This window comes from Hordeum vulgare, chromosome 3H, assembly GCF_904849725.1.
Source record: "Hordeum vulgare subsp. vulgare chromosome 3H, MorexV3_pseudomolecules_assembly, whole genome shotgun sequence".
NCBI classification, from domain to species: domain Eukaryota; kingdom Viridiplantae; phylum Streptophyta; class Magnoliopsida; order Poales; family Poaceae; genus Hordeum; species Hordeum vulgare.
The window spans coordinates 102,044,620-102,116,708 of NC_058520.1; the positions used below are offsets into that span (position 1 = coordinate 102,044,620).

The 72,089-nt window shown below is 44.7% G+C and overlaps 2 protein-coding genes across 2 annotated transcripts; both read right to left on the reverse strand.

The window, feature by feature from the left end:
• Nucleotides 1-14,033: 14,033 nt before the first annotated feature.
• Nucleotides 14,034-23,714, reverse strand: LOC123443131 (transcription factor bHLH30-like). Its single transcript, XM_045119405.1, has 2 exons — nt 22,318-23,714; nt 14,034-14,965 (listed from the first exon to the last, which is right to left on the reverse strand). Exons 1-2 carry the CDS (start codon nt 22,606-22,608, stop codon nt 14,498-14,500), a joined length of 759 nt encoding a protein of 252 aa, XP_044975340.1. The 5' UTR covers nt 22,609-23,714; the 3' UTR covers nt 14,034-14,497.
• A 2,475-nt stretch (nt 23,715-26,189) lies between these two features.
• On the reverse strand, nt 26,190-30,724 carry LOC123443132 (protein DJ-1 homolog B-like). Its single transcript, XM_045119406.1, has 7 exons — nt 30,091-30,724; nt 29,743-29,892; nt 29,456-29,638; nt 28,936-29,016; nt 27,246-27,449; nt 27,021-27,161; nt 26,190-26,852 (listed from the first exon to the last, which is right to left on the reverse strand). The coding sequence occupies exons 1-7, from the start codon at nt 30,397-30,399 to the stop codon at nt 26,652-26,654; spliced, it is 1,269 nt and encodes a 422-aa protein (XP_044975341.1). The 5' UTR covers nt 30,400-30,724; the 3' UTR covers nt 26,190-26,651.
• Nucleotides 30,725-72,089: the final 41,365 nt, after the last annotated feature.

The window sequence follows — 72,089 nt, forward strand, 5'->3', positions numbered from 1 at the left end:
TTGGTGCAATGGACATGTGAAGATGTGCTGAAGAGTGGCTCATCCATAGTGAGTATGGGGGAGCAATCAACTAGTCTTCATCAAACCAACACAATCAAGAAAGTTGGTCCATCTTGAGGAAGCCAAGATTCATCGTCATCTAGCTCAAGAGGACTAAGTGCAAGGTATAGGTTTGCCCTTGATAGGTTGTTCTATTTTAGGATAGATTGTCGTACTGTCAAGGGGGGCTCTCAAGTGAGTTGCTTGACCGTATCATTCGTTGAGAGCTCAAACCATTTGCATCCTTTCATCATATTTCTTGGTTCTTGTTTGGTGTTTCTCTTTGTGAGTTTTAGAGCTTATGGTCATCTTCATGACAAGCTCGAGTTCATCGAAAACGGAGTCCATATGCATCTTATATGATGTTTTCGATGTTGGAAGTTTTTGCCGGTTCTTCATTCGTAGAGGTCTCTCATCTCTATATCATTGGCATTTTCATAACTGCATGTTCTTAAGATTTCCAAGAAGCTTTAGTTTGCTCAATTCGGAGCTCGTATGCGAAAGTTATGGCAGTTTCAGTGGCCAGCGGTAGTAGTTTTTTACTACCGCTCTATGGCGGTAGTACCGTCCAGTACTACCGTGCCGTCGGACTTTTGCTCAACCGCAGGCTCAGCGATGGTAGGCACGGAAGTATTTTTTTACTACTGTGGTTGGTGAACCTACCGTGTAGTAATACCGCTCCTAGCAGCGGTAGTACAGCTCTACTCGGGCTGAGAGTGGGGGTAACGGTTGGATTCTTCCCCCCACTATATAAAGGGGGTCTTCTTCCCCATTCGATCTGATCCATCCGTTGAGCTCGTGTTCTCCCCCCATTGTTGACCTTCTTAGAGCTTGCTAACTCTCAATCCCTCCAATGATTCTTGCTAGTTCTTGAGGGAAAAGAGAGAGAAGATCTAGATCCATATCTCCACCTTGATCTTGGAGTTCTTTGTGAGCTCCTTGTTCTTCCTCTCATATTTCTCCATAGCTTTTGTTGTTGTGGAGGGATTTGAGTGTGAGGGACTTGACCACTTCGTGTGTTCTTGCCATTGCATTAGTTGCATCGGTTTGAGTTCTCCACGGGGATACGTGGAAGTGAGAAGTTGAGAAGCTTATTACCATTGGGTACTTGGTGCCCCTAGTGATTATTCTGCGTGGATGCTTTGGCAAACTAGAATCTTGGTGGTGCCTCAGAGCTCAATCATTGTGGTGTAAAGCTTCGAGCAAGCGTGGGGGTCTCCAATTAAGTAATGGAGATTGCCCCAAGCATTTGTGATCACCTCGAAGCCCTATGCCATTGTGGTGAAGCTTCATGGTGTTGTTTGGAGCCTCCAATTAAGTTGTGGAGATTGCACCAACCTTGTTTGTACGGGTTCGGTGACCGCCCTCAAGGGCCCTTTAGTGGAATCACGACATCTTGCATCGTGCGAGGGCGTGAGGAGATTACGGTGGCCTTAGTGGCATCTTGGGGAGCATTGTGCCTCCGCACCGCTCCAAACGGAGATTAGCATTCGCAAGGGTGTGAACTTTGGGATACATCGTCGTCTCCACGTGCCTCGGTTATATCTTACCCGAACCCTTTACTTATGCACTTTAACTGTGATAGCCATATTATTTCTTGTTATATATCTTGCATTCACTTAGTTATTTATCTTGCTTAGCATAAGTTGTTGGTGCACATAGGTGAGCCTAGTAGTTTTAGGTTTTGTGTTTGACAAATTAAACGTTAGTTTTATACCGCATTTGTTCAAGCCAAAACCGTAATTATTTTGAAGTGCCTATTCCCCCCCTCTAGGCGACATCCACGTCCTTTCAGTGTTCATTGTCAGGTCTACATGTCACCCATGCGTGTAACTCAAGTACGTGCACGCAAGTACAACTGAATGCTCTTCTAGAGTCTCTGTTCACTGAGGTTGGCTCGAGCTTGTGAATACGTATGTCCCAAAAAAGATCAATATCCATGCATGACACCTCCTCAGGAAGTCAGGAATGGCTTGATGGTAAGCTCTAAGATGCAACATCGACAAATCAAGGCATGTGTTCTTTACACAACTTGCGAAAGGATGGAAGCAACATTGTGTTAATTTTAGTGTTGTCTGCATATAAAGTTGTGTTGGAAACTGCAATACCATGATCTATTGGCTCCAAACCTCAAGTTGGCACAAATGATTAGAGAACAAAGCGAATTACGGGGATGAGTTGTGTATTGAATGGTGAAATCTGTGGAACCAGACATGACGATTGTTGTTATATTGTTGTATCACATGTGTCTCGCCTGAAATGTTGCTTGCCTACTTGAGATGGCAAGCCTATTGAAGCTCTGAAGGGGAGCACCAATCAAGCATGGATATTGCTTGATGAATAGTTAGGCCTCCTTGACGATGTCACAAGTCCCGCACCCACGTTGAAGGAGGAGTGGCGTCCACCGCAGGAGGGTTGGGTTAAGGCGTATGCTAACGGAGAAACTCACAAAAGCGATAACTCTGAAGGTGGTTGGGTGATAATTCGAGATCACCATAGTGAGTTCCTTGGAGGGCATGCCATTTCCCCCTCGTCTTCTAGTGTCCCTAAGCTTGTCGAGTTGCTCGTGTGTATATGGGCCACATAACTAGCTATGAAGGTCAATGTTTAAAAGCTTCCATTGGAGATGGATTGTCAAGGAGCAATGAAGGCGCTTTCAAACACTAATCTAGACTGATCCATGCATGGGCCTCTCGTTGAGGAGATCAAGGTGCTACTAGAGAATTTTGATCAACATCAAATCAAGTGTATGAAGCGATCTACCAAGGCATCTCATAATTTGGCTAGGTATAGCTTCTTAAACATAACTTGTAAGATTTGGTTTAGCGTTCCATCGTGTTGTATCTAGTACATGTTAAACTCGTAGCATAGTGTAGTTGAATAAATAAAGCAGCAATTTCCTTTAAAATAAAACTTCTCTATCTTTTTACGTTAGCTTGGTGCAACCAAGTTTGTTTTTGGAAGGAAAACTTCCGATCTATTCATTTCCAGTCATGGTAGTACAACGAATACCAGAAATAATAAAAACTACATCTAGTTCGTAGACCACCTAGCGATGACCACAAGCACAAAAGAAAGCTGAAGACATGTCGTCATCAACGCCCCTCCCTCATCGGAACCGAGCAAAACTTATTGTAGTAGGCAGTCAAAAAGGCGTCGTGCTAAGGCCTCATAGGAGGAGCATACCAAAACAATAGTCGTCGCCCATGAAGAGCAACGTAGATCGGAATGATCCAACCTAAAGACGTGCGAACTTAGACGAATGAATACAAGATCCGAGGAGATCCACCAAAGACAATCATCGACCAAATCCCGCTAGATCTGCCGGAGACACACACCGTACCCACATGCCCTCTGATGATACTAGAGGCATCACCGAGACGGTGTATAGAAGGGGCAAACACGGTTCCATCTTAAATGAGCCATCGTCGTCTCGATTTTCTCATTATCTCACAAACCATAACAAAATTCAAAGAAACATCTAAGGGCATGTACAATGATGGCATATGGATACACATGCCCCATAATAAAAAGTAGCTTGAGGCATCTATATTGACTTTTTCTCTTCAATGCAAGCTACCATCAGGTTGCCTTGTCGAAGAATAAAAAAGTAAAGACTTTAATATACATTCATCTCTATTTTTCACTCTAACTTTTTTAGCTTTGTACACCGGACCACACCTTTTCTCCTGAAGCACCCGCCTCGTGCATAGGATCCAGCTTCCTTATTCGGACCTACTTTTTCTGACATCCGATCCTACATGACATATGGGGCATCACCTTGAGGCTATGCATTGTACATGCCCTAAGAACGAAGCCCTCCCACCAGTAAAGGGTTGGTTCCACCACGTCGCTATGGCCCACAGGACATGAGGCAAACTGTTGTTGGCGTCGTCGTTGGGAGGGAGAAACCCTAGTCGTGTGTTTGATTGAGAGGAGAGACGAAGGGGTAAGTCAGCTTGGTGCAACCAAGTTTGAGTTTCTTGTTGGTTGTGATGAGCTCTGATCCTAAAGTTGTACGTACCATATACAACATATTCTCCGCAGCTTTTCCACGGGGACAAAGCCAAACGTAATTCATCTATCAAGCAAAAAAAGAACATAATAATTCATCTCAAGTACGTACGTAGTCTACAACGGTATACACACAACCGTGGCTTCCAAGCAGGCCACAATTAATAAGACGCACGCACCAGCGAACTCTTTATTGAAGCATGTCGTGTTGCTCAACGTTGCAAAGGTCACTCACATAGGCATGACATGAGCACCTGGTGTTTGTATATGAGCCATGGCCAAGTAATCTTAGCTAGGTGGCACCAGGACCAAGCCAAGCAAAGAAAAGCTGTAGGAACTAGGAACAAGGCCGTTGCGTTTCATAGGATGAATGGATGGATGGATGGACGGAGAGAGGGACCGATCGAAAGTAATTCATGTAGTGTCGCAAACCAGCCCAACAAATTGCCTGTGGCAGGGGAAAATAAAGAGTATTTTGTATCTTTCTAGATCCAGCATAGGTAGTAGATGATACATATGACAAGAATGCGGTAAGCGTTGTGAGAGAGAATACAAATTTAGTAGGAGTAGCGCCGTTGTCCCTTGTGGTTAAAGAGTCGCTATGGGTGGTGAAGCATGCATGCATGCAATGTTATACACATACGGCTAACTTGCTCGATCTTCGTACACGTTTCCAAGATTATCTAACGAACGAATTCAAAAGCTAAGCTAAGCTGAGTTAAGCATATATTGCCAACGAAAATAACGTGACAATCAACACCCTAAATAAATGCCGTGCAATTCTCAGAAAAACAAACAAACAAACAAAACACACGCCGTGCCAACATTTTTTCAAGAGCTACTTTTAGTAGCGGTATATAGTGGCTGCAAATCAGGCCAGTAAAATATCTACGAGTAGTCGTTTTCCGAAAGAAAGAAAAAAATCTACCAGTAAGTAACTTGTGGTTTATCTTTTTTTTTTCTTGCAAGAAACTTGAGGTTTATCTACTACAGCCAGTGGTGCTAATCTCGATTCTATCTTTTCCGGAATAAAAGTACCTGCACGCCTCTACTATAATTTATTATCCAAAATCCTCGGGCCTTTTTCTGCAGATTCTTACTTCTGCGCCACTCTTCCTGTTCCTGCACAGTAGGACTTTAATATTCTACCAGCCACAAAACGGTAGCATGGTAAGATTCCGTTTCCGTTTCCACCGTAGATAATCTGCGTACAAAACAAAACGTGCATTTCAGGCACTGGACGTACGGTCGGATCTGTTATCTTTCTAGAACCAGGTAGTATTAATTCCCTCAACAAATAATTAACACTGCCCGAGGCAGCAGATTATTTCATGCAAATTCATCTTATCTTTTCGAAAGAAAAGAAAAACCCCACACATTCATGTTTAAAAAATGGGCCGCCAGATCGACATCCCACCAAGTATTGCTAGTGCAAAAAATACCACTGTACAATACAAATGTGAAAATTTGATTTGGCAGGAAAAAGAAAAGGAAAAATCAGAGAAGAAGTGGCAATGCTCGATCGATGGTGGTAGAAGCTGCTGGGTTGGGTGGGTTATTAAAATCTCAAATCGCAAGCTTGCAACTAACTGAGCATCTCATGATCATGCCTAGGATTCACATGTGGAGCGCCCTCCCTTTTCCTAGCACGCATATGGAGAGAACATATTTGTATTGTTGGCGAGGTGGCCATGCAAGCCATGATGCGAGAAGGCTACATACATATACACTGTCCAAGCAGCAAAACGGTGGCGATCCGGCCGATGGATCGACCTAACGAGGCCATTAGTAGCAACATTTGGATTATTTTCTTTCTAGGCACCTTAATAACACAGCTGGTGCGGGCGATTAAAAGAGGAGTAGGCATGTTAACCATGTGACGACCCTCTTAGTTTAATCGTTTCCCGTGGCTACAGGTAGGCAGGTCACTTGAGCAGGAATCCAGACTTTATCGGCTCATACATACTCCTACTACATGTCAGCATCCATCCATCTACACATAACACTACGTGGTCGACCGATCCGTCCTGAAAAGACTCGCCATTAGTATTATTCTCAAAGAAGGGTTCAGCTCTGGCGTCTCTGATCGTTGCCTGTTGAGATGCAACGAGCTGTCAGGAAAAACCACGGCAAATTGGGCTATCAAGTCAATACCGGCTCCTAGAAACCCCCAAAATCGCGTCTGACCCGCATTGATGTCCTCCTCTCCTCCGGTGATTAAGATTTAAAGAAGCCAATTCCTCGGAGCCTTGCGGCTGCAGCGCAGCTCGGATCTGGACCTAGTACCACCACAGTACTGATCTGCCAAGGAGGAAGGATGACAGTGCGTGAGTCAGCAGTAGAAAGGGGAGTGAGATATACTGTACGTACTACTTTGTGATTAACTAGTAGTCCCGGCATGGTTAGATTAAAGCTAAACGCTGCACTTTGGTGACGACCGCTCTTTGGGGAAACCATCCATGATGATGATGAGGATGATGCTGTCCTGCTCGGCCGGCCTCGGGCGGGGAATATTTTGGTGGCGTCACCCCGCGTCACGGCAAAAGGCCGGGCAAATAAGATTTCGGGCCGCTTTTGTCAGTCCCGTCCCCACCCACTGCCACTGCCACCGCCACCGCCACAGCCACCGTGCGTGAGGCAGCGTGCCAAATCATGACCGCGCTCATCCCTAGTTTAAGCCTAATAAAGCCTGCGTCTCATGCCGGTAACACATTCTCTTTTTCCCTCGTCTCATCTCATCTCATCTCATTGTGAGATGAGATGGGCGCTGTATATAGTAGCACTACGTGTCGCCATGCGAGAGTACTTTGGAGGCCGTCTGCATCGACGGCAACTGGCGGACGGCGCCGGTGCAGACCCTGCTGAGTTGGTATGGTATGGTGTGTGTGTGTCCAGGATGGATGGATGGATGGATCCGGTGGCTGGACGGTCGCCAGCAAGGAACAAAGGAGTCCAGGTCGAGGCGGCGCGGCGCCCTGCCACGCCGTGTGGGTGTGGGTGGGCACCGGGCATGGCCGCATGGGGGATGCAGCAGCAGCAGCAGAGAAATCCGCAGATGCAGGGATGGCGTATGGTTATTCGGTCCTAGCTGGAAATATCGTCTAGTGGTAGTGGTGGTATAGCTTTAATGCCACCTGTGCTCGATTAGCTGGAGCCCCGGTGGACCAGCCCGGGGACACGCTGGAAATATCGGCCATGCATGTGTGCTCGCTCGTACGGGTACGACCAACCAGCCGTGGTCTAGCTAGCAAGCAACCAAGGAAAGGATAGATAGATACACGCCCATCTGCAGCTTCTTTCGTGTGTATTTTTCTTCTCTCTTTTTTGATTTCAGCTTCTTCCGTTCGCTGCACGTCCATCTGAGGGAGGCCACTACGATCGATCCATCCATCTACTCTCCCACGACCAACGCATAGAAAAACCATGTAGTTGGCTTTTGCAAACTGCTCTGGCCCGATTCATCAAGGAACTGATGGCAATCAGATGCATGGACAAGTGGTACCGTGTTTCTCATTGGCCGAAACGGAAACGGAAACGTAGTTCAGGCCAAGATACGTAAACGTCAGGAGAGAGGCACATGGTACCGGGAAAACCCTACTCCTGCATTCTCATCACAAGCTGTACTACTGCCGTACACTGACATAACTGGTTACAGAGGCCGTGTGGAAGGAAAACGTCCAAGCAGTGTATACGTGTCCCCCTACTTGGAACCAACCGTATGGGTGTCGCCCCAAATGCAAGAACTAATCATTCGAGACGAGATTTTTTTTCTTCCTTTGTTGTTGTTGTTGTTGCGAAATAACGGGAGGTGCACCTCAACGGGACATGTAGTATTATGGTGGATACATGCATGTGATCGGGATCATGAGTATTGGTAGTTGGTATGGTATTCTACTAGTAGTATGAATGAGGAGCTACCTACGCTAGCCGCTAGGCCATGCTACCGTGCGAGAGATCTCTAAGGTTAGGGGCCGGCTCATGAGTATACTTGTTGGGCAAATGATTGATGTGTCATTAAAAGGTTGTGTACGTGTTGGCGTTGCGTGTACATAAGTTTTGTACGAGGCCAACATTTTGTTACAATAGCTTGGGTCGGTTTTGCATAGAGAAACTGGTCATGAAAATGTCTAGTGTAAAATTTCTTGTATAACAAGATCGTGAGAGGTGCGGATGGGCAAACGGCACACGGATCCGGCAACGACTGTTGGAGAGGGGCCGGATCCAGGACAGAAACGACAACGGTGTGCGGATCCTTTTCGCGGCCAAGGCAGAGAGCTCCTGGTTGGCCATGTCGACGACCTACACACGCATAAGCACAGGAGGTGAGTAAAACCGAAGAAAGAGGGAGAGGGAAAAGAGAAACAAGGGAGAGGAAGGAGATGAAGAGCGCATCGGGGCTGGTCACCGATGGTGAGGTCCTCCGTCGTGGTGGCATGGAGGCGAGGGGGAAGACATGCAAGCTCCTGGACGCCAGCGAGGTGAGGAGGCCGTCTCGTTCGGCACCATGGATGAGGAGGTGTGCTTGGGCAGGAGCACCATTGAAGAGTCTATGGAGAGAGGGAGGAGAGTGAGGGAGAGAGGAGGGATTCGGTCGAGGATATGAAGATTTCACCTACCTTGTACTTAGTAGTAGCGAGGGGTATAAACCCGCGCTACTACTATCAACTTAATAGTAGCGCGTGTTTATACCCCTCGCTACTACTATGGCAATGTCACGGAAAAGCAAGGTAGAGACCATTTATAGTAGTAGCGATGGGTATAAACCCGCGCTACTACTATGACAATGTACCGGGGGAGCACGGTAGAGACCATTTATAGTAGTAGCAATGGGTATAAACCCACGCTAGTACTATCAACTTAGTAATAGCGAGGGTTATAAACTCGCGTTACTAGTAAGCGTCTATCTATAAACTTTTTCCTAGCAGTATTACACAAAGAACCAAGAGTCAAGAAGTAAAATTACAATCAAGAACAAAGAATCCTCTAAGCTTGACACTAGCACTAATCACTACCTCCGGCACCATCATAGTAACCATCAAAGAAAAAAATGATAAATTACCTCCTCGTGCGAGTTCGGCGCGGCTCCATCGCTGATATGCAACATCACATACCTCCAAGGTGGCTCACCAAGGGCGAAATCATTTTCATTGAACGAATCAGACTGGACAACACTCTAGACATGCCATCGAACTCCACACCTGCCAACCCGCCACGACTAAGACGCAGAAGGAGGAAACAATACGTGCCAGCCATCAACCATAAATTCATCACACGTTCCATTTTTCACCTTTCGTCGATGCAGACCACGATATGTATCTGTTCCTAGACTACCTCCCAAGCTTCGCACCGACGCGGGAGCAAACGGCGGAGCTCGAGGACACAAGTCCATCATAAGGATGTCGTAGTCACCACGACATCCCCGCTTGAACATACTAGTTTCTAAATCCATCACCAACTACAAAGACGACCGCCTCATCGGGGATGAACGTGGAGCTTCCTTATTGAGCATAGTCATCGCCGCAATCGAAGCCAAAACGTCGAGCGAATCAAAAACCTAAACTGCTTGGACGCTGAAACCTAAAGCTAAAACGATCCACACGCACGGGACCCATCAACCCCCCTTCCATCGACGACCAAAAGATAGCAGACGGAGGAGAGCCGCCGGACGACGGTGTCAAAAGGAGGGGTTCTCGTGGCGACGGCTAGGTTTCTTAGTCGCTCGATCTATGTTGGATGTTTAATGCCTAGTTATTCCTGTGACTTGACCCAGTTCTACAGATGATACATACATACATCTACATGCACCCTCTTTTTAACTTGAGGAAGGAGTCGATCCGAGTCACACAACATAAAAATGGTGGTCAACTTAAGGCTAACCCAACCAAGCGATTTCCATCACTAAATTACGGTTACATACACCAGGGATCTCGATGAGGTGGCAGCAGTGCACATGTGGCCGGGTCGGGTCTCCCACCGGCGCGAGGATGAGTTAGGTTAGTGCTCCTTAATTAATCACTGCATGAGTAGTGGTGGTAGTACTAGTACTAGTACTCCTAGCTAGCAGTAGCCTGCATGAACAATGAACAAACTAACTTATTCAAACCGTTGTTTAATCGTCCTCTGAAATCAGCGACCCTCCCCTGCTCCTTCGGGATCTGAAAAGAACCTAAGCTAGCCTCCCGCTCATTCTCTCCCACGCTACTTGTATAATTTCTTAATCAGCTGGATACGTACAGTACTCGGATATGTCACTACTCTTCTGATGAATGAACCACTGTCAGATGCTATTAGTAATTTACCGTCACCAGTCTGAATCCACCATTGCTGGCTGCTGCTGCATCCGGAGAACCGCGAGAGCAAAGCTGAGCCCACCGGTGGTCCAACACAAGGCGATCCTGCAAGTCCCTATGAACACGTTAAGTGGCTTAATTACCACTGCCTGGGAACACGTCGATACAGATTCGATCTCACTGTCAGAGGCGAATAGTATGCGACAGTGTTGGCCTCCAGTCGATGACGGTCAAGGTTGCGCTTGTCCCACCCAGCCGAGGTGAAGCTGAAGCTGTCCTTCATGGCTTCATGTGACTGAGTGAATAGCATACAACCACCCCTTTTCGTGTTAGGGGTTTAAAAGAAAATTGTGTTAACTTCCAGTCCACTAGAGGTTAGCGATAGATCCGCACGACTCCTTTAATACCTGATCGCTATTATTTCAAAAATAAAAGTGATTGAAAGATGATTCAAACCTAGGTCTATGCAATAGCGTGTTAGGGTTTAAGAAAATTGTGTTAACTTCCAGTCCACTAGAGGTTAGCGACAGTTCCGCACGATTCCTTCAGTACCTATTATTTCAAGAATATAAATGCTTGAAAGATGATTCAAACCTAGGTCTATGTAATAGTTATTGACCCTAATAACCATCTAACCCATCTTTTGTTGTTGTCTATCGTAAATAAGCAATGTTATTTGAACCTTTTTTATTTCTGTCATATCAAAAATAATAATAATAATAATTGACTTGATAACTTTGGCATGATCAGCATGATAAATATAGTTTGAGCAACATGATAACTATATCATGATAAGGCTGGTAACTATAGTACGAGAAGGTTAACTAAAACATGGGGCAGTATGATAATTTAACACAGAAATTACCGGTGAAATGTTTCAAAACCTTTTTCCCCTTGGATAAAAGAAACCATGATGTTTAAACGTAAGATATTATGTGTGTGATGCACATAATTGTCATAAATTTACATGAAAGTTACCGGAGGAGTTGTGTTTCAATGTTTTTTCCTACAAGTCAAAGTTAGCATGGTGGTTGAACGTAATTTACACACAAGTTATCAGGGCATGTTTGAGTAATGTTTTTCCCATGGGTAGATGTTATCAATGTCTTGTATGTAAGTTATCGGTGCCTAGTGCGTAAATTACCACGCCATTTGCACTAAGTTATCAGGGGATATTTCTAGAACTTTTTGCCCAAGGTGAAAAGTTATGAGTGTGTTTATATGTAAGTTATCAGGTTAGTTGTACGTAAGTTATCATCTTATTTACATTGAAGTTACCGGGGTATATTTCAACAACTTTTTCACCTTGGATGGTCAAAAAATGGTATTTTATTTGAACTTGTAGGAGCCAAGTAGTGGGTGAGTTGGTTAGTGTGTTAAGATCTCAGTATTAAAGTCTTGAGTTCAATTCTCAGCTTTAGCATGATTTTTTAGGCTAAAAAACTATAAGTATGAAAACTCCTAGCATCAAGATTTGTTTGCAACATCTTTTTCTTCCGGGCAAAAAGTTATCATGGTGTTTGTGTGTTAGCTATCATATTTTTTATGTGTATATCACCATGCTATTAACATAGAAGCTATCACGGGTGTGTCTCCAACAACTTATTTTCCTGGATCAAAGTTATCACGATGTTTGTACCTAAGTTATCAGGTTCATGGTGTGTATATTATCATGCTATTTAGATAGAAGTTATCACGTATGTGGTGTGTACAAAAAATATCGCGCTGGATCCAATCTAGAGAAAAATCGCAACGGTTAACGTCAACGTTTTTGAAAATCTACCCTCTAAATGCGCCATCAAATTAGCAACTAGTTCAGATTTTTAGTCCTAAATGAAGAGCGATTATGCATTAAATACAAAGCTTGAGTAATTATCCCAACAACAATGTCTAGGTGGAGGGGTTAGTGTGATGGTGTTTCTTGTGGAGGTGTGGGGTTCGATTTCCATCCTTGCCCCGTTTTTTCCCTTTCTTTTTGAAGCTTAAAAAGTTAATGTTGACTTAATGTGGCCGTTCGATCCGGAATGGACGCGGATAAACTAAATTCCCTTGTTTCAAAAACCCAAATCGTCCTTTACTAAGACATTAAACCGGTTTATGATAGGTCGGGCCGACACCTAAAGAAGCGTCAGTTTGACCGTTAGCTCACATGTGAGTGTTTCATCAAAAAATTCTTAAATTCCATTGTTCTTTTACAAATTTATAAATATATGTTCTTTCTTTTAGAGATTGACCCCTATGAGTTTTTTTAAAAGCAATATGGTCCTTATAGATTTTAATGCAAATCAGTCGGTCCTGGCGGTCTGCCCGCCCTCGGCGCCGAAGGCGGCCAGGTTGCCGGCCCCATGGTGGCGGAGGTGTCCGGTGAATGGGCCAGCCACGCTGGAAGGGAGGTCCGCGGCGACGCACACTGGACGCCGACGGGCAAATGATTGGAGCACTGCAGTGCCCCTCCCGTGCTCTTCAGAGGAGCTGCGCCAGCAGGGCGACAAGGAGTGCACCGGCAAGCATCCATGGCGCCACTGCGAAGCTCTCTTCCCTCGCCTGGGTCGTCGTCCAGTTCGCGCAGCCGCCGAGCTCCCTTCCAACGCCATCTCAGTGCTCCGTCATGCGCCGTCGGCGACCAGTGCGCGCCGACAGTGAGCTGCCCCTGGAGCCGCCATGAGCCCCGAGTCGCACAACCTCTCTCTCTCTTTCCTCTTCCTGGGCACGGCGGCCCAAGATCCCGGCCATGCGTGGCGGTGGTGAAGCTCGGCCTTCGTGAGGAGGAGAAAAGAAAGAAAAAAGATAGGAGGAAGATGAGATACCTTACATGTGAGTTCTACATGTACGTTAACGGTCAAACACAACAGTCAAAGAGACGAACTGCTTAGGAGTGGGTCTGACATTTGAGAAAATAGCTTAAATCGCTAGCAACGGGCGGTTTGGGTTTGTTGAAACAACTGACCTGGATTCTGATAGTTATCCGTCATAAACAAAATTTTGATAGTTTTCAAAAATCATAACACGAAAAGTGATCCCCCTCATGTCGATTCCACTGTGGCAACACATGGGGATGGATGGATAGATCTCTCATTCTCTCCTCCTCCTCTCCCTGGGTCCTGTGTGCCAGTACTGCTGTGTGTCTCTCTATGGCGGCACTGCGCCACCTACTTGCAAGTCTGTAGCTATGCTTAGGTCTGCATCGTCAAGAATTCATGAGCTCAGCGGAGTCAGGGATGCGCCAGTGAATCAGTGATCTTTGGTTTGGTTTGTCATCGACTTGCCATGGGCGCGGCCGTACGGTCCATTGATGGTTCCCTGCCTGAACACCCACTTGAATAGTAGGAGGAGGGCTACTGTCTACTGTGGGTCTGTGGCAACAAGGTGTCGGTGTCGGTGCGAGATGTTGAGATGCATGCAAGGATCACTTGTGACAAGTAGGAGTAGAGATTCGAAATCCATGGACATGTAGCCAATCTAGATTACATTGCTGCTGCTTCTTTTCTTTTGGGGTAGTTGTACTGATTTTCATCAGTCTACCTTTTCGAAAAACGGAACATCTTCGGTCTGAGTCCTGCGCATGCGCATGCATGCAGGAAAAATCTCCGCCTCTGAAAGATCCTAAGAAAGCAGGTGCTCCTCCACTACACAGAATCGTATGCTTGGAGGCTGGTAGATTAGTTTTGCAGTTGGACAATGGACAAATTCTAGCTACTGTAAGTCGCACTCAAAAGTCTGAATAGCTTGAAAAATGCCAATCCTTATACAAATTAAAGACAATCACCCCAAGCACCGCACCGACTACTACTCCCTCCGTTTCTAAATATAAGACCTTTTATGTATTGCACTATGAACTACATACGGATGTACATAGACATATTTTAGAATGTAGATTCACTCATTTTGCTCCGTATGTAGTCTCCTAGTGTAATCTCTAAAATGTCTTATATTTTAAAACGGAGGGAGTAGTAAGCAATGTTCAGTTCACGTGGCATTTGGCTTTGGTACCTCCACGAGCCACGACCGATGAAAAGTCAAGTCGTAGTACGATCTTTGCATCGCAGGCTCAGAACAATCTGTGCGCGAGGAAGCCGGATGAATCCAGCATGCATGCATGCACCAAAGCGCGCTACTCCTCGTCCTCGGTCCGTTCCCAAGCTGGCCGGGCCGTCTCAAGAAGAAGAGCTCGAGGAGTCGAACGTCGAGACCCGGCGGCGTTTGCTGGCCAGGAGCGAGTCCCTCGGGGAGAACTCGAAGGCGGCGGCGGCGCTGGCGACCTTGTCGAGCACCGAGTCGAGCGCCTGGCGGACCGAGGCCGCGGTCACGGCGCCCTCGCGCGACATGGCCACGGTGATCCGGACGCGCCCGCCCAGCGTGGTGACCTCCGAGCCGACGACCCTCGGCGCGAGCGGCTGCAGCGCGCGCCTGACGTCGGCGAAGAGGTCCGCGCAGCCGTCGCCGCAGCTGAGCGTCGCCTTGACGACCAAGTGGTGGGGGGATGCTTGCGATTGCTGGACGACCTCGACGGTGACCTCGTCGGCGCCGGACGGGACGGGGCAGTGCTTGCCCACCCGCGCCGCGTCGCTCTTGAGCTTCTTCACGTGGTTTATCACCTCCGCGAGCAGCGCCGCCTTGTCCATCTGCAAAAGCCAATAATATGTCGACGGATCAGGTTTTTGGTGCCGTGTGGGCCGGTTTCTCAACCTAACCATGCACGTAGACGAAGCAGCGGGATTTGAAGGGCCGTCCATTCAAACAGGGAGGCGAAAGCCTTTTTCGACGAAATCACTACAGCTTTTAACCATCACTCCCACTTTCTCGCAAATGACGCATTACATGCGTGTCATCTGTCGCAACCTAATTTTTTTCTTTTTTCATAAATTCGTATTTTTAAAGCGTTTTATCTCCTAAACCGTGCATTCAAATCTTGAACTGTTTTCATCATTTGGTTCTCGCGTCGAGATCTTCCATGTTGATAGGTTTTGACAATTTTTTTTTCATGAAAAAACCCGATGTTTTTTCGTGTCTCTCGCGATAACAAAATCCTGCCTCTCGCGATAGTAAAACCGTGTCCCTCACGGAAAAAAGTGAGACAGAAAACACATTTTTTCCCTTCCCGAGAGGCACGGCCATGCCTCTCGCGATAGCAAAATCATGCCTCATAGAAAAAAAAGAAAGCAAAAAACGCGTTTTTTCCTTTCCGAGGGGCACGACCGTGCCTTCCGCGGAAGCAAAACCGTGTCTCTCACGGAAAAAAAAGAGCAAAAAACACTTTTTACCCTTTCCGAGACGTGCCTCTTGTGATTGAAAAACCGTGCCTCTCGCTGAAGCAAAACTGTGCCTCTCACGAAAAAAAAGAGTTTTCTCCTTTCCGAGAGGCATGACCGTACCTCTCGCGGAAGCAAAATCGTGCCTGCCGCGGGGAAAAAAGAACAGAAAACGTGTTTTTTCCCTTTTACGAGAGGCACGGTCATGCGAAAAAAGCCTGGAAAAAACCACTCTAAAAAACCGAAAACACGTGCGGAAAAAATAAAAAAATAAAAAAACGAAGGGAACACTCAAAACGCGATACGTGGCGGCGACTAAGAACGCATCAAATGACGACGCACGGAAGTAATCGCTAGGAGGCTCCTGAAGGAGTGCTCGCTAACTAGTTACTCCCTTTTTTCGGTACCCAAACGAAGCGGGCCAACGCCCATGGCCAACCACCTAGCTACCCAAACCAAACGGGCAACACCCGTTTAACTGGGATTTCTAATAAGGCCGTTAAAATAAACGCTCTCCACCAGGGCGGCAAATCGTAGGAGGGGCTTTACGGGCAGCCCAAACATCGTCATTTCTCTTATATTCGATATTTTTTATTTAATACTCTTCATTACAAATATGTTTTTTTTCTAAAAAGTTAATACATTATTAATATGTTGCACTATATTTTTTTTACAAAAAAATTATAGACTTAAAAAGTTCTTCATGTATTACCAATAAAAGTTAGACCACAAAAATAGTAATAATAAGTAACAGAAAACCAGCAGAAAGCCAAAAAAGGGGGTATGCGACTTGGGGTCTATCTTACGCTAAGACAGATTTGCCCAATTGGGTTGGGCCAATTTTACCCATAAAAATTAAAGCATAATAATAGTAGTAGTAGTAGTTTCTTCAAAGAAAAAGTAGTAGCAGTAGTAATAATAATAATAGTAATAGGGGAAATACATTTTGGTTCCTGGTTGTTTATGCACCTTATATGTGATTTTTTAATAATTAATTAAAAAGTCAAAATAGTTTCGAAGTATTTTTAGATTAAACTTGACTTTGTTTTGCACTAGTATATATATTTTCACAAAAAAATCAATATTGAATTCTGAAAAAAGGCAAAATTTATTTGCTATTATAAGTCACTGTTCACATTATTTTGACCAAAAAATTATCCTTTTCTGAAAAGAAGTCAATGTGTAATTTTATTTTTGTGGATTTTTTTACAAGTATAATGAAAGGTAAAGTTTATTTCAAAAATATTTGCAGAGTTTTTGGACTTTTTGTTGAATTGCATTTTTTTTTGCATATGGTCTATATACACCCAGGTTTCAAAAGTTCCCCTCCATAGTAATAGTAGCAACTAACAGAAAATTAGAAGGAATCCAAAAGAGGAAAATAGAAACAAAAGCCAACAAAAGCATGAGAGAAAAATAAACGGCTTAGACCCACTAAGGCTATGTGATTTGGGGTCCTATATGAGTTAAGACATAGAATAAGATTTGTTGGATCTGGGGTCCCTTAGACTAATCACGAATATGTAGTGCCAAACAAGTATACATTCCACACGAGGACGACGAATTGTGTTTGGACAGATAGCCACACAGTCGTCCGTTTTTTCCATGTCGCCTTGCATACTTGGAGCCTATAGTTCTTCCACGCAACTTCAACATGTGGACTAGTCTTGACTTTAGGTGAAAAACCGAAGATCCATCCATGACGGCGTTTATGAGCATCAGTCAGTCTCTCACATGTGTTTGTCTTCACGTTTCTCATGATGCTATGCTTTCACTTTGTTCCTTCTCCAGGTAAAAATCCGTGAGATGGTTTAGGTGACAGGCATAGGACTGTGTTTTTGGAGTTTCGAACCCTCATCTCTTTATCGATGACAAAGAACTTGTTGGCGATGGAATGTGCATCGCCATGAAGATAAGAGGCACCAGGTGGAACTTTCCTAGGACGACGGTCGTGAATGTTACTCTTCTAGGAAGACAATCCTCAAGGCCACGAGGGTCGGTTGCCCGCTTTGCCCCGCTCGTTGTGAGACCACCAATCACTTGGTTTTTGGTTGCTCGTTCGTGGCTAAGTTCTGGGATCGGCTGGTTGTCCCTTTCGTGGGCTCTTCGATGATGCATTCCTCCACCTTCACCTTTCTCCGATGTTGTCACCTTTGGAAGCATCTGAACGGGGCGGTTTTTCGTGGGCTCGTGTCCTCTCTACCCCTTCTTCACAAGTGCTTACGGAATGATGTTTCTCTATGACGAGCAAGCTACAGGTGGATTGTCGGCGTGATGCACATGCGTGAAAAATCGTCATGTCCCGTATTGACGAAGTTCCACCTAGCCCCCTCATTTTGTGTATCTCTCGCTTGACAACCCATGTCTTCTTGTTGTAAAACCATCTCGAGATTTAAGCCCGTTTTAGTAAAAATTCACGCAAGGGACACCCCCTCCTCCGAAATTTTAAAAAGAAAGTGTTGTGCTCGTATGTGTTGACTATGTTATTGCTGACTTGTCATATCTTATTAGTGACTGAGTTTATCATTTTGTACCATCTTGATGCTTTAATAACATCACTTTCTAAAAATGTAACGTGAATGTTTGTGTGCACTACATATAATAAGTGCCCTTTCAAATTCGTAGGATTGCAAAAATACAGGAATATAAAAAGCACATGATTGAACTGTCATGCCCATTATATGAGTTTAGTTTTTTTATTGCAACGAAGGTAAAACAAAACAGTTTTTTGAAGATTTTAGAGTGGATGTTAGATTTTTTATAAAATATACTGTAGTAGAAAAAGAAAATCCTTAGAAAGAGTTTCTGTTAAATTCAATCATAATCCTATGAATAAAACGACCAATGCAATAGAACTACCAAGAGTTTTCTTCTTCACGAGATCGTGAAAATATCAAAATCGACTCGCTACCTTCGCTCCCTTAGAGTCCTAAGAATCCTCTAGATATTAATTAGGAGATGGTGTTCGACTGTCCGTATAACCTCAAACAATATCGCAACAAAAAGTTCCTCAAGACGCGTCATGCATATTTTTTGCGAGCGACTAGCTAGCTCTTCGCTGTTATGTACTGCGACCTGGGCCTAGAGTCTTATTAGTAAATCCATGAATTATACAAATCGTGTGCGAAAATTGAAAAGGTAATAGTCGACTAGGAGGATTTTGCAGGGACTGAAGGACGACAATCACATCAGAACGGGGCGGATTTTCTAGTATTTGTCTTTACCTTCGAGTCAGTCTAGAAAGTGTTTGAACGAAATCCTCTTTCGATGTTATTTTGTTTTCTCAATCGATGCGCTTCGCATGCCACACATAGTGGATCTGCCCAGTGAATTTGATAAATATATCCTTGTTTGTTTTGGGTAGGTTGTTCAATGGCCGAGAGTATTTCTTCTTTAGGAGATCGTGAAAATATTAAAACCGACTCGCTACCTTCGCTCCCTTAGAGTCCTAAGAAGCCTCTAGATATTAATTAAGACATGGGGTTCGAATGTCCGTATAACCTCAAACACAATTGCAACAAAAAGTTTCGCAAGACGGGTCATGCATATTTTTTGCGAGCGACTAGCTAGCTCTCGGCTGTTATGCCCATGAATTATACAAATCGTGTGCAAAAATAAAAAAGGTAATAGTCGACTAGGAGGATTTTGCAGGGACTGAAGGACGACAACCACATCAGAACGGGGCGGTTTTTCTAGTATTTGTCTTTCCCTTCGAGTCAGTCTAGAAAGCGTTTGAATGAAATCCTTTCTCGATGTTATTTTGTTCCCTCAATCGATGCGCTTCGCATGCCATGCATAGTGGATATGTCCAATGAATTTGATAAATATAGCCTTGTTTATTTTGGATAGGTTGTTTAATGTGAAAATATTAAAACCGACTCGCTACCTTCGCTCCCTTAGAATCCTAAGAAGCCTCTAGATATTAATTAAGACATGGGGTTCGAATGTCCGTATAACCTCAAACACAATCGCAACAAAAAGTTCTGCAAGACGGGTCATGCATATTTTTTGCGAGCGACTAGCTAGCTCTCCGCTGTTATGTACTACGACCTAGGTTGGAGTCTTATTAGTAAATCCATGAATTATACAAATCGTGTGCAAAAATAAAAAAGGTAATAGTGGACTAGGAGGATTTTGCAAGGACTGAAGGACGACAGCCACATCAGAACGAGGCGGTTTTCCTAGTATTTGTCTTTCCCTTCGAGTCAGTCTAGAAAGCGTTTGAACGAAATCCTTTCTCGATGTTATTTTGTTCCCTCAATCGATGCGCTTCGCATGCCACATATAGTGGATCTGTCCAATGGATTTGATAAATATAGCCTTGTTTATTTTGGGTAGGTTGTTCAATGGCCGAGAGTATTTCTTCTTTAGGAGATCGTGAAAATATTAAAACCGACTTGCTACCATCGCTCCCTTAGAGTCCTAAAAATCCTCTAGATATTAATTAGGAGATGGGGTTCGAGTGTCCGTATAACCTCAAACACAATCGCAACAAAAAGTTCCGCAAGAGGCGTCATGCATATTTTTTACGAGCGACTAGCTAGCTCTCCGCTGTTATGTACTACGACCTGGGTTGGAGTCTTATTAGTAAATCCATGAATTATACAAATCGTGTGCAAAAATAAAAAAGATAATAGTCGACTAGGAGGATTTTGCAAGGACTGAATGACGACAACCACATCAGAACGGGGCAGTTTTCCTAGTATTTGTCTTTCCCTTCGAGCCTGTCTAGAAATTGTTTGAACGGAATCCTTTCTCGATGTTATTTTGTTCCCTCAATCGACGCATAGTGGATCTGTCCAATGGATTTGATAAATATAGCCTTGTTTATTTTGGGTAGGTTGTTCAATGGCCGAGAGTATTTCTTCTTCAGGAGATCGTGAAAATATTAAAACCGACTCGCTACCATCGCTCCCTTAGAGTCCTAAAAATCCTCTAGATATTAATTAGGAGATGGGGTTCGAGTGTCCGTATAACCTCAAACACAATCGCAACAAAAAGTTCGCAAGAGGCGTCATGCATATTTTTTGCGAGGGACTAGCTAGCTCTCCGCTGTTATGTACTACGACCTGGGCCTGGAGTCTTATTAGTAAATCCATGACTTATACAAATCATGTGTAAAAATAAAAAAGGTAATAGTCGACTAGGAGGATTTTGCAAGGACTAAAGGACGACAACCACATCAGAACGCGACGGTTTTCCTAGTATTTGTCTTTCCCTTTGAGTCAGTCTAGAAAGTGTTTGAACGAAATCCTTTTTCGATGTTATTTTGTTCCCTCAATCGATGCGCTTCGCATGTCATGCATAGTGGATCTGCCCAATAGATTTGATAAATATAGCCTTGTTTATTTTGGGTAGGTTGTTCAATGGCCGAGAGTATTTCTTCTTCAGGAGATCGTGAAAATATTAAAACCGACTCGCTACCTTCGCTCCCTTAGAGTCCTAAGAATCCTTTAGATATTAATTAGAAGATGGGGCTCGAGTGTCCGTATAACCTTAAAAACAATCGCAACAAAAAGTTTCGCAAGAGGCGTCATTCATATTTTTTGCGAGCGACTAGCTAGCTCTCCGCTATTATGTAGTACAACGTGGGCGTGGAGTCTTATTAGTAAATCCATGAATTATACAAACGTGTGCAAAAATAAAAAAGGGCTGGCGCTTTGGTGATGCATTCCTCCACCTTCAGCCTTCTCTGATGTTGGCATCTTTGGAAGCATCAGAACGGGGCGGTTTTCCGCGGGCTCGTGTCCTCTCTACCCCTTCTTTACAAGTGCTTATGGAATGATATTTCTCTTTGGCGAGCAAGCTGGAGGTGGATTGTCGGCGTGATGTAGATGCCTGAATCACCGTCTTGTCCCGTACAGACGAAGTTCCACCTAGCTCTTCCACTCCCTTTGTGTATCTCTCGCTTGACGGCTCATGTCTGGTTGTTGTAAAACCATCTCGAGATTTAAGCCCGTTTTAGTAAAAAAACAGGTGAGGAACACCCCCTCCGTCGAAAATTCAAAAAGAAAGTGTTGTGCTCGTATGTGTTGGCTATGTTATTGCTGACTTGTCATATCTTATTAGTGGCTGAGTTTATCATTATGTACCATCTTGATGCTTTAATAACATCACTTTCTAAAAATGTAACATGAATGTTTGTGTGCAAAACATATAATAAGTGCCTTTTCAAATTCGCAGGATTGCAAAAATACAGGAATATAAAAAGCACATGATTGAACTGTCATGCCCATTCGATTCCTATATGTGTTCAGTTTTCTTATTGCAACCCAGGTAAAACAAAATAGTTTTTCGAAGATATTAGAGTGGATGTTAGATTTTCTATAAAATCTATTTTCTCTGTTTTAAAATAACTGTCTCAATTTTATACTAGCTCTAGTATAAAATTGAACTAAGCTTAAGACACTTATTTCGAGATGGAGGGAGTAGCAGAAAAAGAAAATCCTCAGAAAAAGTTTCTGTTAAATTCAATCGTAATCCTATGAATAAAACGACCAATGCATGAGAACTTTCTAAGAATCCTAATTCTCTATAAAAATCTGATGAAATTCTTTTGAATCAAAGGAGCCCTAACTGTCGCTTTTCATCAGCGCAAAAAAAAAACTGTTGCTTTTCACCCCTGGACTCTTCTAAAATCCGCATATTGCAACGGTGGAATAATTCAACTGGAAGAAAAAAAAGGAAATTGGCGACAAGGAGAAGGAGAAGGAGAAGGGACTCACCTTGTGGGTGCAGGGGACCATGCTCCGGAGCGTGGCGAGGTGCGCGTTGATCCTCTCCCTCCGCCGCCGCTCCGCTTCGCTGTGGCTCCTGAGGGCCGTCGCCGCCTTCTCCTCCCGCCCTCCTCCCTTCCTCTTCTGCACGTCCGCCGCGCCCGGCTCCCCCGACGTCGACGCTCCCAGCCGCTGGCTGAAGCCATGTTCATGTTCATGTTCATGTTCATGCCCGCCGACGAAACCACCGTAAAACCCATCGTAGAGCCCCACCGCGCCGCTGAACGGACCGGAGTTCATCTCGATCGTCCCACGAGGCCAAAGGACGCAAGATCGAGAGCGTACCGGATGAAGCTGCAGCGACAGAGAGACCGTGGAGGTGAAAATGAAATGCCAGACAGAGCCAGGGGTCAGACCAGAATATGGTTTCCTCAACTGCGGTTGGCAAGGCAGCAGGGCCAAGAACCGAGCTCACGCCTGTGCGTGTCGTCCCGAATGTCGCAGATCTTCGCGACAGCGACGAGGGAGGAGCAGGCTCCAAAGCGCGGCAAGCACCTGTGTTTCCCAAGAAATATGTTGACCTGCAGCAGCCGCAAGCGCAGACAACGGAAGCCAACAGGAAGGAAACAACGGCGGGACCGACCGACGGCCTGGTTCCCAAGAACACGGTGGTCCAGGCAAGGCAAGCCGAAGACCTTCTCCCAAGGTCAATCGCCTCAGAAATGGCGAGAGCGAGACCCTTGGGGAGCAAAGCTTCCAACGAGATCACAGGAAAAGCAGAGCCGCGGGAGGGCAGGATCAGACACGACAAGGAGCAGAACACAAGGACCGTAGCTTGTTCCCTCAAGGACTGTTCACGAACCGTAGGAGTAGGGACACAAATCGAAAGAGGAGGAAGCACAAGACGAGAAGAACACCGGGCAAGCTCAGGTGCCCGGAGGCCGGTTGGGAGGGCAGGACCAGGAGGGCAGCTCGACGCGCCGTAGCTTCCTCTGCTCGGACTCCACCCTGCTCCCGCCGGCGTCGGACTCGGTCCTCGGCGTGCCGCCGCGCGCTTCCATCGTCGCCGTCGATGGGCTTGTGCTCGAGGGCTGGCGCAGCTAGATCAACTCGGAACTCCTCTGCTCTATAAACGGGATCATCTTCTATTCTCTTCTCACGCAGATGGAAGCAATACGTGTCTGCTTTTACTCTCGGTTTCTTGGCGATAGGTAGGCTCTTTAGATTGTGGATCTCTTCCTCGGAAAATTCCGCGTGGAGAGGAAGGAGAAGAAGAGTGGGATGCTGTGGAGCTCGGAGGAAGAAGAAGACCACCCAACCCGTTGGTTTTTCAAGGATTGGGAAGAGGGGTCGTCTGCAGCTTGTCATGTGTATGCCTCTGATTCGTTCTTGTTTTTCTAAATTTGGTTTGACACACAGGATAAGGACACGCTGTGCAAATTCTACGCTTGCTTATTAATTTGCTTGTCAAAAAGATTTGTTTTTTGGTTGCTTGCTTGATTGGCTACTACTGTACTTGGCTCTTTGTTTGGGTAGAATTTTTCTTGTCCTGGTTCCAGATGGTGCCACCAGGATTTCTGTACCACTTCACTGACATCATCATGGAAAAACAAGAGCGGTAACTTTTTTTTTTCCGTTGTAAGCATGACTTTTGCCACCAAATTTTATTAGGTTCAAGTGACTGTTCAGTGCCCCAATCGTCAAATTTAACTGCTGATAGCAACATTACAAAAGTTACATTGGAAAAAGATCTAGGTTTCTATATTAGTATTCCCTCGGTAAACTAATATAAAAGCGTTTAGATCACTATTTTAGTTATCTAAACACTTTTATATTAGTTTACAGAGGGAGTACCATAGATTGACTGGGCGGATCCTATCGACGCCGTATCAATCCTTCAACTTCTCATCCTAGATTACACGCCGATTCTATGATTCGCAACCCTACTGTAAAAATTCAGGTAATCAAAACTGTCACAACCTTGGTGACTAGGCATTTGGTGCCGTTGCAGTGTTGGTTTGCAGCGCAACACCTTACGTATATCTTATGCATATCTTGTAACCCTTTTTTTATTCTCCCGTTGCCATTTTGAATAACATATCTAGTGGATAGAATACATAAAATGAATGTGCAAGTATTACTTTGGTTGTTCAACTGATTGAATATATTTTCTATACGCCCTGCAATTTGTTTTTTGCGATTATCTTTCCGGCCAACCCACCAGCTCTGGACTTCTTGATGTTGCCACTTCAACCCTTTTACTTGGCTGTAGCCCAAGTGTTCCGCATGACATTCTGATTCTCAAGTCGTCCTCATAAGCCTATAATAATTCGTGACAAGATGTTTGGATTGAAAAATGAGTCCCCTCATCCATTAAACAAGCAAGATGTTCTTGAGAGATGACCGAACCCATTTCTTTTTTGTTTGACCTAGTGTACAAATCTTTAAGATGTGTGGATGTAGAATTACAGGGTATACATGCCTGACCACAGGTGCATGAACCTTGCTTGGCATGAACTATCAAAGGGAAGTGCTACCGATAGCGCGACGATCATCAGCGAAAGAGGATTTTGAGTCCTATGCCCGCTTAGGTCGAGCACGAAGACGAAGACAGGAGGAAGGAGACAGTCCACTTTGCAGTCGGTGCGGCGTAAAACGTGGCTAATTATTGGATGGCAGGATGCATCATACATGAGTTCTACCACCATCTGCGATAAGTTCTTTTTTACTGGAGGTTTCTTCTTTGGAACTGGCACTTGTAGGAGTGCCAACATTAGTGATTGAATCACTGGAACAAGTAGGGTGCTGCTTGTCATCTTCTGTAGACGAGTTTCTGTCACAAGGCAGCAAAAGTGATTGGTTGGGCAGCTCAAAGCTGACAGCAACAAGGGACAAGATAATAATTCCTTCAGGGATAATCTTGAACACCTGGCCCTTTTAGAACCATGTGTTGCAGAATTTAATTTTGAGCATTGCTGTCGTGGCGTCAACTTGTCTTCATTGGGTAAGCAGAAATAAACCTGTCTTCATTGGAATGTTTAAAAGGAGTGTTGTACTCACCTTCCTTTTCTAGTGGAATTTTTATATTAGTGAAAGTGTCTTGGCTTTTTTTAGCCTTAGAAAGTGATCACAGTGCTTGAGAATTTTGGGAAGCAGCAGCTAATAAATCAGTCGAACCATTTGTGCTGTCGTTGTCATCTATCATTTTTCCGCAGGATGGTACACACAACACAACCTTAGGATATGCAAAGAGTGCCACAGTAAAAGCACCAAAGCACTTCACCAAAAGTGCATTATGCAGTGCTAAAAAATGGATACCCTGGCAATGGGGCTATTTCATGAAAGATACCAGGCACGGATCTTTTTAGTAGTCAATCAGAACTCACAAGGTTAAACAAAAAAGACACGAATCCTTGGTAAAGAGGCAAACCACAGATGAAGGTGCATGAATTTGCAGTTGAACAATGCCTAGAAAGTGTGGATGAATGCTACAACCACTTCAGACACACAGAAACGAGTGCAATAAGCATCTCAGGCAGGGATCTGGTCATAGACTGAACTGTGTCACCTTTCATTTAGTCGCCTAAAGTAAATGTGAGCCATATCCACCTATCATTCTACTCCTAGTTCCATCCAACACAAGGAGAAATATGCCACTTCCTTTCATTCCTAATTTATTCACTGATGGCGTTTCATTCTTGCCTAGGTATTCATTCCACAGATGAACATTAAGTAGGCTTTTCTCAGGCGTTGTGGAAGTTGCAACCGATCCCAAGTGTAGAAATGGTGATTCAGGGAGAGAGAACAAAGCATATAACTCACAAATCACAAGCAATGGAGTCTGCACAGAGATAGCACAGTTCAATGGAAAGAAAAAGGTATTGTCGCAAAGGTAAAAACCATCCCTTGGTGTTTTTATCTGTGCCCTTGGTAGATCCTTACACAGATGTACTACGGCCACAAGTACATAGGTGTTAACAACAGACAACTGCAATGCACCGCAAAACAGCAACGTTTTAGTATACAGGCTATGATACATATACCACGACATCAACGATAAGGGCGAGGCGAACAGATTATCTTGACCAAACAGCTTATTAACAATTGATGAAAGTGTGACTTACTGCAGTTTCTCAGTTTTTCCTCGACGAAGCTAAGATGATAACTCCATTTGCGCATGGAAAGTATGTTGTACATTCACTGTAAACATGTTTACGGTATGCTTCTGTAGTTCCAGTAAATGCACACACAGTTCTTACGAGCGCAGGCATGATGTACACAGAGTTTTGGTTATCCACACAGTTTGCACTTTGCACTGCACACAGCACCAACTCAGTTTGTTATCACATGAAAACAAACTCCTTCGCTATACCGACCGCTTTCTCTCGACCAAATAGCTTCTCAACAATAGCCAGGGCGAACTCTGTCGCAGTCCCTGGGGCTCTGCTGGTGATAAGATTACCGTCAATCACAACCCTGTTCTCACATAGGCTCTGGTCTGTAAGCAGGTGCGCCATGGGTGGAAATGCCGTCGCCTTCTTCCCCTACAATGATGGAAAATCTTCCAAGTTAGATCAGCTCAAAAGTTATACTAAAATGTTTTCTCCAAAATTTGGAATAGTGTCTTTACTGCTATCTCTAGATGAAACAAGATTCCATAGGAGCATAATGAATTTTAACACACATGATGTGCAAATTTGTCATCACACTACCTTTAGTAAACCGTGGGGCTCGAGGACATGAGCTGGGGAAGCACATATTGCACCATAGGGTTTACCAGATCCTGCCTGCTTTTTCAGTAAATCAACAAGTTTGTCTGTACAAGCAAACTTTTGAGCACCTGACAGACCGCCCTGGATACAATATACACCAGTGTAAGTGAAGTGCTCTTAAGAATACCACTAGACAAATAAATGAATACCTCAACAGGTCTGTACCGGCATGACAATCAGATCAAATTCCATTTTAGCAGCTTCGTCCAACATCATGTCAGCTATCAGATTAAACTTGTGACGCCGGGTCACGATTTGCAGGGTATCCTCAACTGACGCAACTGTAACATTTGCGCCTGCTCTACGCAGGACATCTATTAAATTAAGAGCTTCAATTTCCTCTGAACCATTAGCAACTGGCACAAGAATCTGCAAGGGATATTACAGGAAAAAAAATCACATGTATATCAAACTCAACTCAGATTAAACTCTAGAACAGGGAAGTGTTAGCATTGTTAGAGTTATATTGTGATGGCCTTTGGCCTTTTGTATTCTTGCCTTTTGACATCCTCGTGTACATCATATATATGGTGGCTTTGCCCTCCTAGTAATACAAGTTGCTATTCCAACATGATATCAGAGCCTAGGTTTTAGGGTCTCCACCACACGTTGCAACTCGTGCTGCTCAGATCGATATTTTTTTCGGTCTTCCTCCAATCTCTACATCGATGCCGCTCGCGGCTGCTCTGCTGCATTTTTGGTCTTCCTTCGATCGGCTTGAAGGTGCTGCCTTACACGTGTGACGCCTGCTGCTCCAGATCAAGTCATCTGTACATTGGTTTCTCTTGCTGGATCGGCACCTCCCATATCCTCCAAGGTCAGGCATCAGGCCATCATATCAAATCCTACGGTTTTATTGTCTTGTTATTGACTCATGTTCTATTTTCTCACTAGCTAAATACCCGTGCGTTGCAACAGGGCAACTTTATTCTATTGGTTCAGTGTAGAATTTTTTTGATTGGGTTGAGATTGAGATATGCTGTGGGAAGGGAATCCATAGGCAAAGTTAAGGAAAGATATGATGTGATTGGGATTGTCTATTACAACTAGAGTTGATTTTGTTGTTTACTTGCAAGGGATTTCTTGCTATTGGCGTTTAATTGATTTCTGTTGATTGCTTTGCAAGGGATTTTCCCCCCAGAAACGAGAAGGTGGTTGGTCGGTTTGGAATAAAAAAAATGAGGGTTATCGCGTGGGTTGGAAAAAACAATTGGTGGGAGGGGGCATATATCGATTGGGAGGGGTGGAAGCGATAGAAGCGAAACTAACAAACTCCCCTTCAATAGTAGAGATATTTAATGTCAACACGTTTCTTGCTTAATAATTCAATATGAGCCAAATTAGTTGCCAACTGAAGACATGCGTTCCTGAACTATGAATGGTTTACATAAGAACATATAGGGCCTTGCATTGAGTGGTAACCCGACTATGCTACATGCTTCTGTGCCTCTCCTCCCCCACACTACCCAAATAAATGCACCATTGATCATATAAGTGGAAGTTTACAATAAGCTGCTTACACCAATGACCGTTTGTAACTAATTATTTATGACATTAACATACCACTTCCTTCTTACATAAACCAGGAATTTATATTTAATGAACAACCAGATCCACAAATACGATTTTAGTTATTACTAATAGGTTTAAGAAACATCTGAATATGTTGTCTTATTGCTAACATTAACAAAAGGTTTGTAATCACAAGCAGGCTGCAATATGCCACCTTTGCTAAAATGTTTGTAAACAGATGTAATATAAAGTACATGAGTTGTCTATGGAAGAAAGGCAGAAGGCAACCTAAGATGCATGGAAATCCTTTTCTTAACAAGTGGAATTCAATTTCATCTCATACCTGAGGTGTACCACTGCATTTCCATTCAATCGAATTAAGCTCTTCGATGGTATACTCGGCTCCATGTTGAGGGCGGACATACTAAATGAAAACAAAACACCAGATAATGCAAGTTTGAGTCACTGAGATTGATGAAATTTGAACCCAATAAATTCAATTCCAGAATACAAATAAATTGTAGGATCTTATTAACAGAGGTCAATAGATGGTTTTAGTCTTTTAAGGATAGTAGATGAAAGGGTGCCTCTGTTAGCACATTAGATCATACTACCAGCCCTGTAGACCTAAACATAATTCCAGTGTGCACTATTTGTAAGTTGTAAGGTGAGGCAATAACCCATTCAGATAACTGGTTCACGTGAAATCACCATAGGTATAAATTATTTGCAGGTATTACTAATGTGAACAAATATCGTTTATGGCACAGAATCATATATAGGAATTGCCATGTTATTAATAACAAAAAATCAGTAACACAGCAAAAAGAAGCAGATATAGGGTGCTGCAGTTTATAGCTCACCAAAGGTCCAGCAACCTCCTCCATCTTCTCCTTGTCATATAGCTGCTCCACCAAAGCAAGAGCAAACTCGATTGCTGTTCCTGGACCCTGGCTGGTCACCACATTTCTATCCACCACCACCCTGGAGTTCACAGGGATCACTTCAGAAGTGAACTTCTCCATGAATGACGGGTAGCAAGTCGCCTGAGGTAACAAAGCACGACAGCAATTTGTGAATACAATTCATCTTTCCACCAAGACCACCCTCACAACAGTCAACTGATCATAAACGCTGACGAATTATTCACCTTTAAACCTTTGAGCATGCCCCAATGGGCCAACGTCACCGCGGGCGCAGCGCAAATGGCGCCGTAGAGTTCCCCCTTCTCTGCATGCATCTTGACCATCTTCTCGAGCACTTTACAGTCTCTGAGATTAGTTGATCCCGGCATCCCGCCCTACACCGAATTAAGCAGCAATACCAAATGATCAGGCCATGTGTATCAACATCTTTGAGGTTGCAGCGAGCGAGCGCGAACGCCAATGGAACAGTTAGGCAGGCAGAGTAGGCGGTTGTTGATTGATTCAGGGAAAAGAAAAAGGCTGATTTGGGAGAAGATGTAGATTGTGGTCGGAGAGGGGAGTGGTGGACGCACCGGCAGGGCGATGAGGTCGAAGGCCTCGCCTTCGAGGTCGGCGACGCGGGCGTCGGCGACGAGCTTGACCCCGTAGGCGGCCTCCACGAGGAGGCCCTCGTCCCCGGCCGGCGCGGAGGCGACGGTCGCGACGGTGACCCTTGCGCCAGCTCGGTTGAGGACGTCGGCCGTGGCGGCCGCCTCGACCGGCTCCGTGCCGGCCGCGACCGGCACGAGCACCCGCTTGGCCGGGCGGGCGGCGGCTGCGAAGGCGCGGGAGAGGAGCAGGCGGCGGTAAGAGACGGCCCGCCTCGCCAGCGAGGAGGCCATCGGGAATCCGGCCGGGGATCGCGGGGCGATGATTCTTGCCTTGCTCCGCGGAAAGGTGGTGCGATGCCGAGGCGAGAGTGGGATCCTCGCCTTCTTGGCTCGCTTTGTTTTCTTCCGAGTAGTTGGGGCTGCTGCGACTGCGAGTAGCCTTGATTCCCGTTCTCTTCACCCTTTTTGAGAGGATTGATTCCCGTTCTTGAGCGTGCTGAGTGCTGACTTGCCGTCGCTTTTTCTAGATGGAAATGCGGTTGCCGTCGTGTGTGTCAGCGAGTCTTCTTCGGTCGCCGTCGGTTTTGCTGGATAGAGTAGCGGTAGTGGATCATGCGCTGTACTCGGTTGGTGGTATGCTTCTTCTACTTCTTGTCGTGCAATTTCTGTTTGTGGATAACAAAAAAACAATGAGTGACTCCTGTTGGGGCAAGGAACATGCGAGTCTGGACTGAGAAGGAAGGTTCAAGAAAACCCGGTATTTATGTATTTTTGAGATGTAAAAACGTTAGATGTATAATTTGCATCATTTTTAAAAATGTTTTTACATGACACTCATTTTCAATACTAGATAATATATAATTAATGAAAAACAATTAGAATCAATGGATGAAAACAACGAGATGTAAGTATCTTTCCACGATTGACACGTGTTCCTGGATGGTTCCATGCGCCGCTTCCCCATCTCCGTCTTATCCACCCACACAAGGCACATCCACACATTTTTCTTCCCCACTGTTGCGGCTGTGCGTTGTCTTCCTCGCGCTCGCATCCCTCCCTGTAGATCCCTGTCTCTCTCGTGTGCTCAATGCCATGGTTGCACTTTCTTATCTGTATCCCAGAGCTCTCTTCTCTTCTTATCCTCTTCCTCCCGGGCGACGAACCGATGTTGTTGCAGGGGCACCACCGTGCTGCCATGAATTGAGGAAAAGCGTGACCACAATATGCCATGGACGTCGGAACTAGTGCCGCTGCGACGGGAAGCATCTACGGATGGCCGTCCGAGCTGTGATTTGTGCATCACGCGTGGCTCCCTGAGCTGCAATGGAGTGCGCGTCGTTACGATGGTGACCACGGGGAGTGGCCAACGGGGGCACTGCAAGTCCGACGATATTGCTTTGAAGCTGTCGCCGGGCCACCGGAAGCATAGCCGACGCTGAAATGAAGTTTCGTCGGAGTTGCAATGGAGCAATGCCGGGCGTCCGAAAGCATAGTCGGAGCTGCAATGAAGCTTCGCCGGAGTTGCAATGGAGTTTTGCCGAGCGTCGTCGATGCTGCATTGGATCTTCACCGAGGTTGCAATGAAACTTCGTCGGACGCTGTCGGTGTTGCGTTGGAGCTACGGCCGCGTGCGCACTGTTGCAATGGAGCTTTACGGGGTGCCAGCCGCGCTGCATTGAAGCTGCCGCTCGCCCTGCTCCTGCAGTTGCATGGCTGCATCTAACGGCCACCAACACACTGATCTGACGGCTCGCTAGACGGATGATTTTCTAGAGAAATCATCCGGCTGATTTGTAGCAGCCGTCGTAATTAATCATGTAAAACTAGTGCTTGGATAGCTGATGTAAAACGAGTGCACGACAATAGGGCTACAACGGGAGTACAAAAGCATTTCAGCCACACTCTAGCCGCATAATTTTAAATAAAATACATTCCAAATTAGAACAATACTTCTCCATCACATTTCTCAAGTTCAGTGTGTCTATCGACATCTCAAATGTCATGGTACACTTTCATGAAACATTTGATTCAGTCCTCACTTCTAATCAAACTATCGCGTACGCCCATGAAATCGTAGAAGGTGTAATTTAATTCATGCCCGCGCTCATTATCAATGATATGTTGTGCATGATCACACAAACAGTCCTGATGTGTGAAAGGTTCTTCTGGTCATAAAACCTAGCCGGTCCTTGGATAATAACAAATTGAGATTATAAAATCCCAAATGTGCTCTTAACATATTTTCTAACTATCACCTTCTTTCTTAGCGTGGGGGCTTTGCATTGGCTTCATAAAAGTACTCCACTTTGGATAGACCCATCTGCAAGGTAGTACCTATAGTCGTAGGTGCGGCCATTTGCTTTGATGGTCATTGGTGGAGCTGCTCCATTGGCTAACTTGGCAAAAAGAGGTGATCGATCGAGCGCATTGAAGTCATTGCAAGATGGAGGAATACCAAAATATGAGTGCCAAATCCATGTCTCTTTATCCATAGTGGCCTCAAGAATGATGGTGACATCCTTCGAGCGTCATCTAAACTGTCCATGCCATGTCTTAGGACAATTCTTCCACTTTCAATGCATGCAATTGATAGACCCAAACATACCTGAAAACCCACGGGCTTTATTCATCTCCAAAAGCCTCTAGGTGTCTTGAGCATTGAGTGCTCTCAAGTACTCTGGACCAGACACTTCTATCATAGTCTTTACATATTATTTGACATAATAGATAGAAGTGATCTCTACCATTGCCAAATTGTCATCAGTGAAGTTTGCCGGAACATTGTAGACCATAATGCGCAAAGCGGCAATGACCTTCTGCTCACTATTATATCCAAGCAAACTTGGACAATTTTGTTGGGGAACGTCGCATGGAAAACAAAAAATTTCCTACGCGCACGAAGACCTATCATGGTGATGTCCATCTACGAGAGGAGATTTGGATCTACATACCCTTGTAGATCGCACATCAGGAAGCGTTAAGAAACGCGGTTGATGTAGTGGAACGTCCTCACATCCCTCGATCAGCCCCCGCGAACCGTCCCACGAATCGTCCCACGATCTGCTCCGATCTAGTGCCGAACGGACGACACCTCCGCGTTCAACACACGTACAACTCGACGATGATCTCGGCCTTCTTGATCCAGCAAGCAAGACGGAGAAGTAGATGAGTTCTCCGGCAGCGTGACGACGCTCCGGTGGTGGTGAAGAATCTACTCCTGCAGGGCTCCGCCCGTGTTAGAGCATATATCTCCATATGTGGTTTTGGTAATTGATGACAATTCCTATGGACTAATGGTTGCCTTAAGTTATATTTATAGGATTTGTCCATAGGCACTTCTTGAAGTCCATCTGTTGGGTTCAAGGAGTTTATATGATGACCAAGATGGTATTCAAGGTATTATCCAAAGAATGGTCATAGAGACACTAGGTTGATCAAGATCTTAGACAAAGAGTAAATCAAGATGATCAACACACAAAGCGTATAAGATGTACCGAGAGGGATCAAGTGATCCCATGGTATGGTAAGAATTCTCCATTACGTGTTTGTGTACTAACCCATGGTCTTTGTGAGAGTCCTATGTGGGGGTTAGGTGTGCTTCCATGGGCTTGCGTCAAAAGGAAGATCTCATACAACCCATGAAGGATGACGTCAAGTGGCGATCGTCATCAAGGTTGTGGTGTGCAAGTTCAAGTGGATCAGCACGAATATATCATTGAAACTATTGTTAATGATCATGTGTTGATAAGGACAAGCTCATGTGCTAACAAGGACAAGATCAAGATAAGCATTCCTGAGCACTACATGCTTGATTCTTGTGGATGTTCACATGGTGGACAAATGAAGATGAATACATAAGCTAGGCTTTCCACATTGTGTATGGGAGAGCTACTTGAAGACTTCATCATGTCTTGCTTTCAACTTGAGCCAAGAAGGAACAACAACATCAAGCTCAAGTGAAAGGGATAACTCAAAGGTATCAGTTCCTTTGATGTTAGTTGTGCGGAGTGATGATCAGCGAATAAAAGTATACACTCAAGTATGGATCATCAGTACCCCTTTTATGATTCTTGAGTCTTTAGGGATCCCGCACTATTAAGAGGGGATCACAGGTTTTGCGATGAACTTGCTCAAACTACATCTCCACTGTTCTGCTCAGACCACATCTCCACTGCTCTGCTGTTATCTGAAAACAGAACCAGTGCCTCGGACATCTGGCTTCCTCCGGATGTCCCAGGGCCGGACGACCGACTGCTTTGGAAATCCAGAATCCTATACCAGAGAAATCAGAGCCATATAACTCGGACTTCCGGCTCCCTCCGGACGTCCGAGGCCCGGATATCCGACCAGCTTCGGAATTCCGGAACTATGCACCAGAGAAACTTGAAGCCATATAACTCGGACTTCGGGCTCCATCCGGACGTCCGATGGCCGGTCAAGGGTCGGACGACCGACCAGCTTCGGAAATCCGGAGCCCTGGACCAGAAGAACATGAGCTCTATAACTCGGATTTCCGGCTCCCTCCGGACGTCCGAGGGCCGGACGTACGTCCCCTTTCGGAAATCCGGAACCTCCCACCAGAAGAAGTTGAGTCGAATAACTCGGATTTCTGGCCTTCTCCGGACGTCCGGTCGCTGTTCAATTCACAGTGTTTCCAGTCATAGCTATAGCCCTCGGACAACCGACCCTTGTCGGACGTCCGACCCCTTGCGAACGCCCGGACTTCCAAGAACTGCCGGACGTCCGGACCCTGTGTGACTTAAAGTGTCCCCAACGGCTGTTTTTCTCTCCCCACTATAAATACCCCTCTGCCACTTCGTGAGAGGGTGCCTCACACAACCTTATCCTCATAAGAACACACTTCTACCTCACACACATTTGCTCACACCAAATCTTAGATCCCAAGAGCATTTGTGAGCCCCTTTGAGAGTTGTTCCAATCAAAAGATAGATTGTCTCCCTCTCCTCCTCTCAACCCAAGCTATTTGAGATTTGAGCAAGTTTTGAGCATTCCCCGTGATCTTGTTACTCTTGGAGGTTGGAGACTCCTAGGCGGTAGGAGTTCTTCGGAGAGGAATCAATCCGTGTGATTACCCCCGGAAAAGTTTGTGAGGGTTTGGAAGCCACCTCAAAGGCTTACCACTAGTAGTTGAGAAACGCCTTCGTGGTGTTATCTCAAAGGGAGAATAGGGTGAGCCTTCGTGGCGTTGGTGTGCCTTCGTGGTAACATCCACCTCTCTAACGGTGACTAGCTTCCCTCCAAGGAAGTGAACATCGGGATACATCTTTGTCTCAGTGACCTTGGTTATCCTTAACCCTAACTCCTTACTTGTGGTTTACTTGTGTTACTTGAGCATACATACATTGCATATTGTTTGTGCTCATTATATTGTGTTGGTCATTTCTTGTACAAGATTAATCATTCAAGCATACCCTCTATATCCACACGTTCACACTTGCAGCTTTTGATATATCGTGTGCTATAGTGTGATCTAGTATCTTGTGTCGTTCACCTACTTGTCGTGTGATATAGCTAAAGTAAGTTTGTGTAACTTACTTGTGCTTATTAGTAACTGTATTGTGTCCATCTTGGTAGATCGTGTTGTTGATACACGTTGCAGTGCCCAGTGCATTTAGGATTTGTGCTTGACAAGTACCCTCTTAGTTTATTTCCGCATTAGGTTCAAGCCAAATCTGAAGAAGTTTTTAAATAGCCTATTCACCCCCCTCTAGGCGTCATCGAGGTCTTTTCAATTGGTATTAGAGCTAGGTCTCTCTTTAATTAGGTTTCACGACCTAGAGAGTATCGATGTCGACTATTGGATTAGTGCACAATGGCATCTTTGACTTTAATGGCACAAATTATACCCTATGGAGAATTCGTATGCTTCATCACTTTCGGTCCATGGGCCCAAATACTTTACGAATTGTTCTTGTAGGGATTGCCGACAAAAAGGATGATGCATCTTCATCTACTAATGAGATGTATCTTGATTGTGAGGCTTTTCTTGCCATTCATCGAACCATAAGTCCTGAAGTGTTTAAGTCTATCTCGACTTGCAAGTCAGCTCATGAAGTTTGGACTAAACTTGAAGATATATATGGTGGGTCCAATCTTGATGAAGACGGTATTATGATGAAGGAGTTGGTGCATGAGCTCTTCACTCTTTTTGATCTTAAAGAGTCCACCACTACTTCCATATCCGATTGCCTGCACACCTCAACATCTTCAATCTCAGAAGGTAATGACATGGTGAGTGAAGAAATATATGTTGATGAAAATGTCATAGCCTCTACGGACACGAGCATATCTAGCACCACACATAGTGTAAATTATTATGCTGATAGGTCATGCATTTCACCTAAAGATCCCTCGACAAATGTCTGTGGTGATATGCCTGCTTCCTCGTGTCCTCTTGATCAAAATATCTTGTTTCTCCCTAGTTTCTCTATGACTAATCATTTAGGGGAAATCAAGAAATATGAAGTACCTTTGACTAATGAAGAATCTGATTCACCAAAAGAATCATCAACTCCTCCAGTTCACATGTGCCTCATGGAAAGAGGTAATAATGAGGTATCATCTTCCCTGTGCAATAACGATGATATTTGCGATGAGGATGATGATGATGATTTGACCGAAAATATCTATGTGATCAGTAAAATTCTTCATAAAGCTAAAAATAATGCTCTTCAAAGATTCCAAGATGTTCTTGCTTACTTTGAAAATCGTAATGATTCAGTTAATCATGAACAAGCTAAAAGTGAACAACTTGAACATGAACTATCATAAAGAGCAAGCAGTCCTGATGTGTGAAAGGTTCTTCTGGTCATAAAACCTAGCCGGTCCTTGGATAATAATAAATTGAGATTATAAAATCCCAAATGTGCTCTTAACATATTTTCTAACTATCACCTTCTTTCTTAGTGTGGGGCTTTGCATTGGCTTCATAAAAGTACTCCACTTTGGATAGACCCATTTGCAAGGTAGTACCTATAGTCGTAGGTGCGGCCATTTGCTTTGAAGGTCATTGGTGAAGCTTGGAAGTTCATTGGTGGAGCTGCTCCATTGGCTAACTTGGCAAAAAGAGGTGATCGATCGAGCGCATTGAAGTCATTGCAAGATGGAGGAATACCAAAATATGAGTGCCAAATCCATGTCTCTTTATCCATAATGGCCTCAAGAATGATGGTGACATCCTTCGAGCGTCCTCTAAACTGTCCATGCCATGTCTTAGGACAATTCTTCCACTTTCAATGCATGCAATTGATAGACCCAAACATACATGAAAACCCACGGGCTTTATTCATCTCCAAAAGCCTCTAGGTGTCTTGAGCATTGAGTGCTCTCAAGTACTCTGGACCAGACACATCTATCATAGTCTTTACATATTATTTGACATAATAGATAGAAGTGATCTCTACCATTGCCAAATTGTCATCAATGAAGTTTGCCAGAACATTGTAGACCATCATGCGCAAAGCGGCAATGACCTTCTGCTCACTATTATATCCAAGCAAACTGGGACAATTTTGTTGGGGAACGTCGCATGGGAAACAAAAAATTTCCTACGCGCACGAAGACCTATCATGGTGATGTCCATCTACGAGAGGAGATTTGGATCTACATACCCTTGTAGATCGCACAACAGGAAGCATTAAGAAACGCGGTTGATGTAGTGGAACGTCCTAACATCCCTCGATCCGCCCCCGCGAACCGTCCCACGAACCGTCCCGCGATCCGTCCCACGATCTGCTCCGATCTAGTGCTGAACGGACGACACCTCCGCGTTCAGCACACGTACAACTCGACGATGATCTCGGCCTTCTTGATCCAGCAAGCAAGACGGAGAAGTAGATGAGTTCTCCGGCAGCATAACAGCGCTCCGGTGGTGGTGAAGAATCTACTCCTGCAGGGCTCCGCCTGGGCTCCACAGAAATACGATCTAGAGGAAAAGCCGTGGTGTTTGTGGTCGGGCTGCCGTGGCAAAAGTTGTCTCAAATCAGCCCTAAAACTCCACTATATATAGGAGGAGGGGAGGGGAGGCTTGCCTTGGGTGCGCCGGCCAAGGAGGTGGAGGAGTCCACCTCCAATCCTAGTCCAACTAGGATTGGAAGGTGGAGTCCTTCCCTTCCTTCCCACCTCTTTTTTTTTCTTTTCTCTTTCATTTTTCTTATCCCTTGTGCATAGGCCTTATTGGGCTGTCCCACCAGCCCACCAAGGGCTGGTGCGCCACCCCTAGGGCCTATGGGCTTCCCCGGGTGGGTTGGCCCCCTCACGGTGAACATCCGGAACCATTCGTCACTCCCGGTACATTCCCGGTAATGCCCGAAAACCTTCCGGCAATCAAATGAGGTCATCCTATATATCAATCTTAGTCTCCGGACCATTCCGGAAACCCTCATGACGTCCGTGATCTCATACGGGACTCCGAACAACATTTGGTAACCACACATATAACTCAACTATACTAAAACATCGCCGAACCTTAAGTGTGCAAACCCTGCGGGTTCGAGAACTATGCAGGCATGCCCCGAGGTACTCCCGGTCAATATCCAATAGCGGGACCTGGATGCCCATATTGGATCCTACATATTCTCCTAATAACTTTTCAGTTGAACCTCAGTGTCAAGGATTCAGGCAATCCCGTATGTCATTCCCTTTGTCCTTCGGTATGTTACTTGCCCGAGATTCGATCGTCGGTATCCGCATACCTATTTCAATCTCGTTACTGATAAGTCTCTTTTCTTGTTCCGTAATACAAGATCCCGTGACTTACACTAAGTCACATTGCTTGCAAGGCTTGTGTGTGATGTTGTATTACCGAGTGGGCCCCGAGATACCTCTCCGTCATACGGAGTGACAAATCCCAGTCTTGATCCATACTAACCCAACTGACACCTTCGGAAATACCTGTAGAGCACCTTTATAGTCACCCAGTTACGTTGTGACGTTTGATACACACAAGGTATCCCTTCGGTGCTAGTGGGTTATATGATCTCATGGTCATAGGAACAAATACTTGACACGCAGAAAACAGTAGCAATAAAATGACACGATCAATATGCTACGTTCAAAGTTCGGGTCTAGTCCATCACATGATTCTCCTAATAATGTGATCCAGTTATCAAGCAACAACACTTTGCACATAGTCAGAAAACCTTGACTATCCTTGATCAACTGGCCAGCCAACTAGAGGCTTGCTAGGGACATTGTTATGTCTATTTATCCACACATGTATCTATGTTTTCATTCAATGCAATTATATCATGGATACTAAACGATTATCTTTAAACAAGAAATATAATAATAACTTTTTATCATTGCCTCTAGGGCATATTTCCAACAGTCTCCCACTTGCACTAGAGTCAATAATCTAGTCCTCACATCGCCATGCGATTTAAATTGTAATAAATCGAACACCCATACAGTTCTGGTGTTGATCATGTTTTGCCCGTGGAAGAGGTTTAGTCAGCGGGTCTGCTACATTCAGATCCGTATGCACTTTGCAAATATTCACGTCCTCTAACTCGACGTAGTCGCGGATGAGGTTGAAGCGTCGTTTGATGTGTCTGGTCTTCTTGTGAAACCTTGGTTCCTTCGCTAAGGCAATGGCACCAGTGTTGTCACATAACCGAGTTAATGGATCTAGTGCGCTCGGCACAACTCCAAGATATGTCATGAACTGCTTCATCAAGACACCCTCCTTTACCACCTCAGAGGCAGCCATGTACTCCGCTTCACATGTAGAATCTGCTACGACGCTTTGCTTGGAACTGCACCAGCTTACCACACCCCCATTAAGAATAAATATGTATCTGGTTTGAGACTTAGAGTTATCCGGATCGGTGTCAAAACTTGCATCGACGTAACCTTTTACGACGAGCTCCTTGTCACCTCCATACACGAGAAACATTTCCTTAGTCCTTTTTAGGTACTTTAGAATATTCTTGACCACCTTCGAGTGATCCACTCCTGGATTACTCTGAAACCTGCCTGTCATACTTATGGCCAAGCTGACGTCTGGTCTAGTGCACAACATTGCATACATAGGGGACGGAACTCATTGTCTTTCTATCTTCCTCAGTTGCTGGGCACTGAGTCTTACTCAATTTTATACCTTGTAACACTGGCAAGAACCCGTTCTTGGACTGATCCATTTTGAACTTCTTCAAAACTTTATCAAGGTATGTGCTTTGTGAAAGTCCTATCACGCATTTCGATCTATCCCTATAGATCTTAATGCCTAGAATGTAAGCATCTTCTCCTAGGTCATTCATAGAGAAACTTTTATTCAAGTAACCTTTTATGCTCTCCAAAAGCTCCACGTTGTTTCCAATCAGCAATATGTCGTCCACATATAATATTAGAAACGCCACAGAGCTCCCACTCACTTTCTTGTAAATACAAGATTCTCCAACCACTTGTATAAACCCAAATGCTTTGATCACCTGATCAAAACGCTTATTCCAACTCCGAGATGCTTGCACCAGTCCATAAATGGATCGCTGGATCTTGCACACTTTGTGAGCATTCTTAGGATCGACAAAACCTTCGGGTTGCATCATATACAACTCTTCCTTAAGAAAACCGTTAAGGAACATCGTTTTGACATCCATCTGCCAGATCTCATAATCGTAAAAGGAAGCTATTGCTAACATGATTCAGACAGAATTAAGCATCTCTACCGGTGAGAAAGTCTCATCGTAGTCAATTCCTTGAACTTGTGAAAAACCCTTTGCCACAAGTCGAGCTTTATAAACGGTCACATTACCGTCTACGTCTGTCTTCTTCTTATAGATCCATTTGTTCTGAATAGCCTTGCGGCCTTCAGGTAGTACTTCTAAAGTCCACACTTTGTTCTTGTACATGGATCCTATCTCGGACTTCATGGCCTCTAGCCATTTGTTGGAATCCGGGCCCACCATTGCTTCTTCATAATTCGCAGGTTCATTGTTGTCCAACAACATAATTGTCAAGATAGGATCACCGTACCACTCGGGAGCAGTACATGATCTTGTCGACCTGCGACGTCCTCCAGTAACTTGATCCGATGTTTCATGATCATCATCATCAACTTTTTCCTCAACCGGTGCCCCAGCAACAGGGGTTTCCCCTTGCCCTGCGCCACCATCAAGAGGAATTAGAGGTTCGACAACCTCATCAAGTTCTCTCTTCCTCCCACTCAATTCTTTTGAGAGAAACTCCTTCTCAAGAAAAGCTCCGTTTTTAGCAACAAACACTTTGCCCTCGGATTTGAGATAGAAGGTATACCAACTGTCTCTTTTGGGTAACCTATGAAGACGCACTTTTTCGCTTTGGGTTCCAGCTTTTTAGGCTGAAGCTTTTTGACGTAAGCATCACATCCGCAAACTTTAAGAAACGACAACTTTGGTCTTTTGCCATACCACAGCTCGTATGGCGTCGTCTCAACGGATTTTGATGGTGCCCTATTTAAAGTGAATGCAGCTGTTTCTAATGCATAACCCCAAAATGATAACGGCAAATCAGTAAGAGACATCATAGATCGCACCATCTCTAATAAAGTACGATTACGACATTCAGACACACCATTACGTTGTGGTGTTCGAGGCCTTGTCAACTGTGAAACAATTCCACATTGTCTTAAGTGAGCACCAAACTCGAAACTCAGATATGCACCCCCACGATTAGACCGTAGGAACTTGATCTTCTTGTTACGATGATTTTCGACTTCACTCTGAAATTGTTTGAACTTTTCAAACGTATCAGACTTGTGCTTCATCAAGTAGACATAACCATATCTACTCAAATCGTTAGTGAAGGTGAGAAAATAATGATATCCGCTGCGCGCCTCCACACTCATCGGACCACACACATCGGTATGTATGATTTCCAATAAGTCACTTGCACGCTCCATTGTTCTGGAGAATGGAGTCTTAGTCATCTTGCCCATGAGGCATGGTTCGCACGTGTCAAGTGAATCAAAGTCAAGTGACTCCAAAAGTCCATCAGTATGGAGTTTCTTCATGCGTTTTACACCAATATGACCTAAGCAGCAGTGCCATAAAAACATGGTGCTATCATTGTTAACTCTAACTCTTTTGGTCTCAATGTTATGTATATGTGTATTATCACTATCAAGATTCAATACGAACAATCCTCTCACATTGGGTACATGACCATAAAAGATATTACTCACAGAAATAGAGCAACCATTATTCTTTGACTTCAACGAGTAACCGTCTCGCAATAAACAAGATCCAGATATAATGTTCATGCTTAACGCATGCACTAAATAACAATTATTTAAGTTCATAACTAATCCTAATGGTAACTGAAGTGAGACTGTGCCGACGGCGATTGCATCAACCTTGGAACCATTTCCCACGCGCATCGTCACTTCATCCTTCGCCAGCCTTCACTTATTCCGCAGTTCCTGTTTCGAGTTGCAAATATGAGCAACAAAACTGGTATCGAATACCCAGGCACTACTACGAGAGATGGTTAAGTACACATCAATAACATGTATATCAAATGTACCTTATTTTTCCTTGGCCGCCTTCTTATCAGCCAGATACTTGAAGCAGTTGCACTTCCAGTGACCCATACCCTTGCAATAATAGCACCCCGTTTCAGGCTTAGGTCCAGGTTTGGGCTTCTTCGTCGGATTGGCAACAGGCTTGCCGCTCTTCTTTGAATTACCCTTCTTTCCTTTGCCGTTTCTCTTGAAACTAGTGGTCTTATTCACCATCAACACTTGATGCTCTTTACGGAGTTCTGACTCTGCGAGTTTCAGCATCGCGGATAACTCGCCGGGTGACTTGTTCATCCCTTGCATGTTATAGTTCAACACAAAGCTCTTATAGCTTGGTGGCAGTGATTGAAGAATTCTGTCAGTGATAGCCTCTTGCGGGAGTTCAATCCCCAGCTCAGGTAGACGGTTTGAGTACCCAGACATCTTGAGCACATGTTCATTGAGAGATGAATTCTCCTCCATCTTGCAAGCATAGAATTTATCGGAGGTCACATACCTCTCGATCCGGGCGTTCTTTTGAAAGATAAACTTCAACTCCTGGAACATCTCATATGCTCCATGACACTCAAAGTGATGTTGAAGTCCCGACTCTCAGCCATACAAGACTGCACATTGAACTACTGAGTAGTCCTCCTTGCGTGCTAACCAAGTGTTCTTAGCATCTTGGTCAGCCGTGGCGGGTGGTTCATCTCCTAGCGCAACATTAAGGACATAATCCTTCTTCCCAGCTTGCAGGAGCAACTTAAGATTACGAGCCCGGTCTACAAAGTTGCTTCCATCATCTTTCAACTTAGCTTTCTCTAGGAACGTATTAAAATTCAGGGTGACTATCGCGTGAGCCATTGATCTACAATGCAAATATTTTCAAAGTGGACTTAGACTACGTTCAAGATAATTTAGAGTTTAACTAATCAAATTACTTGCTAAACTCCCACTCAAAAAGTACATCTCTCTAGTCATTTGAGTGGTACATGATCCAATTTCACTAGCTCAAGTCCGATCATCACGTGAGTTGAGGATAGTTTCATTGGTAAGCATCCCTATGCTAATCATATCAACTATATGATTCATGGTCGACCTTTCGGTCTCACGTGTTCCGAGGCCATGTCTGCACATGCTAGGCTCGTCAAGCTTAACCCGAGTGTTTCGCGTGTGCAACTGTTTTGCACCTGTTGTATGTGAACGTTGAGTCTATCACACCCGATCATCACGTGGTGTCTCGAAACGATGAACTGTAGCAACGGTGCACAGTCGGGGAGAACACAATTTCGTCTTGAAATATTAGTGAGAGATCACCTCATAATGCTACCATCGTTCTAAGCAAAATAAGGTGCATACAAGGATTAACATCACATGCAATTCATAAGTGACATGATATGGCCATCATCATGTGCTTCTTGATCTCCATCACCAAAGCACCAACACGATCTTCTTGTCACAGGCGCCACACCATGATCTCCATTACCATGATCTCTATCAACGTGTCGCCATCGGGGTTGTCGTGCTACTCATGCTATTACTACTAAAGCTACGTCCTAGCAATATAGTAAACGCATCTCCAAGCACAAACGTTAGTTTAAAGACAACCCTATGGCTCCTGCCGGTTGCCGTACCATCGACGTGCAAGTCGATATTAACTATTACAACATGATCATCTCGTACATCCAATATATCACATCACGTCATTGGCCATATCATATCACAAGCATACCCTGCAAAAACAAGTTAGACGTCCTCTAATTGTTGTTGCATGTTTTACGTGGTTGCAGTGGGTATCTAGTAGATCGCATCTTACTTACGCAAATACCACAACGGAAATGTGCAAATTGCTATTTAAACTCTCCAAGGACCGCCTCGGTCAATACCAATTCAACTAAAATTGAAGAAACCGACACCCGCCAGTCATCTCTTCGCAACGAGGTTGCATGTCAAGCGATGAAACCAGTCTTTCGTAAGCATACGAATAATGTCGGTCCGGGCCGCTTCAATCCAACAATACCGCCAAATTGAGAAAATACTAAGGAGGGCAGCAAATCGAACATCACCGTCCACAAAACCCTTTGTGTTCTACTCGAGATTACATGTACGCATGAACCTAGCTCATGATGCCACTGTTGGGGAACTTCGCATGGGAAACAAAAAATTTCCTACGCGCACGAAGACCTATCATGGTGATGTCCATCTACTAGAGGAGATTTGGATCTACATACCCTTGTAGATCGCACAACAGGAAGCGTTAAGAAACGCGGTTGATGTAGTGGAACGTCCTCACGTCCCTCGATCCGCCCCGGGAACCGTCCCACGAACCGTCCCGCGGTCCGTCCCACGACCCGCTCCGATCTAGTGCCGAACGGACGACACCTCCGCGTTCAGCACACGTACAGCTCGACGATGATCTCGGCCTTCTTGATCCAGAAATCAAGACGGAGAAGTAGATGAGTTCTCCAGTAGTGTGACGTCGCTCCGGTGGTGTTGAAGAATCTACTCCTGTAGGGCTCCGCCCGAGCTCCGCAAAAATACTATCTGGAGGAAAAACCGTGGTGTTTGTGGTCGGGCTGCTGTGGCAAAAGTTATCTCAAATCATCCCTAACACTACTGAAATTCAGAAATTTGTCGTCCGCCAAGGCGGACGGCAAAGGGGGCTACCACGGACGGCAAAGGATTTGCCGTCGGTCAGCAGACGGCAAAGTAGACGGTAAAAAAAAATCCGGTGAAGAAGCTCTTTGCCGTCTGCTTTCCCAAAGCGGACGGCAAAGAATCTTTGCCATGAGGGGGCGGACGGCAAAATAAGTGGGACGGCATATATTGCAACGTCCCCGTTAAGTGTTAACGGAGGCCTCCCCCCTTTGCCGTCTGCCTTCCCCCCTTTGCCATGTGGTGGCAGACGGCAAAGAGGGGAGAGAGGGGGGGCAGATTCCCCCCTTTGCCGTCTGCCTCCCCCCCTTTGCCATGTGGTGGCAGACGGCAAAGAGGGGAGAGAGGGGGGCAGATTCCCCCCTTTGCCGTCTGCCTCCCCCCCTTTGCCATGTGGTGGCAGACGGCAAAGAGGGGAGAGAGGGGGGCAGATTCCCCCCTTTGCCGTCTGCCTCCCCCCCCTTTGCCATGTGGTGGCAGACGGCAAAGAGGGGTGAGAGGGGGGGCAGATTCCCCCCTTTGCCGTCTGCCTCCCCCCCTTTGCCATGTGGTGGAAGACGGCAAAGAGGGGAGAGAGGGGGGGCAGATTCCCCCCTTTGCCGTCTGCCTCCCCTCCTTTGCCATGGGGGGCAGACGGCAAAGAGGGGAACCAGCCCCTTTTTTATTTGTTTTTTGTTATATCCAGCATTTTTAACAATAATCAGGATATATATATATTTGACATAAATAAATATCTTTCCGTACTCATAACCATATTAAAATAACTCTCATCCATAGTGCATACATATTATGGAAGTTACATCCGTACCAAACCATATATTACACTAGTTTCATCCACGTGCATACAAAGTTTCATATATTCATATACTACAATAGTTTCAATACAACACATGGTACAAGAAATCATCTTCAAGCATTCCATCAACCAAGCTTCCCGTGAAGTGAAGGTAATCTGCAAAATGACAAATAAGAAAGTTAGAAAAATAATACTAGATGAAGTAGTGTATATATAGGTTATTTCGGAGAGAAATTAGCTAAGTATAGACCATTTAGGAGCTAAGCTAATTATGTCATTTAGGTGGAACCCTAGCTAACTATAGGAGAAGAGAAAGAGAAGAAGAAGTAAAAGAAGGAGGAGGAGGAGGAAGAGGAGAAGAAGAAGAAAAAGGAGGAGGAGGAGAAGGAGGAGAAGGAGGAGGAGGAGAAGGAGAAGGAAGAGGAGAAGGAGAAGAAGGAGAAGAAGGAGAAGAAGAAGGAGAAGAAGAAGGAGAAGGAGCGGGAGCACCTAAGTTAATAAAGAGAAAATTGAGTGCGTAAGAACCAAATCAAGGAAACTAACTACAAAGCCTTAATAATATGTAATTACCTTCATGTAATGCTCCTTCTCCATCTTAGCATCACGGCACTTCGCCTTATCAATCCTAATACGCCGCGTGGCATAGTAGTCTCGAACAGCCTGCACCCGAGCCTCGTGCCGAAAGTTTTGAAGTAGGCGGCGACATTCGGTTTCGATAACCTTTGCCGCGTCGTCCTCGTATCCCTCCTCACACCTGTAGAAGGTCTGCAAACGAGACAACACCGATTAGTACAATAAATAGCTATGGTTAATTTATAATTGTGTGAAAGAGAAATTACCCAAAACTTTCGGATCACCATGTCCGCCCTCGTGTCACACAAAACACCGTCGATCTCCACCTCCGGCGGGGCCGGGGCACCCAAGTAGTGCTCCCAGGTCATCCCTACCTCTCGCTCCCGACCGGGCAACGTAACAAACCCTGGGAAGTTTTGACGGCAAAGAACACCGAGGACGCTGTTGGGCTTGCGGACACCCTTGGCAACAATCCAACCCCTACAGTATGACAAATTGAAGCCAAAACATTAGATATTTGAGAAAACGCGAAGGCAAAAGGTTAAATAAGAGTAAATTAACTTACTTGTCCCCATTTGGCCTAATCGACCACCTCTGGTCGGGGGTCGCTGGCACGAGCGGGAGCCCCGAACTACCACGCTGGTAGACGGTATCCCACTGGGTATCCCCCTCACCCAGCTCCTCGTCGCTACCAGCATGGCCAGTTGGCTCAGGCCAGGTATCCCACTGGGTCTCTTGGGACGTACCCTCATCCCTGCTGTGCTCCGCAGTCGTGTGGAAGGAAGCCTCTGGGACACGAGTCTCGTGGGTCAAAGGCTCGTCGACCTGAGGCTCGTCGACCCGAGGCTCGTGAACCGGAGACCGTGTAGCCTCCACCTCAGACGAATCCACCCTAGAAGTCCTCCTGTGCTCAGGTGAATCAGCTTGGGGTGGTGGCGGAGACCGTGTAGCCCTACCTCTCCCGCGGCCACGTGTACCTTTAGTACAACATAAATACCAACATGAGTAATAAAATACCAATATGCATACAACATGAGTACAACATAAATACCAACATGAATACAACGTGTACCTTTAGTGCCTCTCGGCTTCGCGGGTGGTCGACCTCCTCTCACGGGGGCCGCTCCTTGCATAGTAGAGAGCAACACTCTCCGAAGAGGCGAGGCAGGAATGGAAGTACCCATCCCATCACCCGCCGACGAAGAAGCAGTCGCGGCATGCTTTCGACCCTTTCCCACCATCTTTCAACACCTGTCATGACAAAGAGTAAATGAAATTAGTACAACAGAAATACCAACATGACTAATAAAAATTGAATACCTAACATGAACTCAAAATTTATATATAGTATAATAGTTGAATACCTGACATGAACTAATAACAATCGTCCTCGTCTATATATGCTTCGGGGTCAATAAATGCATCATGATCATCACTATCATCAATAAATGCATCATCATCATCACTATCTAGAAGAACATGTGGAAGGCCACCATTATGTAATCGGTCAAGAAGTGACAGGTCATCCGCAGCAGTAACCTCTTCTTCTTCCAGCTCTTCCTGTTCGGGCTCAGGGGTTAAGACGGATTCACTGTCGCTGTCTACTTCAATGTTCTGGGGTGAAGTAGAGCGGTTCTTGAAACGTTTCTTGGACATACGTGTTTCTTGGAAGAATTCTCCTTCATATGTGTCTGGGTTAATGTGAGGTTCGTAATCCTCTTCATTGAGGGTAGGTGGTCTAAAATGTGGTGGCACTTCATAAACGACATCCCAACCTTTGAGATTTGGATCAGTTTGGCAGGCCCACGGTAGATAGAAAACTTGTGTCGCCTGTTGAGCCGTAATATAGACATCGGGAACATCTAAGTGGGTGTTTTGGTTGATTTCGACTAGTCCTATATGTTCATGAGTCCTTCTAGTCTCCCTCGGCTCAAACCAATAACATTTGAATACTACGACGGTCGGTGGGTTTTCACAATAGAATAGAAGTTCATAAATTGCTTCAACCCTTCCATAATACTCGGTGTCTCCTTCGCCGATAGCAGAGACAGAACAATTTGTAGTCTTTAGGTCGGGCATAGATAGCTCTTTGCCAAAGGTACGAAAGTGATACCCGTTGATGTTGTATTTGTCAAATGAACGGACCTTATAGTCAAAACCATTAGCGACTTGTCTCAACTCGGCGTCCATAGACTCTGCATCAGCCTACAAGTTTAATACGAAAGAATGGATGCATTAGCCGCAAATTAGACCAATAAGTCAAATGGGCCCTTAAAGGTAATTAATTACCCTTTGTTTGAACCAAGAGATGAAACCAGGATAGTCGCCTCCATGTTTTGCGAGAAGCTCATACTCTTCGACGGAATCCTTTTCGATGACCGCTCCATCCGAGAATTCGGCGACATATCGACTATATCAAATATCCGGGAATAAGAGTGGTTCAAAGCAATTAGAAGTTGCGGAACAATAAATTACCGAGAACTTACTCGATGTACGGCCGCACTTCTGTTAGGTTGGTGAAGATATACAATGAAATGGTCCGCCATTCTTCGACATCCAACGATTTCCCTTTCGAAGCACCGGATGGTGCGAGCTTACCTTTGAATAGGCTGAGGTTGGATCGAACTTTTTCTCGATCGCCATCATTGTACCGAGGCTTCGGGTTATGCAAATGATAATTTTTGGCTTCGTAGTGTGCTGTCACGAAGTTTGCCGCCTCCTCAGTAATGAATGCCTCGGCCATCGATGCTTCAATTCTACATTTATTTTTACACTTAGCTCGAAGCGTCTTCTGCATCCTCTCAGTTGAGTAGCACCATCGATTTTGAACGGGCCCCCCCATTCTTGCCTTGGTCGGGAGATGCAAAATCAAATGTTGCATTGGATTAAAGAAGCCCGGTGGAAAGATCTTTTCTAATTTGCAGACCAACTCCGGCGCCAACTCTTCCATTTCATCTAGCACGCCAGGCGATAGTTCTTTCACACAAAGAGAACGGAAGAAATAGCTCAGCTCTGCCAGTACTAGCCATTCATCCTCAGGGATAAAGCCACGCAACATCACCGGCATTACCCGCTCAATCCATATGTGCCAATCATGACTCTTGAGCCCAAATATTTTCAATTTCTCAAGACTCGCTCCCCTCTTTAGATTCGCAGCATACCCATCGGGGAACATCAACCGCATTTTCACCCACAATAGCATTTCCCTCATAGCTGGCCTTTCAAGATTGAACCATGCCTTTGGCTTCGCTATGCTTTGCTTTCCTTTCCGTTGTCGCAAGTTTTGCAACGGTCTATCACATAGAGCCTCCAGGTCGATTCTAGCCTTAGGATTATCTTTTGACTTCCCCTCTATGCCGAACAATGTACCAAAAATGGCCTCCGCAATATTCTTTTCAGTGTGCATCACGTCAATGTTGTGTGGGCAAAGGAGGTCTTTGAAGTAAGGGAGATCCCATAAGCATGACTTGTGAGTCCAGGCGTGTTCCGTATTATACCCTTTGAAGTATCCTGGACGCAAAGGATCGGGCTCGAGAGCGTTTAACTGATCAAGGGTCTGTTGGCCTGTCAACGCAGCTGGTGCAGTGTTTTTGACAACTCTACCTTTGATGAAATTCTTCTTGTCTTTTCTGAACTTATGGTCAGGATCCAGGAATTGTCTATGCATGTCGAAGCAAGAATACTTGCGACCAGCCTGCAGCCAACGGAACTGAAGAGCTGCCTTGCATGTGGTGCACGGGAACCTTCCATGCACACACCAGCCAGCGAATAGCGCAAACGCCGGATAATCATGCGTCGAGTACATGTACCACACATGCATTTTGAAATTTGTTTTGGTAGCCGCGTCGTAGGTCTTGATCCCATTATCCCAGGCTTCTTGCAACTCATCCTTAAGCGGCTGCATGTACACATTCATATTCTTCCCCGGATAGTTGGGCCCTGGAATTATCAACGTCAGGAAAATGTTCTTTCTTTTCATAATCTCTCCGGGTGGCAAATTTAGTGGAATGACAAATGCAGGCCAACAACTGTATTGTGCTTCCGTCATACCATACACATTGAACCCATCCGTGCTGATGGCAACTCTAGGTTGCCTTGGATCTTCCGATTTATCCTTATGTAATGCATCGAAGTGCCTCCACGCAAAACCATCTGAAGTGTGTACCAGCATCTTGTTCCCATCCGCATCTAGTTCGGTTCTTTTGCCCAATTTGTGCCATGTCATCTGTCTGGCCGTCTCTTCGACCATGAAAAGACGTTGAAGTCTTGGTACGATTGGCAGATATCGAAGAACACTAATGGGGATTTTGGTCTGATTCTTCTCACCCATGCCGTTATCTACCACAATATACCTGGAAGAATTGCAAATGGGGCAATAGTTCAAGGCCGCATACTCAAGCCTAAATAAGGCACATCCATTCTCACAGGCATGTATCTTCTCATAGGGCATCTTTAGTACACGGAGGATTTTCTCTGACTGGTACAGGTTTGAAGGCAGTACATGGCCTTTGGGTAGAAAGCGTCCAAATATCGTCATCATCGCGTCGTAGCATTCTCTGCCTAGGTTGAATTGAGCCTTCAGAGCCATTACTTGCGCGATGGCATCCAGCTGACAAAGCTCAGTCTGCTCGTGGAGAGGACGTTTTGAAGACTCCAGCATTTCATAGAAGGCCTTTGCAGATTCCTCCATCTCATCGTCCGAATCCCGAGCATCATCAAAGTCTTGCACCATGTCTTCAATCCCGGTACCATGCTCGTCGGTTCGACGACGAATCACCTCAGCTCTGGCACGTTGGTCAGACTCACCATGAAAAGTCCACACCGTATAATTAGGCGTAAAACCCCACTTCTGCAAGTGTTTACCCATTTCAAACTCTGTCTGCTTTTTCCAGTTGTCGCAGTTGGGACAGGGGCACCATGTTTTTTGCTGGCCATTTGCAAATGCGGCTCTCACAAACCCCCTGGTTTTTGTTAACCATTCATGGGTCATGTCTTTCTGACTAGGGTGACCAGTGTACATCCAAGCACGATCACTCATGTTGCCTAGCTACCTATGGGGGCACAAGAAATAAATACATAATTCATCATCTATATTCATACGCTAATCAAGTTTGTCAGTTTTATTACGTCCATGCAACCTACACGCTAATAGGTAAAGATAGGTCCTAATCCCACCCGAGTATGTGTAGACTGGGTTCGTTTTCCCATGCTCTGCTCCAGATGCGACGCACAATTTCGGCAGCACCTCCCCGCCGTTCTCCTGATACACGTCTCGGCAATAAGCAGAGAGGATGTGTACCCGGAGAACAACAGGGGAGGCACTGACGAAATTCCGCATCGGATCCGGAGCACAGCATACGGGAAAACAAACCCAATCTACACATACTCGGGCTGTCCATGGATAATGTTGGACAATTCGAAAGGATGGCGGTTATAAATATGCAAAGAAATGCATATTTATAGATGTCGCCCTTTCGAACGGGAGACGCATACTGGTCACGCATACTCATGATTGAAGAAACCTATAGCTAGCAAGTTTCATCGGCACGAAGACCGGGACAGAGCAAATTAAGGGGGTAGGAGGAGAAGTCATTTGTGCTCACCAACAAACGTCCAACGCACGTGGAGGTCGTCGAACAACTGCACATTGAAATTCACCCGATCAACACAAATACGATGTTTTTATAATTAACATGATCGGAAAATATGTGACCTAACTCATAATTTTCAAAACTATGACCCCGTGGGCCTCTGGAAGGCCGAAAAGCACCTTCTCGTTCAAAAGAAGGCAGAAGAGGTGTCGGGGGTCGGGGCTTAGTGGCGTCGGGAGTCAGTGCCGTCGAGGGTCGGTGGCATCGGTGGTCGGGGGGTTAGTGGCGTCGGTTGTGGGGGGTCAGTGGCGTCGGGGGTCCAGGGTTAGTGGCGTCGGGGGTCCAGGGTCAGTGACGTCGGGTGTCAGTGGCGTCGGGGGTCGGGGGTTGGTGGCGTCGAGCGTCGGGGGTCGGGAGTCGTGGGCCGAGGGGCTGGGTCGGGGGCAGTGGCGTCGGGGGTCGAGGGTTAGTGGCGTCGGGGGTCAGTGGCGTCGGGGGTCGGGGGTCGGGGGTCAGTGGCGTCGGAGGTCGATGGTCGGGGGTCAGTGGCGTCGGGCGTCAGGGGTCGGGGGTCGAGGGTCAGTTTTGGGGTGTCGGGGTTCCCTTTTCCTCTTCTTTCTTCTTCTCCTCTCTCCTCTTTTTCTTCTTCTTCTTCTTCTTCTTCTTCTTCTTCTTCTTCTTCTTCTTCTTCTTCTTCTTCTTTTTTCTCCTCCTACTCCCCCTCCTCTTTTTCTCCTTCTATTCTTTTTCTTCTTCTTCTTCTTCTTCTTTTTCTTCTTCTTCTTCTTTCTCCTCCTCTTTCTCCTCCTCCTCCTCTCCTCTTCTTCTTCTTCTTCTTCTTCTTCTTCTTTTTCTCCTCCTCCTCCTCCTCTTCTTCTTCTTCTTCTTCTTCTTCTTCTCCTGCTTTTTTTCCTTCTGCTTTTTTTCTTCTAACCTAACTAACTAACCTAATTAGCCTAATAATCTAACCAAATAAACTAACTAAATTACCCTATATATAATAAAAAAAACTAACCTAATAAACTAACTAAAGTAATTAACTTTTTTAAAAAGAAAAACAAAAAAAACTCACCGGCAGGGGGCGGCGGCAGGGGGCGCCGGCGGCACGGGGGCGCGCGGCTGGGGGCTCGCCGCAGGGGGCGTCGGCGGCAGGGGGCGGCGGCAGGGGGCGGCAGCGGCAGGGGGCGGCGGCGGCAGGGGGCGGCGCGCGGCAGGGGGCGGCGGCGGCAGGGGGCGGCGGCAGGGGGCGGCGCGCGGCAGGGGGCGGCGGCAGGGGGCGGCGGCGGCAGGGGGCGGGGGTGGGTCGCCGCGGGAAGGGGGTCGCCGGGGGGGGGGGGGTGGGCTCGCCGGGGGGTAGGCTCGCCGCGGGGAGGGGATCTCGCCGGCAGGGGTGAGAGTGGTCGGGGTGAGAGAGAGAGAGAGACAGTGAGCGAGGTGGGGGGTAACGGCCGTTATAGGGAGGCCCCTTTGCCGTCCGCCCCCCGACGGCAAAGGGACGTAAGGCAGACGGCAAAGGGCCGTACGGCTGACGGCAAAGGACGGCGGACGGCAAAGGCCCCGGATTTCGGACACGGCAGGCATGGGGCCCACGCGTCCCCTTTGCCGTCTGCCCTGGGGCTCTTTGCCGTCCGCTGGCAGACGGCAAAGGACCCACACATGGCAAATAGTATTTTTGCCATGTGTCAGTTCTTTGCCGTCTGTATTGTGTCAACTGATGGCAAAGAGGTTCTTTGCCGTCAGCCAGCAGACGGTAAAGAACTAGCTGACGGCAAATTTCTGGATTCCAGTAGTGTAAAACTCCACTATATATAGGAGGAGGGGAGGGGAGGCTTGCCTTGGGGTCCAAGACCCCAAGGGTGCGCCGGCCAAGGAGGTGGAGGAGTCCACCTCCAATCCTAGTCCAACTATGATTGGAAGGTGGAGTCCTTCCCTTCCTTCCCACCTCTTTTTTCGTTTCTCTTTGATTTTCTTATCCCTTGCGCATAGGCCTTATTGGGCTGTCCCACCAACCCACCAAGGGCTGGTGCGTCACCCCTAGGGCCTATGGGCTTCCTGCTACTTCTCAAACAACAGCGCCAGAAATTGACACGTTGACGGAGACTGGGCTTGCGTTGGTTTTTCCCTTGAAGAGGAAAGGGTGATGCAGCACATGAGTAGTAAGTATTTCCCTCAGTTTGAGAACCAAGGTATCAATCCAGAAGGAGGGTCTCGTCAAGTCCGGAGTACCTGCGCAAACACAAACAAGCTTGCACCCAACGCTTCAAAGGGGTTGTCAATCCCTTCAAGATTGTTTGCAAAGTGAGATATGAAGGCAGAAAGTGCAACGAAGTAAAAAGTGTAAGGCTGAAAATATGGTGTGGAGTAGACCCGGGGGCCATAGTGTTCACTAGAGGCTTCTCTCAAAATAGCAAATATCACGGTGGGTGAACAAATTACTGTCGAGCAATTGATAGAACCGCGCAAAGTCATGACGATATCTAAGGCAATGATCATACATATATGCATCACGTCCGAGACAAGTAGACCGATACTTTCTTCATCTACTACTATTACTCCACACATCGACCGCTATCCAGCATGCATCTAGTGTACTGAGTTCATGATGAACAAAGTAACGCCTTAAGCAAGATGACATGATGTAGAGGGATAATCTCAAACCAATGATGAAAACCCCATCTTTTTACCCTTGATGGTAACAACATGATGGTAACAAGATCATGGAGAACTTTGTATTGAAGATCCAAGAGAGAGAAGAAGCCATCTAGATACTAACTATGGACCCATAGGTCTATGGTGAAGTACTAACGCATCATCGGAGAGGTCATGGTGTTAAGCCCTCCGTATTCGAATCCCCCCTCCGGCAGGGCACCAAAACGTGCCCCAGATGGGATCTTGCGGAGACAGAAGCTTGTGGCGGCGGAAAAGTACTTTCGATGACCTCCTAATTTTTTTGGGATTTTTACGGAATATATAGGAGCAACCCCTAGGGCAGAGGGCGCCCAGGGGGCCCACAAGCCGCGGCCTCCCCCCTGGCCGCGGGGTGAGGGCTTGTGGGGCCCCTAGGGCTCCCCTGCCTTGGCTCTCAAGCTTCCCGATCTTCTTCCATTATGGAAAAAATCTTTTCGGGGATTTTCTTCCGTTTGGACTCCGTTTCAAAATCTCCTCTGAAAGGGGTCAAAAACATGGAAAAAAGGAACTGGCACTTGGCACTGAGTTAATAAGTTAGTCCCAAAAAAATATAAAAGGCATGCATAACATCCATAGTTTGACAAGATAATAGCATGAAACCATAAAAAATTATAGATACGTTGGAGACGTATCAAGCATCCCCAAGCTTAGCTCCTGCTCGTCCTCGAGTAGGGAAGTGATAAAGAATGAATTTTTGATGTGGAATGCTACCTAGCATAGTTGTACTTTGCAACTTCTTTCACGTGACATGAATGTTCAGATCCGTAAGATTCAAAACAATAGTTTGCTATTGACGTGAAAACAATAATACTTCAAGCAAACTAGCAAGGTAATCATGAACTTTCAAAATAACAAGGCCAAGGAAAGTTATCCCTACAAAATCATATAGTCTGGCTATGCTCCATCATCCTCACACAACTATTGTAAATCATGCACAACCCCGGTATTGGCCAAGTAATTGTTTTCGCACTCTTACTTTCTCAAACTTTTTATAACTATCACGCAATACATGAGCGCAAGCCATGGATATAGCACTATAAGTGGAATAGAGTGTGGTGGTGGTTGTGAGACAAAAAGGAGGAGATGGTCATATTGACTCGGCGTATCAAAAGGCTATGGAGATGCGCATTAGTAGATATCAATGTGAATGAGTAGGGATTGCCATACAAGAGATGCACTAGAGCTATAAGTATGTGAAAGCTCAAAAGGAAAACTAGTGGGTGTGCATCCAACTTGCTTGCTCACGAAGACCTAGGGCAATTTTGAGGAAGCCCGTCATTGGAATATACAAGCCAAGTTATATAATGAATATTCCCACTAGCATATGGTAGTGATAAAGAAAGAAGCTCTCAATCATGAAAAACATGGTGCTATTATGAAGCACAAGTGTGGAAAAAGATAGTAGCTTTGTCCCTTCTCTCTTTTTCTCTTTTTTTTCATTTGGGCTCTTAGGCCTCTTTTTTTCTTTCCTTTTCTTTTCTCTTTTCTTTTTTGTTTTTTGGGCTCTTTGGCCTTTCTTTTATTTCCTCACATGGGACAATGCTCTAATAATGATGATCATCACACTTTTATTTACTCACAGCTCAAAGCTCACAATGATGACGACTCCATAGGAAATACCTCCGGCAGTGTACCGGGATGTGCAACGATCTAGCATGGCGTATGACGTTGAAACATCTCGCTAGCTATCTTACGATCATGCAATGGAAATATGAGAGTGACGACACAAGTCATGAGACGAAACGGTGGGAGTTGCATGGCAATATATCTCGGAATGGCTATGAAAATGCCATAGTAGGTAGGTATGGTGGCTGTTTTGAGGAAGGTATATGGTGGGTTTGTGCACCGGCGAGAATTGCGCGGCACTAGAGAGGCTAGCAATGGTGTAAGGTGAAAGTGCATCTATACCATGGACTCACATTAGTCATGAAGAACTCACATACTTGTTGCGAAAGTTTTTTTAGTAATCGAAACAAAGTGCTAAACGCATACTCCTAGGGGAAGGGTTGGTAGGTGTTAACCATCGCGCGATCCCGACCTCAACACAAAGGATGACAATCAATAGATCAGTTATGCTCCGACTTCCTAACATAGCGGTTCACCATACGTGCATGCTACGGGAATCACTAACTTCAACACAAGTATTTCTAGATTCACAACACCCTACTAACATAGCTCTTAATATTACCAAATCCACGTCTCAAAACTATTTGAGAGGAATCAAAACTTCTCTTTTTATTCAATGCACATGACGATGGAGGTTTTTGCATCCTCTTTGGGTATCTATCACCTTTGGGACTACTTTCATAGCATAAGCCAACTACCAAGTCACGCACCGCCGTGCTCTAAAAGATATAAGTGAAGCACATAGAGCAAAAGTATCTAGCTCAAAAGATATAAGTGAAGCACTATGAGCATTCTAGCAAAATCACGATGAGTGCATGTCTCTCTCTCTCAAAAAGGTGTGCAGCAAGGATGATTGTGACACAACAAAAATAAAAGACTCCTATGATACAAGACGCTCCAAGCAAAACACATATCATGTGGTGAATAAAAATATAGCTCCAAGTAATGTTATCGATGGATTGAAGACGAAAGAGGGGATGCCTTCCCGGGGCATCCCCAAGCTTAGGCTTTTTGGTGTCCTTGAATTTGGCTTGGGATGCCTTGGGCATCCCCAAGCTTGAGCTCTTTCCACTCCTTATCTCTTTTTCCATGAGAACATCACCCAAAACTTGAAAACTTCACAACACAAAACTTAAACAGAAACTCGTAATAACATTAGCACAAGAAAACAAACTACCACTTCTTTTGGTACTGTAGAAAACTTGAATTCTATCTATATTGGTGTTGGGATACTGTATTCTCACTTTTCCATGGCTAGTACCCCCCGATACTAACCATAGTTTCATCAAAACAAGCAACCAACTCAACAAAAACAGAATCTGTCAAAAACAGACCAGTCTGTAGCAATCTGTATACTTCGTATACTTGTGGTAGCTCACAAAATCTGAAAAATTACGACGGCCTGGGGAAAAAGCATATCAACCAGCAGAAAAAGAATCAACTCAAAAGCTCTTTCTGAATAAAAATAAAAAATCATCTCGTGGGCGAAAAGTTTCTGTCTTTTTCGAGCAGGATCAAACAACCATTACCAAGACTAGTCATAAAGGTTTTGCTTGGATCAAACACAAAAGGAAACAGAAAAAAAACAATCACAATAGAATTGTGATGGTGTGTACGCAACAAAACAGAAAGAAAAAAAGATAAATTCATTGGGTTGCCTTCCAACAAGCGCTATTGTTTAACGCCCTTAGCTAGGCACAAAAGTGATAGAATCACGTATCGTCGTCTTTGGTGCTCAAACCATAAGTGCCCCTCATCATGGATTCATAAGGCAATCTTATTTTCTTTCTAGGAAAGTGTTCCATGCCCTTCCTTAAAGGAATTTGAAATCTAATATTCCCTTCCTTCATATCGATGATAGCACCGATAGTCCTTAGGAAAGGTCTACCAAGAATAATAGGGCATGTAGGATTGCAATCAATGTCAAGCACAATGAAATCCATGGGTACATAGTTCCTATTTTCAATAATAAGAACATCATTGATCCTTCCCATGGGTTTCTTGACAGTAGAATCAACAAGATGCAAATTAAGAGAACACTCTTCAATCTCATTAAAACCCAGAACATCACATAAAGACTTTGGAATCGCAGAAACACTAGCACCCAAATCTCACAAAGCATTGCACTCATAGTTTTTGATTTTGATTTTGATGGTAGGTTCCCACTCATCATGAAGCTTTCTAGGGATAGAGACTTCCAATTCAAGTTTCTCTTCAAGAGATTTTATCATAGCTTTGACGATATGATCGGTAAAGGCCTTGTTTTGGCTATAAGCGTGTGGAGAGTTTAACATGGATTGCATCAAAGAAATGCATTCAATCAAGGAGCAACTATCATAATTGAATTCATTGAAATCCACGGTAGTAATTTCATTACTACTCAAAGTTTTAACATCCTCTACTCCACTTTCAATGCTTTTAGCATCAAGATAGATGGACTCCGAATCATTGGGGCACTTTTCAACCAAAGTGGATTCGTATCCAGCCCCATACTCATTAGGTTTGACACAAGAAAACAAAGATTCAATGGGAGTCACACCAAGCACTTTAAGATCTTCGTGATTCTCATCACGAGAACACGCCTTTTTAAGCCATTCATGTCTAACACGAATTTGGGCGGTTCTTTCTTGGCTCTCAATCATGGAAACACGCATAGCTTTCAAAGTTTCATCCATGTTGATCTTGGGAGGAGCAAATCTAACTTTCAAAGCATCAACATCACTAGACATTCTATCAACGCTCTTAGCTAAATCGTCAATTTTGAGTAGCTTTTCCTCTATGGACGCATTGAAAATCTTTTGAGAGTTGATGAACTCTTTGATATTACTCTCTAGATCAGAGGGTAATCTATTGTAATTTCCATGATTACTGTTGTAGGAGTTGCCAAAATTATTAGAGGAGTTACTAGGAAAAGGCCTAGGAACATAGTTTCCTCTAAAAGCATTGTTGTTGCCAAAGTTATTCCTACCAACGAAATTAACGTCCAAGCTAGTGTTGCTACTCTCAATCAAAGAAGACAAAGACATATCATTAGGATCCAAAGGAGCACTTCTACTAGCAACCAAATTCATTAACTCGTCCATCTTAGCACTCAAGAGTTAATTTCCTCTATAGCGTGTACCTTCTTACTAGTAGGTGACCTTTTAGTGTGCCACTGAGAGTAGTTTGTCATGATGTTGTGTAGGAGCTTTGTGGCTTCCCCTAACGTGATTTCCATGAATGTTCCACCTGAGGCGGAGTCGAAGATATTTCTAGAAGCGAAATTCAAGCCAGCGTAAAAGATTTGAATAATCATCCAAAGACTCAAGCCATGAGCGGGACAATTTCTAATCATTAATTTCATTCTCTCCCAAGATTGTGCAACATGTTCTTGATCAAGTTGCTTGAAATTCATGATATCATTACGGAGAGAGACGATCTTAGCCGACAGAAAATACTTGGATATATAAGCATCTTTGCACTTATCCCAAGAATCAATACTATTTTTGGGCAAAGAAGAAAACCAAGTTTTTTTTGCGCGATATCGCAACGAGAAAGGAAAAAGCTTCAATTTAATCACGTCATTATCCACATCTCTCTTCTTTTGCATATCGTAGAGCTCAATGAAGGTATTGAGATGGGATGCGGCATCTTCGCTATGAAGGCCAGAGGATTGCTCTTTCATAACAAGATTCAGCAAAGCGGCACTGATTTCATATGACTCCGCACTAGTGGCGGGAGCAATCGGAGTACTAATAAAATCATTATTATTAGTATTCGAGAAGTTACAAAGTTTGGTGTTTTTGTTCATGGTGACTTCAGCAAGCAAGCAGGCACACAAGCAAAGAAAGAGCAGGCGAGAAAAAGGGCGAACGAAAAGGCGAACGAAAAAGACAAACGAGAAAGGCAAATTGCTGAAGTGGGGGAGAGGAAAACGAGAGGCAACTCGCAAACAAAGTAAATGCAAGAGATGAGTTTGCGACACCTACTTGGATGAGTTCTTGACTTGATATTCGTCCCTGGCAACGGAGCCAAAAATCCTTCTGCTACTTCTCAAACAACAGCGCCAGAAATTGACACGTTGACGGAGACTGGGCTTGCGTTGGTTTTTCCCTTGAAGAAGAAAGGGTGATGCAACACAGGAGTAGTAAGTATTTCCCTCAGTTTGAGAACCAAGGTATCGATCCAGAAGGAGGGTCTCGTAAAGTCCAGAGTACCTGCGCAAACACAAACAAGCTTGCACCCAACGCTTCAAAGGGGTTGTCAATCCCTTCAAGATTGTTTGCAAAGTGAGATCTGAAGGCGGAAAGTGCAACGAAGTAAAAAAGTGTAAGGCTGAAAATATGGTGTGGAGTAGACCCTCGGGGCCATAGTGTTCACTAGAGGCTTCTCTCATAATAGCAAATATCACGATGGGTGAACAAATTACTGTCGAGCAATTGATAGAACCGCGCAAAGTCATGACGATATCTAAGGCAATGGTCATACATATAGGCATCACGTCCGAGACAAGTAGACCGATACTTTCTGTATCTACTACTATTACTCCACACATCGACCGCTATCTAGCATGCATCTAGTGTATTGGGTTCATGACGAACAGAGTAACGCCTTAAGCAAGATGACATGATGTAGAGGGATAATCTCAAACCAATGATGAAAACCCCATCTTTTTACCCTTGATGGCAACAACACGATGCGTGCCTCACTACCCCTTCTGTCACTGGGTGAGGTCACCGCACGTTATGAACCCAAAACCAAGCACTTCTCCCATTGCAAGAATCATAGATCTAGTTGGCCAGACAACCCACAACTCGAAGAGAACTACAAGGATACGAAATCATGCATAAGAGAGATCAGAAGAAACTCAAATAAGATTCATAGATAATCTGATCATAAATCCACAATTCATCGGATCTCGACAAACACACCGCAAAAGAAGATTACATCGGATAGATCTCCATGAAGTTCATGGAGAACTTCGTATTGAAGATCCAAGAGAGAGAAGAAGCCATCTAGATACTAACTATGGACCCGTAGGTCTATGGTGAACTACTCACGCATCATCGAAAAGGTCATGGTGTTGATGAATAAGCCCTCCGTATCCGAATACCCCCTCCGGCAGGGCACCATAACGTGCCCGAGATGGGATCTTGCGGAGACAGAAGCTTGCAGCGGCGGAAAAGTACTTTCGATGATCTCCTGATTTTTTGGGATTTTTAGGGAATATATAGGCGCAACCCCTAGGGCAGAGGGTGCCTAGGGGGCCCACAAGCCTATGGGCCGCGGACTCCCCGTGGCCGCGGGGTGAGGGCTTGTGGGGCCCCTGGGGCTCCCCTGCCTTGGCTCTCAAGCTTCCCGATCTTCTTCCGTTACGGAAAAAATATTGTCGGGGATTTTCTTCCGTTTGGACTCCATTTCAAAATCTCCTCTGAAAGGGGTCAAAAACATGGAAAAAATAGGAACTCGCACTTGGCACTGAGTTAATAAGTTAGTCCCAAAAAATATATAAAAGGCATGGGTAACATCCAAAGTTTGACAAGATAATAGCATGAAACCATAAAAAATTATAGATACATTGGACACGTATCACTTCCCCGGGTGGGTTGGCCCCCTCCCGGTGAACAACCAGAACCCATTCGTCACTCCCGGTACGTTCCCGGTAATGCCCGAAAACCTTCCAGCAATCAAATGAGGTCATCTTATATATCAATCTTCATCTCCAGACCATTCTGTAAACCCTCATGACGTCCGTGATCTCATTCGGGACTCAGAACAATATTCCGTAACCACACATATAACTCAACTATACTAAAACATCGTCGAACCTTAAGTGTGCAGACCGTGTGGGTTCGAGAACTATGCAGACATGCCCCGAGGTACTCCTCGGTCAATATCCAATAGAGGGACCTGGATGTCCATATTGGATCCTACATATTCTACGAATAACTTATCGGTTGAACCTCAGTGTCAAGGATTCAGGCAATCCCGTATGTCATTCTCTTTGTCCTTCGGTATGTTACTTGCCCGAGATTCGATCGTCGGTATCCACATACCTATTTCAATCTCGTTACCGGCAAGTCTCTTTTCTCGTTCCATAATACAAGATCCCGTGACTTACACTAAGTCACATTGCTTGCAAGGCTTGTGTGTGATGTTGTATTACCGAGTGGGCCCCGAGATACCTCTCCGTCACACGGAGTGACAAATCCCAGTCTTGATCCATACTAACCCAACGGACACCTTCGGAAATACCTGTAGAGCACCTTTATAGTCACCCAATTATGTTGTGACGTTTGATACACACAAGGTATCCCTCCGGTGCCAGTGGGTTATATGATCTCATGGTCATAGGAACAAATACTTGACATGCAGAAAACAATAGCAATAAAATGACACAATCAATATGCTACGTTCATAGTTTGGGTCTAGTCCATCACATGATTCTCTTAATGATGTGATCCAGTTATCAAGCAACAAACTCTGCACATAGTAAAAAAATCCTGACTATCCTTGATCAACTGGCCAGCCAACTAGAGGCTTGATAGGGACATTGTTATGTCTATTTTTCCACACATGTGTCTATGTTTTCATTCAATACAATTATAACATGGATAATAAACGATTATATTTAAACAGGAAATATAATAATAACTATTTATCATTGCCTCTAGGGCATATTTCCAACAAATTCCTCCTATGTTGGAAGGCTCGGTCATGTTGCTTCACGAAATTGCACATGTGGATGAACAAATCCTTGGACATCCTGAACCAGCGACAATTACCTCTTTGGGAAAATGGGTAGTGTACTGAAATAGTTGTGCCTCAATCTCTCGTGTGCATCAACCCTTTCTCTCCGGATGAACTCACGGCCAAACATGTAATCGTCGTGCTTTAGTTTCCTCTTCTTGTGCATTGTCACTAGCATATCAATGTCCACTTCTTCGATCAAATTGAGTTCCTCATTCGACAAGGAATCATGCATGAAAGAGGAGTCACACGAGCTCATCTACAATATGAAATCGTCTTTAAACTACATCTTCATGCCCGACATAAAAAATCATAGTTTGCACAAAGTTTTACCATGGGGGATGTTTTATCGAACACATTGTGTGAGAAGTGGAAGAAGCCAGTTGACGGTTGGTCGAAGCCTTGATGGGGCTCACATAACCTAAGGTGAATCAAAATGATTCATAAATCTCTGTACCATTTTTAGCATCAGAAAGTTATTCATGTGTGTAAGTTAATGATTACTAGACCCCTCTATCCTTTCACCTGCAAATCAAATCGCAAGCTGCTAAAGGAGGTTGTTTTTATACATTTCCCTCTCAGATAGCAATGCCTTTTGTACTTGTTCAATTGTGGAAGGATACCTTTATAGAGTTGTAAACAAGTCATTATAAAGGTAGACATAGAGGAAAGAACAACATTTACCATCATAACTCATGAATTTTGAGTAAGAAATGCTCTGTCGATAATATACATGAAATACTCCATCTTTGGCTTAACAAAACATACTGGAGTACACATATAGGTGGATGGAAAAGAAATCGTGCGAAAGTTATGAGCGAGGTTTTAGATTTCATTATCACGAATGTTAATAGAAATAAAATTGGACTTTTGACACTTATTTCACCTTTAAACCAGATGACTTGGAGAATATATCGACAAGCTATTTGAGGTGAGATAACTGATGAGAGAAAACATGCATGAAGCTGATATGCCCATTTTGCATCATGAATTCCTAATGTTATTTACAATATTTTGATCATTATGATACAATTCTTATGCCCTTTATCTCTTAATTTTCAAGATTTACTTGAACAGGCAAGTTACCAACAACAAGTGGTGGAGAAGATCAACTGTGGGCCCACAAGGGAAGGGGATGCCCTACCCCCTAGGGTGCGCCCTCCCCCTTGTGGATCCCACATGGGCCCTCTAGTGCCCGTCTTCTTCTATGTGAAGCCATTTTACCTAGAAAAATAAATAAGAGAAGACTTTTGGGACGAAGCGCCACCGTCTCGAGGCGAAACCTGGACATGAGCACTTTTGCTCCCCGGTGGGGTGATTCCGCTAGGGATACTTCCCTTTGTGAGGGGGAAATCGAAGCCTTTGTCATCATCAATGTTCTTCGCATCATGGGATGACTCATCTTCATCAACATCTTCACTATCACCATCTCATCTCAAACCCTACTTCGTCTCTAGTATTTAATCTTTGTCGCAAAACCTCAGATTGGTAGCTCTAGGTTATTAGTAGTGTTGATTACATCTTGTAGTCGATGCTAGTTAGTTTAATTGGTGGAAGATCATATGTTCATATTGTCAATTACATATTTATCACCTTTGATCATGAACATGAATTTACTTTGTGAGTAGCCCCGCTTGTTCTTGAGGACATGGGAGATGTCTTGTTATAAACTATCATATGAAGTTGGTATTCATTCAATATTTTGATGACATGTATGTTGTGTGTCCTCTAGTGCTGTCATGTGAACGTCGACTACATGACACTTCATCATACTTGTGCCTAAAGAAAAGCATTGTGGAGTAGGAAGTAGATGATGGGTTGCGAGAGTGACAGAAACTTAAGCCCTAGTTTGAGTACTATTTCTGTAAGGAGCTGATTTGGATCCATATGTTTCCTGCTATGGTTAGTATCTTAATTACTTTTTCATAGTTGCAGATGCTTGCAAGAGAGGGTAATCATGAGTAGGTTGTTTGTTCAAGTAAGAACATGACCTAGCACCGGTCCACCCACATATCAATTTATCAAAGTAGTGAACATGAATCAACTAAACCAAGATAAGTATGACTAGAAATAAAAATTCTCATGTGTCCTCGAGAATGCTTTGCTCACTATAAGAAACCCTTTTGGCCCATCCTTTGCCTAATAAGGACTGGGCTATCTTGTTGCACTTTGTTACTTGTTCTACTTGTTACTTGCTACAAAATATCCTGCTAACAAACCACCTTGTACCACACTTTTTAACAACACTTGCAGAGATTACTTTGCTGAAACCACTTATCATTTCCTTCTACTCTTTGTTGGGTTCCACAATCTTACTTATCAAAAGGACTACGATTTACCCCCTATACTTGTGGGTCATCAAGAATATTTTTTGGCGCCATTGCTGGAGAGTGAAGCGATTTTGGTAAGGAAACATTTGTATTACGTGCTGAATTTTATCTCCGCTTGTTACTAAGAGAACAATCATTTGAGGGGCTTGTTCGGGGTATCTTCACCTCGACCGAAAATGGTAAAAGCCGCTCCTCAACCTACTGAACCTACTGAAAATATTTATTATGAAATTCCTCCGGGTATTATGGAAAAACTACTTGCTAATCCTTATGCAAGAGATGGAATAATACATCCTGATATGCACTTAATTTATATAGATGGACTTTGTGGATTGTTTAAACTTGCAGGATTATTCGAATATGGAGTTAACAAGAGGGTATCCCCTTTATCTTTGGGGGAAACATTTTTATGGTATAGTCTATTCGATGGCTATGGAACCTGGGATTGGAATCGATTAAAGCTGGAATTTCACTAGACGTTTTATCCTATGCACTTGTGGAATTATATATGTAATTTTTAGCCTCGCGAAGGAGAAAACATCACTTAATCTTGGGGGACACTTCAATATATGTTAAATATATGCCCCACTCATGAGCTCTTGAGAGGAATGATTATTGAAAATTTTATGATCGACTTTATGATCATAATGGAGCAATACTTGATACTTCTTCCGCGGGTTCTTTCATGAATACAATTAATGAATTCCAATGGGATCTTATTGGGATAATTAAACATAACTTCGAAGACTAGGGCATCGATGACGGTAATAAGTAGGGTATGAATTTTGAATTTGATTGTGTTAAGTCTTTTATAGAAACAAATGTTTTCATAAGATTAATGCAAAATATGGACTTGACTCTCAGATAGTTGCTACATTTTGTGAATCTTTTGCTACTCATTTTTATCTTCCTAAGGAGAAGTGGTTTAAATTTCCTCTGCCTGTTGAAATTTCTTGTGAAGAACCCCCTATTATTGAAACTGAAACACTTACGCTACTAACCGAGCTGTCCCTACTAGTTATATCGAGAAACCTACTTTTCCTGTTAGGATTAAGGAACATGCTAAAAATACAATTGTGGTTCACAAGAGTAATAATAAAACATAGAAAACCTTGTGGCAAATTAAAGTATAATCCTCTGGTTCAATGGTTGAAGATCTCTTGGTTGACAATATTGACGAGCATGTTATTTACTTTTGTGATGCTGCTCCTAGAATTGCTAAGCCTGTTAGAAATGAACATGATTTGCTAGATAAGAATACAAAGGTTGTTGGCATGCACATTGTTTTTTTCAAGATCGAAGATCATTGCTATCATGGTTTGTGTGATATGGATGCTAGTATTAGTGCTATTCCATTCTCTTGATATCAAGAAGTCATGCATGATATTGCACCGGCCGAGAAAGAACATACTGATGTTACTGTTGGAAATATACCCTAGAGGCAATAATAAATTAGTTATTATTATATTTCTTTATTCGTGATAATCGTTTATTATCCATGCTATAATTGTATTGATTGACAACATAGATACATGTGTGGATACATAGACAAAACACTATCCCTAGTAAGCCTCTATTTGACTAGCTCGTTGATCAAAGATGGTCAAGGTTTCCTGACCATAGACAAGTGTTGTTGCTTGATGACGGGATCACATCATTAGGGGAATCATGTGATGGACTAGAAGCAAACTATGTATGTAGCATATTGATCGTGTCATTTTATTGCTATTGTTTTCCGCGTGTCAATTATTTATTCCTATGACCATGAGATCATATAACTCACTGGCACCGGAGGAATACCTTGTGTGTATCAAACGTCACAACGTAACTGGGTGACTATAAAGGTGCTCTACAGGTATTTCCGAAGGTGTCCGTTGGGTTAGTATGGATCAAGACTGGGATTTGTCACTTCGTGTGACGGAGAGGTATCTCGGGGCCCACTCGGCAATACAACATCACACACAAGCATTGCAAGCAATGTGACTAAGTGTAAGTCATGGTATCTTGTATTACAGAACGAGTAAAGAGACTTGCCGGTAACGAGATTGAAATAGGTATGCGGATACCGACGATCAAATCTCAGGCAAGTAACATACCGAAGGACAAAGGGAATGACATACGGGATTATATGAATCCTTGACACTGAGGTTCAACCGATAAGATCTTCGGAGAATATGTAGGATCCAATATGGGCATCCAGGTCCCGCTATTAGATATTGATCGAGGAGTGCCTCGGGGCATGTTTGCATAGTTCTCGAACCCGCAGGGTCTGCACACTTAAGGTTCGATGATGTTTTAGTATAGTTGAGTTATATGTGTGGTTACCGAATGTTGTTCGGAGTTCCGGATGAGATCACGGATGTCATGAGGATTTCCGGAATGGTCTGGAAACCAAGATTGATATATAGGATGGTTTCATTTGGTCATCGGAAAGTTTTGGGCAATTCTGACATTGTACCGGGAGTGACGAATGGGTTTCAGGAGTTCACCGGGAGGGCCCCACCCACCCGGGAGTGAGCCCAACACACTAGGGTGGCGCCACAAGTCCTTAGTGGGCTGGTGGAGTCATCCCAAGGGCCCAAGGCGCCACATAAAGAAATACCAAAAGAAAATAAAAAGAAAAAGGGAAAGAGGGAGGTGGGAAGGAAGAGGAGGACTCCTCCTTCCCAAACCAAATTGGAGGAGGAGTCCTCCTCCTCCCCTTGGCCGGCGCACCTTGAGAGCTTGTCCCTCAAGGCTAGCCCTCCCCTCCCTCCTATATATAGTGGTCTTTTAGGGCTGATTTGAGACAACTCTTCCCACGTGCAACTCAACCCTAGACCACATAGTTCTACCTCTAGATCGGATTTCTGCGGAGCTCGGGCGGAGCCCTGCAGGAGTAGATCATCACCACCACCGGAGCGCTGTCACGCTGTCGGAGAACTCATCTACTTCTCAGTATTTCTTGCTGGATCAAGAAGGCCGAGATCATCATCGAGCTGTACGTGCGCTGAATGCGGAGGTGCCATCCGTTCGGCGCTAGATCGGAACGGATCGTGGGACGGATCGCGGGACGGTTCGTGGGATGGTTTGAGGGACGTGAAGACGTTCCACTACATCAACCGCGTTTCTTGACGCTTCCTGCTGTGCGATGTACAAGGGTACGTAGATCCAAATCTCCTCTCGTAGATGGACATCACAACGATAGGTTTTCGTGTGCGTAGGAAAATTTTGTTTCCCATGGAACGTTCCCCAACAGTGGCATCATGAGCTAGGTTCATGCGTAGATGTTATCTCGAGTAGAACACAAAAGGTTTTGTGGACGGTGATGTTCGATTTGCTGCCCTCCTTAGTCTTTTCTCGATTCGGCTGTATTGTTGGATTGAAGCGGCCCGGACCGACATAACTCGTACGCTTACGAGAGACTGGTTTCATCGATTGACATGCAACCTCGTTGCATAAAGATGACTGGCGGGTGTCGGTTTCTCCAACTTTAGTTGAATTGGTTTTGACCGAGGCGGTCCTTGGAGAGGTTAAATGGCAATTTGCATATGTCCGTTGTGTTTTTTGCGTAAGTAAGATGCGATCATACAAGATACCCATAGCAGCCACGTAAAACATGCAACAACAAATTAGAGGTCGTCTAACTTGTTTTTGCAAGGTATGCTTGTGATATGATATGGCCAATGACGTGATGTGATATATTGGATGTATGAGATGATCATGTTGTAATAGTTAATATCGAATTTCACGTCAATGCTACGGCAACCAACATGAGCCATAGGGTTGTGTTTAAACTAACGTTTGTGTTTGCAGATGCGTTTACTATATTGCTAGGTCGTAGCTCTAGTAGTAATAGCATAGATAACACGACAACCTCGATGGCGACACGTTGATGGAGATCATGATGATGGAGGTCATGGTGTGGCACCGGTGACAAGAAGATCGTGTCGGTGCTTTGGTGATGGAGATCAAGAAGCACAAGATGATGGTCATATCATGTCACTTATGAATTGCATGTGATGTTAATCCTTTTATGCACCTTATTTTGCTTAGAAGGACGCTAGCATTATAAGGTGATCTCTCGCTAAAATTTCAAGATGAAATTGTGTTCTCCCCGACTGTGCACCATTGTGACTGTTCGTCGTTTCAAGAAACCACGTGATGATCGGGTGTGATAGACTCAACGGTCACATGCAACGGGTGCAAAACAGTTGCACACGGGAACACTCAGGTTAAACTTGACAGGCCTAGCATGTGCAAACATGGCCTCGTAACACATGAGACCAAAAGGTTGAGCATGAATCGTATAGTTGTGTTGGAAATATGCCCTAGAGGCAATGATAAATAGTTATTATTATATTTCCTGTTTAAAGATAATCGTTTATTATCCATGCTATAATTGTATTGAATGAAACATAGATACATGTGTGGATACATAGACACAACAATGTCCCTAGCAAGCCTCTAGTTGGCTGGCCAGTTGATCAATGATAGTCAAGGTTTTCTGACTATGTGCAAGTGTTGTCATTTGATAAATGGATCACATCATTAGGAGAATCATGTGATGGACTAGACCCAAACTATGAACATAGCATATTGATCGTGTCGTTTTATTGCTTTTGTTTTCTGCGTGTCAAGTATTTGTTCCTATGACCATGAGATCATATAACCCACTGGCACCGGAGAATACCTTGTGTGCATCAAACGTCACAACGTAACTGGGTGACTATAAAGGTGCTCTACAGGTATCTCCGAAGGTGTCCGTTGAGTTAGTATGGATCAAGATTGGGATTTGTCACTCCGTGTGACGGAGAGGTATCTCGGGGCCCACTCGGTAATACAACATCACAAAGCAGCCTTGCAAGCAATGTGACTAAGTGTAAGTCATGGGATCTTGTATTACGGAACGAGTAAAGAGACTTGCTGGTAACGAGATTGAAATAGGTATGCGGATACCAATGATCGAATCTCGGACAAGTAACATACCGAAGGACAAAAAGAATGACATACATGATTATATGAATCCTTGACACTGAGGTTCAACCGATTAGATCTTCGGAGAAAATGTAGGATCCAATATGGGCATCCAGGTCCCGCTATTGGATATTGACCGAGGAGTGTCTCGGGGCATGTCTACATAGTTGTCGAACCCGCAGGGTCTGCACACTTAAGGTTCGGTGATGTTTTAGTATAGTTGAGTTATATGTGTGGTTAGAGAATGTTGTTTGGAGTCCCGTATGAGATCACAGACATCACGAGGGTTTCTGTATTGGCCGGAAACATAGATTGATATATAGGATGGCTTCATTTGGTTACCGGAAGGTTTTCGGGCATTACCGGGAATGTAACGGGAGTGACGAATGGGTTCCGAAATTTCACCTGGAGGGGGGAAACCCACCCGGGGGAAGCCCAATGGCCCTAGGGGTGGCACACCAGCCCTTAGTGGGCTGGTGGGACAGCCCAAGAGGGCCTTGGCGTCAAGGAAAGAAAACCAAAGAAAAAGAAAAAAAGAGAGGTGGGAAGGAAGAGAAGTACTCCACTTTCCAATCCTAGTTGGAGTAGGATTGGAGTAAGACTCCTCCTCTCCCTTGGACAGTGCACCCTTGAGGGCTTGGCACTCAAGGCAAGCCTCCTCCCCCTCCCTCCTATATATACTGGTGATTTAGGGCTGATTTGAGACAACTTTTTCCACGTGCAACTCAGATCTAGAGACCATAGTTTTACCTCTAGATCGTATTTCTGCGGAGTTCGGGAAGAACCCTGCAGGAGTAGATCCTCACCACCACCAGAGCACCATCATGCTACCGGATAACTCATCTACTTCTTCGTCTTTCTTGCTGGATCAAGAAGGTCGAGATCATCGTCGAGTTGTACGTGTGCTCAACGCGGAGGTGCCGTCCGTTCGACACTAGGTTGGAACGGATCGTGGGACGTGAGGACGTTCCACTACATCAACCGCGTTTCTTAACGCTTCCTGCTGTGCGATCTACAAGGGTACGTAGATCCAAATCTTCTCTCGTAGATGGACATCACCATGATAGGTCTTCGTGTGCATAGGATTTTTTTCCATGCAACATTCCCCAACAGTGGCATCATGAGCTAGGTTCATGCATAGATGTTATCTCTAGTAGAACACAAAGGGTTTTGTGGATGGTGATGTTTGATTTGCTGCCCTCCTTAGTATTTTCTCGATTCGGCGGTATTGTTGGATAGAAGCGGCCCGGACCGACATTATTCGTACACTTACGAAAGACTGGTTTCATCGCTTGACATGCAACCTCGTTGCATTAAGATGACTGGCGGGTGTCGGTTTCTTCAACTTTAGTTGAATTGGTTTTGACCGAGGCGGTCCTTGGCGAGGTTCAATAGCAATTTGCACATCTCCATTGTGGTTTCTGCGTAAGTAAGATGCGATCATACTAGATACCCATAACAGCGACGTAAAACATGCAACAACAAATTAGAGGACGTCTAACTTTTTTTTCCAGGGTATGCTTGTGATACGATATGGCCAA

Bases quoted from the DNA above. Each gene is read 5' to 3' on its own strand.
- LOC123443131 (XM_045119405.1), bottom strand. From the start codon at position 22,608: ATGAACTCCGGTCCGTTCAGCGGCGCGGTGGGGCTCTACGATGGGTTT. The intron at 14,966-22,317 runs GTGAGTCCCTTC...TGGCTTTTGCAG, and splicing joins TGGTCCCCTGCACCCACAAG to ATGGACAAGGCGGCGCTGCT.
- LOC123443132 (XM_045119406.1), bottom strand. From the start codon at position 30,399: ATGGCCTCCTCGCTGGCGAGGCGGGCCGTCTCTTACCGCCGCCTGCTC. The intron at 29,017-29,455 runs GTGAGCTATAAA...GTTTTCATTTAG, and splicing joins AGGAGGTTGCTGGACCTTTG to TATGTCCGCCCTCAACATGG. The intron at 27,450-28,935 runs GTATGAGATGAA...TATCCCTTGCAG, and splicing joins AATGCAGTGGTACACCTCAG to ATTCTTGTGCCAGTTGCTAA.